Source organism: Rhinolophus sinicus, linkage group LG05 (genome assembly GCF_036562045.2).
Source record: "Rhinolophus sinicus isolate RSC01 linkage group LG05, ASM3656204v1, whole genome shotgun sequence".
Taxonomy (NCBI): domain Eukaryota; kingdom Metazoa; phylum Chordata; class Mammalia; order Chiroptera; family Rhinolophidae; genus Rhinolophus; species Rhinolophus sinicus.
In genome coordinates, this window is record NC_133755.1 from 71,389,765 (window position 1) to 71,461,853 (window position 72,089).

At 40.7% G+C, this 72,089-nt stretch overlaps 1 protein-coding gene and 1 pseudogene across 2 annotated transcripts; both read right to left on the reverse strand.

The window, feature by feature from the left end:
* Positions 1–5,868: 5,868 nt before the first annotated feature.
* SULT1C2 (sulfotransferase family 1C member 2) lies at positions 5,869–46,194 on the reverse strand. 2 transcript variants are annotated; one of them, XM_074332480.1, is made up of 8 exons: positions 46,067–46,194; positions 23,794–23,963; positions 23,209–23,334; positions 17,419–17,516; positions 11,457–11,583; positions 10,844–10,938; positions 10,499–10,679; positions 5,869–8,430 (listed from the first exon to the last, which is right to left on the reverse strand). In XM_074332480.1, exons 2-8 carry the CDS (start codon positions 23,939–23,941, stop codon positions 8,318–8,320), a joined length of 888 nt encoding a protein of 295 aa, XP_074188581.1. In that variant the 5' UTR covers positions 23,942–23,963; positions 46,067–46,194; the 3' UTR covers positions 5,869–8,317. The 2 variants fall into 2 exon arrangements, with proteins under 2 accessions (XP_074188581.1, XP_019607242.1); XM_019751683.2 differs by having other exon boundaries at positions 23,728–23,963.
* Positions 46,195–48,006: 1,812 nt separating this feature from the next.
* On the reverse strand, positions 48,007–49,107 carry LOC109458234 (actin-binding protein WASF1; annotated as a pseudogene).
* Positions 49,108–72,089: the final 22,982 nt, after the last annotated feature.

Consider the following 72,089-nt stretch of genomic DNA (forward strand, 5'->3'; position numbering starts at 1 on the left):
GAAAAGCAGAGCATAGCAGCCATTTCTAAGCAGGAGCCTCTCAAGCAAACCATGCTTCAGGAAGAGACTACAGTGACCTGCCTGCCATCTGAGCCAATCCCTGTGAAGGAGTTCCCGGATTAGTATTTCAACCAATAGAATTGGGGCTTTCCCCATCCAATCAGAACTGCAAGCTAGATTTCCTCCATCAGAATATACACTAACCAGTCAAAGAGGTTCCATTCTGACCAATCAGGACAGTGCTCCTTGGACCAATCAAACAGTGAAGATATGGAGTCTTCATTGAAAAGTCTCAGAGGCAAGGACTTCTGCCTACATAAGTCACTCCTATCTGACTCTGAGAGTGCACCTTTCCTTTCCATCTTAGACTGAAGACAGTTTATTGCTGGAGCTGAATCGTGATAGATGAAGCACCGAAGACTTTTTATGGAGCAGAGCGGACCAGAGCAGGGCTCAGTGTAGAGGGCAGAGAGGGTCGCTCACAGCCACTCACCAGATTGGCCTCTGGAGAAACCTATTCAAGAAAAAGTTGCTTAATGTGTACAGGTTCTCACTTCATTTATCAACTTCTTCATCAAGGACTATCATATTCATAACCACCTGTGTCCACATTGTCCCTGATCGGCTCCACAGACAGGTGAGTGGAGTGACAATATTGTTATTTGCCTTGCAGGCAATTTCTGTTGTCTAATTGTCTCTCAGACAATTTTCATTAAAGTTCTATTTAGTCTTTTGCATTTTGCAATATAACTATAGATCTGCAAATCCGTCCCCAACCACTGCTGAATGCATCCAAAAACTATGATAAATAAACAACTGTGTTATTAGGTCCAGCTCTTCTCCTACCCATTTGTCTGCTCTTCTCATTCATTCTTTGGTTCAGTTATCCATGCATACATTCGGGTAGTTTTCTGAGATTTTAGTGAGTCTCTACTAAGCCCTGTATGCTAACACAGGGCGCGGGGATAAACTTCTGAGGGAGACACAATTCTGATTTAGGATATTTTCTTTGTGCTGGGATTGTGTCTCGTGAAACCGAACAATGGAAGCATGGACCAAGGAGAGGCGAGGAGTGTTAAAAGAGGATAGTTTATTAAAAGTGAAGAGTAAAGAGTCACAGCTCTCGGAATGAGAGGGGGTCCTGACCGGGTTGCCTAGTGACTGAGGCAAAAGTTCTTACTTTTATATCTTCACTTGCCTGCTTGGGGAAGGGGGTTGGTGCTTTCTAATGAAATTTGTCTATCAAGTTTGTCCTGTTTGCTCACCCTAAAGGGATTAACGAACCCGTCCTTATCTATCATCTGCTCCTTTGTCCGTCCAAAAGGGATTTATGAGATAATTTATTAACCTCAAGGTGCATTCCCATACCTTTGTCCTGGAGTGAAGGAGACATTCCAGAACCTGGAGTTTCAGGATATGGCTGCCTTATGCTTATTTCACCAGGGATGTTTCCTGTCTGCCTAACAACATGCTAATTAACATGTCTCAATTCCACCATCAAGGAACTTAGAGTTCAATGGGGTGGGCAGGGAGGAGGCCAGCAGGTCAGCAGGAGTCAGAGCAGAGCTAGCTAGTGTAAGTGTAGGTGTAAGCAGTGGGCGCCATGAGAGTTCACAAAGGAGGTACTGAAAGAAAACTGGAGGGTGATGGCCAAGTTACATCTCATGCTAGAACTGAAGGGTAATAGGCACTATCTCAGTGAAGGTGGGAGTGGAGGGGAGAGAGGAAGATTCCAGGGAGCAAAAAACACATAGGAAAGCTGGAGGTGAGAGAAGTCACGTCACTAGGCAACTTCAAGTTCTCTTTACTTTGTGCCCCTTGGTGCCCTAAATCTCTATTCTAGACTTTTGGGGCAAGTGGGTGCCAGAGGTGGGGGATAGCAGCACATGGCTGGTCCATGCTACACATCAGATGACTGCTTTGCATTTGTTCCTTTGTTCAAACCTCCACAAAACTGTCAGGTGGACATTACTCTCGTTTCCCTGATGAAGAAATGGGGACCCAAAGAGGTTAATTAACTTGTCCAAGGTCACACAGCTCATAAGTGGCAGAATGTGAGGCTGAAGGACTTTCTCTTTCCAATGACCCACATTGCAGCCTCCCTCATATTTAATAGTTAGGGCGGTTTCTTACACATCTTCAGGTCCCTGGTCATAATGCAGTGCCTAACACACTGTAAAATTCACTGTAAATTTTTGTTAAAGAATGCAAGTATCTAGAACATTCTTTTTTTTAACATTTTGAAATTAGTTTCAGATGCACAAAACAATGTAATAGTTAAACATTTATCATTTATATCCCTCACACAGTGACAACCCCCCTCCCCCATCCACTACCCCTCTGACATCACATACAGCCATTACATTTCCACTGTCTCTATTCCTAATGCTGTACTCTGCTTCTTGTATATAATTATATATATATATAATTGTAGTTGACATTCATTATTGTTCAGCTTCAGCTTCAGGTGTACAGAGCAGTGATCAGGCATCTACATCATTCCTGAGGTGGTCTCCCTAATGAGACAAGTATCCATTGGATACCCTACAAAATCTTTACAACATTATTGATTACATTCCCCAAGTTGACTTTCATATCCCTGTGGCAATCTTATGGTTACCGACTGTACTTTCTAATCCCCTCACCTTCTCCCTCGTCCCCCATCCCCCCCATCTAGCAACCCTCAGTTTTTCCGCTATATCTCTGAGACTGTTTCTGATTAGTAGAACATTCTCTTTTAATTCTTCACTTTATATGTAAGGACATGAAAGCCAGAGACGTTAGAACATTGGCCCAAGGGCATAGGGCAGGCTGCATTTATCAGGTTATGTACATTGCCAACTGACTACTATGTTTCCCCGAAAATAAGACCGGGTCTTATATTAATTTTTGCTCCAAAAGACACATTAAGCCGTATTTTCAGGGATGTCTTATTTTTTCATGTACAACAATCTACATTTATTCAAATACAGTTATGTCATCTTCTTCTGAAACATAAATGCGCCATCTGGCTGACGATGTTAACTGGGGCTTATTTTAAGGGTAGGTCTTATTTTCGGGGAAACACGGTAGGAATCTGATTGATTACTTTTCTGCTTCTCGCATAATCAAGAGCTAATAGAAGAGAAGTGAGAGATGAGGGGAAATGTAAAATAAATTAAATTATAAGGAAACAGAGTGGACCCCTCAGATTCCCTGGAGGGAGCACGTTTAGGAAAATTTACTTCCAGATATACTTATTTGACTCCTGGGCAGGTATAAACAACAATGTTGCCTGACTGTGTGTGTTTGTGTGTGTGTACATGTGTGCGTGTGTGCACGAGTGTGTGCACATGTGTGTCAGTGTTTGGGTGTTTCAATGTATTTTGCTTAGGACTCTTCAAGCTGCTGCTCCTTCTGCCATGGGAAATAACCAGGACAATGGAGCACTAACCATACTGGGAAGGGGCCCATGTGAGGAGGCTTAGCTCTTAGTTGTGCTCTTCAGCTTCCCACAACTTGCCTCTATATTTTCCTGCGCAGTTTTACACACCTGCTTTAAGATATGTGACGGTGAGCTTATTGGGCCTACCCTGGGAGCACCAGATTTCATCCCAAAAGGTATACATAGTTTTGATCAAGAAAATTCCCACCATGTCATCCATTTTGTTGTGCTTTATTGGGCCTTCAGGACTATTGGGAAACAGTATTCTAAATGGAAACAGACAATAGGAAGCCAAAAAGAGATGGCAAAGTATTTTATTTCGGTTGAGGCAGATTGTGTCCAAAGAGAGTTTCAGAAAAGCTGTAAAAGAATTTGCAAGCTTGTCTGATTTGGGGAAGATTCTAGCTGTCAGCAGGCTGGGAAGGAAGTGTTGCTCTGGAGGAAATGGTCTGCTGTGATTTATGTGCGGTGCCCCTGGTATAGCCTGGGCACCGTCCTTTCTGTTTGACCACATCATGCGTAAGTACAATGGCAGATAGCATCAGTGTGCTAACACTTGGCACACACTAAGTGATTCACCAGGTGACCTGAGAGCACATGTCATTGTGCCTAGGTGGAGCTGTAGTCCAACTTTCTCCATAATTGGATTAAAGTCCCTGAAACAATTTATATTGGTCATGTGGGGTTGGGTACGTTTTCTTTTCCTTTTGTTTCCTTTGTTTCTTTTTTTTTTTGCCTGCCTTCTTGCCTGTTCCTCCTACTCCCTTTCTTCTTTTTGTAAATGAATCTTCAGTAGGACCTGGGACAGTTATACCATGGTAATTTTTGTTGTTGTTGAAAATCTATTTAACTATTCTCTTGGTGGGGGTGGAAGTGCTTGTGCCTAAAAGTGATCTACATTTTTCTGTGTTTTTATATCCTCATTTTGAAATGATCTGCCAGTTTGTACTTTGACTCCAGAGAGGAGAGGAATGGGGAAGGTATGCCTGGAGGGCAGGAGAGGGCAGGCCTCCCCTCCCCTCCCCTCCCCTCCCCTCCCCTCCCCTCCCCTCCCCTCCCCTCCCCTCCCCTCCCCTCTTCTCTCCTCTCTGCTTCTCATTAATCTTTAGTAGTACCTACTATAATGGGTACTAGTGGAATGTTTATGCAATTAAAGCGAAGAAGATATTTTACAAGGAACTGACTGTTCTACAAATCAATCTTATATTTAACCTGCCACGTTTGTACCCAGTGTGCTGGAGGCTAAAGGAGGAGGTCAACTTCCTACCTTAATCCTGAAAGCCTCCATGCCCAAGGCCACACCCTGGCCCTTCTTAACTGGACTTGTGCTGTGGGCCTCTGCCCTATCACTGCCCCCACTCGTATCCTCCTGTCTCTACACTTCACCCACAGTGCACATGTCGAAATGCTAGTGTGAATATATTGCCTTCCTTCTTAAGTCTTCAATAGATTTTCACTGCTTTTGGGATAAAGACTAACATCTTTGGCATGACTGTCAAGACACTGGTGGCTCACCCTACCTCTCTTTCCAGCCTCATTTTGTTGGTTTACCCCTGAAGTCACTGCACTTCCCCTCACGGCCCTTCCTTCTAGTCCTCAAACAAGCACGACATCTTCTCCACCATGAGCCTCTTCCTGTGTCTCCCTCCCTCTGCCCATACTCTTCTTCTAGTTAACACCAATGCACACTTCAGTGCTTGAAGGAGCACTTCTCTCGGGAAAACAATCCCTCAGTCTTCCATCACTTGATCTGCTACATACTCTGAAAGAACTGTGGTCTTTCCTCATGGCACTCTCAACTGGTGACTATGTGTGTGCGTAACTTTCCTGATGTCTCACTCACTAGACAGCAAAATTGGTGTTCAATCAGGAATGAATGAATGAATGAATGAATGATGGCTATAGCTCTTTCTAGGAAGAAAGACAGATCTTAAAATCACCCCTTTTTGGCTATTGACTCATATAAGCTTATGGGAAAGAAGGCATGCTATGACCTCCTCATCTTGGCTTATTGCTTAAATCCAGAACCTCTTGGTGTTGGTTTTATTTCTTGTGTCTCTGCTCCTGTGTTTGACCCCTCCCTGCATGAACAGGCTGAGAGCTGGACAAGTTGCAAAACACTGCCTTACCAGCAAGGCAGCTTTTCACCCTTGACCTTGATTATAATGTGTTCCAGTTGGCATGTAGTTTCCACCAAGGTTTTGGAAACCTGAACATAAAGGTAATTTGCAGATGATTTAAAAACCCACAGTCCCATGAAATCTCACAGCATTAAACTCTAAAACCCTTTGATATACTAAAACTCAAAGTCAGTATGCTTAGTTCCTAACTAGAGAGGGAAAAGGAAACTGAGTTTAAAGAAACAAACACACCATTATGTAGTTTGGAGTTGAAATTATATCTGAATCTTGGAAACAACCATTTTTTATTACTTCCCCCCCATATACAACAAAATTATTTTCTGTATTTATCATGAATAGAAACACATAATAATGATAGTTAGTAAAAAAATATAGTCAGAGATTCACCTTTCAGTATGGACTCACTCCAGTAAAAAATGATCAGAATGAGTCAATTTTAATAAAACTAAAATGTTTATAAAAAATAAAATCCAGACAATTACTAATTCATGCCACTGATGTAATGTTTCATTTTCTTGATTCATTCTTGAGTTTTAAAACAAGTAATTAACAATTACAGAAGAGAATAAATTTTAAGTTTAAAATATTATTCAAGATCAGTAAACTATTTCCTGTATGAACAAAACCTTATACTTACCAAACAAACATTTTATGCCCCATAGTTCAGACTTCTTAAATTTCAGTATTTTAAGTTCCGAATACAAACAAAAACTCTAAGGAGTCATATAGAATGGCAGAATTGAAGAAACTCAAGTTCTGTTTCATTGCTATTACAATCATCATGGTATCATTGTTTATGCTGAATCTACTACTGTTTAAACACAGGAATATTCATATCCTACAGGGACACACGTTGTACCTGAAGTGAGCTTGAAGACTTCTGAACTGTTAGGAATTTACCCTGAAAAGCAGCAGGGGTAGCTGCATCTGTGTGTGTCAGTTACAGAGGCTGGCTCTATGCCTGGGGGTTCTCTGAATTAATTTCCATACAAAGATGAATAAGACATGGAACAAAACCGCAAAATCTTTACAATATAAAATTACAATCTACGGGGGATATAGGCTTTTTAAAATTTTTTTACATAATATAAAGGTGCTAATTTGAAGCTTACATATATATGATTAAAACTCAGTAGTAACCAAGCAATTGTTTAGAATTTAGGCCAACACAAGTTTCTTTTTTTTTCCTGGGAGGATTATGTTATCATTAACATTGTTTAGAATTGCCTGAGGAGGGTGATAATAAAAAGCAGTCAGGGGCCGGCCCGGTGGCTCAGGCGGTTAGAGCTCCATGCTCCTAACTCCGAAGGCTGCCGGTTTGATTCCCACATGGGCCAATGGGCTCTCAACCACAAGGTTGCCGGTTCAACTCCAGCAAGGGATGGTGGGCTGTGCCCCCTGCAACTAGCAATGGCAACTGGACCTGGAGCTGAGCTGCGCCCTCCACAACTAAGACTGAAAGGACAACAACTTGACTTGGAAAAAAGGCCTGGAAGTACACACTGTTCCCCAATAAAGTCCTGTTCCCTTTCCCCAATAAAAAAAAAAGAAAAAATGGCAAAACCAGTGTATTATCAAATTAATCAGCCAGTCAGTCTTCATTAAAAAAAAAAAAAAAAGCAGCCAGAATTTTAGTTGGTTTGATGCACCCTCTTGTTGCCTGTTCACCAGGTGAACTGCTCCTACAGCCCTCAGCTTGGATCCCACTAGTCGGGACTAAAAGTTGAGAATTTGTGATCTGACACATGCCTGCCTTCCTGTAGTCCTTCATCCATGCATTCACTGGCTCATTCCACAAGTACTTAATGGACACATGTTATGTGCCAGGCACTGCAGGTGGTACTGGGAACAAAATGTTGAATAAAACATGAAACCAAATGCAAAAGAATTTACAACTGAGTGGAATGTATAGACAAGTAAATATAGAGCAGCATGGCTACAACTGGGGTAAATATGGGAAACCACTGAAAAGGGCTCCTGGCTTGGTTTTGAGAAGTCCCCAGAGGACACGGCATTGATGTTGAGACTAAACCCCAGCCCAACAGTCAGCGCTGGGTTAGCTTTGTTGATGCTGCTCCCCTGTCTTCCATTTTCTGCCTTTACCAGGACACAGTGTGGGCTTCCAAAAGGCCACCTTTGAGAGTTCAGTTTCCTATATGACCTAGCATCATGGCTCTTTTAAGAGGTTTTGGTCTTCTGGCATCTTCCTTCTGTGCCCTTCCCTTTTATTCCTCACCACCAGCGAAGTCTCTCAGAGCATGTTTCCTCGGGGCTGACTGTACCAGGACTGCCCTCGAAGTTTCCATTCCCATAGTAATCAGGAACCCCAGGATCCAGCACAACTGGGGTTCCTTGAATGGCCGTGGCATTTGTCAGAAATTTCATATTAATAATATAGATGTAAGTTAATATTTGCATACTTATACTCAAGGTATTATATTACAGACTAGAAAACTCGGACAGATTTTCTAGAATAATGGAGGTTTTAAAAAATCCTCACAGTATTCAAGTCTTGTATTTTACTTATTTTATTAAAACATCTTATTTCTTACTTTGGAAAAATGGTTGAGAAAATAAGCATTAGACATACTCCTGTTTAAAAGTGAGGTTGGTACATACTGTAACAATCAGAGAGATGGTTGGTACCACAGTCGTGTACATGTACAATGTGATTTCAGAGACTCTTTTGGCCAGGGCTGAGGGAGTGAAAGGTAACAACTGCGTTCTTGTCATCCACCTTCTTATTTATACCTTAGAGTTCCATGCAGAAGTTTATTGAGGTTCCTTCCATCTTTTTCCTGTAGATTTGATCAAATCTCTCATTCTGAGCCACAGTGAAATGATTTTTCCAATCCCCCACAGTTCCTAGAAGAGGAAAGCCCAGATGGGAGTGTCACTCTCTGATTGAAAGTTTCGGTGGCCTGAGTAAAGAAGTGGAGTGGCCTGCCTTACCCCACTTTCCCTACAATGGATACCCATTCATCTGCAGCTCTCTGCTCTGAGAAGCGGCCCTGGGGTGCTCTGTACAGGGGGTGGGCTCCTAAGCTGGGTGGACAGTTGACCCCAAAGAGCTGGTGACCTGGTCCCACCTATGATATGTTCACATGATGGACTACTACACAGACATGGAAAGGAACTACTGACATACAGCCACACAGAGGAATCTCAAAACTTTACATTGAACAAAAAACACCACACACAAGAAAGTACCTACTGTATGATTTCATTTATATAAAGGCAAAATCAACCTATAATGATAGAAATTAAGACACTGGTTGTCTCTAGGGGTAGAGATTGACTTTTCAGGGGCACGAGGGGCAACCTTCTGGGGTGATGAAATGTTCAGCATCTTGATTGGGATCCTGGGTATATGTAGGTATATACTATGTTTATCAAAACTTGTTGAACTGTACTCTTAAGAGTTGTACATTCTGTATGTAAATTACATCTCAATAAAAAAGACTTTTGGGAAAAATATGAATGAGATACATTCTTTTTCACCAAGCAGTAAATATTAAAATGATTTCAAAAATGGAAAATACCATTTGTCCCGCCAATGCCTCTTCTGGAAAATTATGCAATAGAAATAAAAGTATCAGGACATAAGAACATATGCACAAAGATGTTTACTGCAGCATTATTCATAAAGACAAACAATTGAAAATATCCGTAGTGTCTACCATTAGGGAAATAGTTGAGTGAAGTATGATGTATCCATGCTTTGGTACAACATAAGATCACTAAAAACAATGAGCTACAGGGACCTACATGCATGCTTTGTGCTGGAGGAATGTCTGATACTCTGGTAAATGAAGGTGTTTCCGACCGCATTTTATGTTTCAAGGAACAAACTCAGCATGGTGTAGATCTTTGTGTATGTATGAGCCTGAGGGAATGAGGATGTACAGCAAGATGAGTCTGGATGGCTCTGGACAAGGGGTACTTCCCAAATTATCACCATTGAAGTGGAAATAAATGGAATGGTTCGGTTTGTTTCAGTAGCATGGGATGGTGTAGATTGGAAAATGCAAAAAAATAAATTCAATCACATGTTTAAAAGAAGAAGAAAAGAAGTTCAAAGCAGTATGTACCCCATGATTCCACTGCTGTGAAAATGAAAAGTCTGTGTTCATAAAACAGAGAGGGAGGGAACATCCACACCATTGATAGTTACTTCTGGGGAGCAGGGTTTTGCTAAAGGGAACTTTTTAAATATAATTCTATATTGACCTAATTTTTTTTTACAATGACATGTATTACTTTTTAAATTAAAAAGCAATAAAAGTTTTTATTTTCTTTAGAAAATGTTATCTGGACCAATTAGAATTCCTCTTTGTGAATTGGAACTCAGAAATGTTAGGAGGATGAGGCAGTTCTCAGCAGTAGGTGTGGTTGAAAATCATGATGAAGAGCAGGTTTGGGTCATGATCAAGACCAAGTTATGAGCTGAAACTGAGTCAGCAGAAGCGATAATGTGGGAAAAGTGTATAATAGGGAGAGAGAGAGGAAGCTGGTCAGCAGAGAAAGGCACTCACAGCAGACGTGGACAGCAATGAGTCCTATAAATGGTGGTACAATAAAGAGCCAGAATCTGCTGCTGCTGGGGTCCCAGACCCTGAGGTCCAGGAATCCCCATGTGGCCTGGACCCATAGTAGCTCCTGCTCTTAACTGTCTTTGAAATTGCATATGATGATAACAAGCCCCTCATTTTGAGGCCAGCTTGAGGGACTCTGTTCCTTGCCACCAAATCTTGTGTATCAAGATCAAACCCCCAACATTATTATTATAGCAGCAGATATTACGAAAAGTATAAAAGTATTGCCTTGATATTAGTAAAACCCAACATCTTGCTAAGAGGCAGGTAGTATGTTACTAGACAAACTGAATATTTGACTAATACATATATTTATGTAGTATTTCAGCCCCACAAACCTTTTCTCATGAAGGGGGAAATGGACTGGTCCAGGATAGATTTGGGAACTGTAGAGCGATTTGTCATGGGATTTTCTTTCATTTTCTCAAATGATGTCTCCTGGACGATTTTATCTAGCACTGTTTCATCCAAGTTCTTTCCCATGAACTTCATCACCTTCTGAATTTCATGCTTTGGGTCCTGTGGTGAGGGTCACATTGCATTGGAATGAAAGACGGTATCGAGGGTATCAGAAAGACACACCTATACTTCAGGATATACCTCCCAGAAGTCCAGCCCTGCAACAACTTTAGATCTTTCTGCATCTGGGTCAGAAGCGGTTCATCTGAAGGGCCTCTACTCACCTTCTTTATGTCCTCATAGAAAAGGAAGAGGATCTGGTATCTGTCTTTCATTTCCCACCATCCTTTCACATGGTCATACCAGGAACCCCAACCGACTGTAACAGACACAGGAAACAGAGCAGCCCATATAGGGATCATATAAAACCTTCCAATGGTTAAGAATTCTGTTTACCTGATGTGTGTTGGAGACAGAGAAAAGCAAATGATGGAGCAAATATAGTCTAAGAGTCGTGATCTGTTTGATTTGGAGGGTGATGTACAATGGGACACACTTGGGGTAATTTATCCCAACACACTACATAACATGGCATCATATTTAATATGTGTAATCACTTATGCCCTCATAATGGGACAGGGACACCTTTTGGAATAAGGGTGACTCTACAGGTAAGGTGACCCAGAATAAAGGCTTTTGAATCAAGTGGGTGATACAAGTATTTGCTTGGCCTATGGGTGTTCACTGTGAGAACAGATAGCCTGCTGCAGCCAGCCCCAGTCAGTGGTAGGACACACCTAATGAAGGAGGCACACGACATTCTAGGGAATCAAAATGTTATGTGTGATTGAGCCTAGCAGGAGTGGGGATGCAAGGATGTGAAGGGGTTCCCTTTACCTTTCCCACTGATGAAACTTTCAAAATACTCTTCCCAGGTACCAGGGTCAGGAAGCATTTGATTCATCCTTTGGAAATGGTAGTAGGAAACCATGCAGTCTTTGGCATTTCGAGCGACGTATAGGAACTTTGAGGTAAGAAGAGAGGTGGCTGAGAGATGATTGCGTAACAAGTGGCTTTTCACAGGTTGACCCATCCTGAGGGTAGCTGTGCACACCCTGCTCAGCTCTCCTGTTGTGGCAATTCAACTTGGCCTTGTGACCTTCCTATCCTCTCGCTGTCCCTGCCTTTCTGCTAGTTTTGCTCTCTAGTCCTAACTCGGTCCTACGAAGCCGGCTGGCTCCTGATTTTCCTCTTGGGATCAGAGTACAATCTTTGTCTAAAAACTATGACCCACCATCAGACTAATATGATACATACACACTGACGATCCTCCTAATACCTTCACCTTGGTTTTCTGGAGAAGCAGAACAGCTTCATGGTTAAGAGTTTCGACCATGCAGCAAGAAAATAGCTATTACTTTTTCTGGTCTCTTCAACTCTGTTATTTCCACCTCTAATCACTTCAGTTGTCCCCCTACAAAACATCCTTTTAGGTTTCACTTTGACCACAGCTTTGTATCCTTCTATCCTCCCAGCCGTTCACTTTAACCAAGTGTGACCTTCTATCTCATTGCGATTTCTAGGTGCTCAACTCACATTCTAACAGCATCAGTCTCAAAGTGGGGTGGGGGGTGGGACATGAGGGTAAGGGGGATAGAATATATGGTGATGGAAGGAGAACTGACTCTGGGTGGTAAACACACAATGGGATTTATAGATGATGTAATACGGAATTGTACACCTGAAATCTATGTAATTTTACTAACAATTGTCACCCCAATAAATTTAATTAAAAAAAAAAAATATGGTCCAACATCACTAAATGACAGATTCTCACCTGCTTAATTTATCCTTGCTAAGTACTACTTTATTAGTAATTATGGACAGAAGTCTCATATTGACCTTATATTTAACATTAGAGTAAATTCAGAAGTTGAGATGTAAAATGTACCATATGAATCAACCTATGAGGGCCCTTAAATAATACATGAAAAGCAACTATAATCCTCATGAAAAACATACAAATTCATGTTATAATTATGTATAACCTTTGCATACACACCCAAACATTTTGTCAATATGTAAAAACTAGTATATTCTACTGTACTTAAAGAATAAATGAAGAACACAAATATAATTCTAAAAAAAAAAAAAATAAAAATTGGTCTCACTAATTAGCCGTCTCAGATCCATGACTAGCCATTTGAAGCTGTGCTGATTTTATTTTACCCTAAAATGGTAGTTCTCAATTGGGAATGATTTTACCCACTAGGGGACTTTTGGCAATGTCTGGAGACATTTTTGATTGTTACAACTGGGGGTGGTGGTGTGACTGGCACCACCATTGGAGGACAGGAAAGCTGCTGAACATTCTACAATGCACAGAACAGCCTACCCCCACCCCCAAGAATGAATTATCTGGCCCAAACTGTCAATAGTGCTGTATTAACCATGTGTTTTATGTTCTGTATTCTGATGATTTGACATCTTAGGGCTTTATGGACCCTGGAGGGTTAGCCAGTTCTTAGAGAGGGTAACAACTCACCATCAAGCTCAGTTTTCAAATGCAAACCACCCAACACAGAACCCACACCTCAATCACCTTCCTTATTGGGCTCTCACACTCTGAGCCACTATTCACCTGCTGTAATCACCCCAGGGACAGGCTCAGATAATTAGGGACAGCCCTATGCCCCAGAGCCCACTGAAATTATTTAAACTAGCCAATCCTAAACCTACTTACCTGCCTCACTCATCCTTCCTTGGAAACCACAGTAAATGTTCTTGCTAACATTTCACCCTCATTCCCTCTGCTTCCTGACCTACCCTGGTGCTTCCTGGTGTAGGGACTTTAAAATGTCCACTGGAATTCTTAATCTTTTTATCCTCTGGTTGGCTTTCACGCCATTGCTGCTTGATAATCATTTTATTAATCTCTTCTTCATTCCTTCTCATATTTCTCACCACTAGTCACAAGGTTCTCTCCTCTTTCCTTGTCTGCAAACTTTTATCCCATCCCCCTTCCCAAGTTCATAAATTCTCTTTTCAGCTGTATATATTCTGCACTTTAACCTGTTCTTCAGTTTTTCAGTTAAATGATCATATATCTTTTTAGTTACAGAAATCCTGTTTATTTATTTATTTAATAAATAATTCTTTTAAAAATAGTATCTTATTCCAGTCTTTTACTTTTAATTCAATCTTTTCTTTCTTTATATAACTTAAACATTCTTCTTTAATTTTTATATCTGATGATTTTATTATCAGAAATTCTCTCTCTTTTTTTTTTTTTTCCCAAGTGAACACATTTCTACTGGTGAATTATTTTTTTTACTCAGAAAGACCTATTTTAAGAATCACATAATGCCCAAATAGCAGTTAGCCAGGAGGTAGCCAGGCCCTTTTTGCTCCTTTTAACTGCATGCTGCAGTGTGCTCATACTGTAATAATAACACCAGAGTATAAGAGGAACGCAAAGGACCTAAATTAAACATGGACCAGCTATTCATGACATTGAGATAGGTCAAAAGTCCAGGGAAGAAAGTAGAAATCCATGATGGAAACAAGACTTCTTTTGGTAGTCTAGTGATTTTTCTGCAAGTGTTCTCAACATCAGCATGTGTAAAAGAGGTACTTCATGGCTGGGGTGCACCAAAAGGAAAACATTTTATGTAGCAATGTTCCAAAAACATTTCAGCTGCAAGACAGTAACTTTGTAGTGTGTGTGTGTGTGTGTGTGTGTGTGTGTGTGTGTGTGTATGTATGCGTGTGTGCACCTGTACATTGAGGGTTACTATAAACAATAGTTTGATGTTGAAGCAGAGGGGCATGGAGATGTTTCCTGACTCTGCTTGGGAATCCCAAGGGAGTTCTTAGGGACTTTTGCTCTTGTAGTGAGGTTCTAGATGATACCTGAGTCTCATCAGCCATATTCCAGGCTTCCGCTGGCTGTGGGTGAATTTGGGCAATCTGTACAGATGGAGATGTAGTCAAGGCTTATGCTCTCTATCAATGAATAGAGGAGTAATTCACCCTGCATCATGCAAGGTTTCAGTGTAAATTTTACTCCCAAATCCAGATAGCCTATGTGGATTATTCCCAAGCACAACAGGCTGAACAAAATGAATTTTAAACAGACAAAAGATTAAAAATTGGGCCGGAAAGCTGAGTTCATTGTCTGTTAGGAAAAGAAGCATCCCTGGGTCAGTGTGAAAACATGCCCGCACATACACATACACACCACCCCCAAAGAGAAATGATACTGACAAATGAAAACAAATCACTATTTAAAATAGTGCTTGATTAAAGATCAAATTTGATTCTCTAAACTAATTAAGCAAAAAGCTACACTGAATGACTTTAACCACCTAACAGGGGATACAGTCACCTTGGATTTCAGTGCTACAGGGTGATTTTTCTAGTTTTCTGTTGAGCAACAGGCCAAAAGCATCTACATTCTGTTAGATGAACGTTGACGTTCACTCATGTTTCCTCTTTTCTCTTCCTCTCTCTCTCTGTCTCACTCTGTCTGTCTCTCTTTCTCTCACATACACACACTCACACACACAATGACCATTTTGAATTTCTGTTCAATGGTTGTTTTTGGAATATTACCAGAAATTCTTGAGGTCTGACTCGCTGTTCATTCTTTCTGTGGACTCTCATGGTGACTTGTTCCTTTGTGTATTTTTAATGTGAGATGGCAAACTCAAGGCGGAGCACTGTGGGGCCCAAGTTGAAGCTGCAGAGAGGATCTGTGTTTGTTTCTTCCAGGCACTCTGGGGACACTGGCAATGGGAACCATATTATGTGAATTTCTCAGCTTGCAGCTTCTTGGATGATGCAAGAAGTGCAAGTGTGAATGTTAAATGCGTGAGAGAGGAAGCCTCTGGCTACACATTGTCAGGGGACCTAAGAGCCCAGGTCAAGACAGAGAAGCTTCCCCCACCCATCCATTGAGGATGAAGTCCTTCAGCAGTCCCAGCTTCAGTTCCTCACTCTTCTGGTTCCTTCTGTTCTCGGCTTTGACCCTGTCCCTGTGCAGCCATTACAGCTCGCGATACTGGATTATCCAGGTCAGCAAATACCCCGGGGACAACTATGAGGTCTGACAATTAAGTTCGCAAACTTTGTTGCAGTGATGTTGCTAACCTTTTTTTGATATCAGAGGGATTACTCATTATGAATTTGTACCAACTGGGCAAACAGTTAACCAAGTTTATTATTTAGAAGTGCTGAAAAGGCTGCATGAAAAAGTTAGATGACCTGAACTTTTTGCCAGTAATTCATGGCTCTTGCATCACGACAATGCACCAGCTCACACGGCACTGTCTGTGACGGAGTTTTTAGCCAGTAAACAAATAACTGTATTGGAACACCCTCCCTACTCACCTGATCTGGCCCCCAATGACTTCTTTCTTTATCCAAAGATAAAGGAAATATTGAAAGGAAGACATTTTGATGACACTCAAGACATCAAGGGTAATACAATAACAGCTCTGATGGCCATTCCAGAAAAAGAGTTCCAAAATTGCTTTGAAAGGGTGAACTAGGTTCTGGCGAAGGTGCATAGCTTCCCCAGGGGAGTACTTTGAAGGTAACTATAGTGATATTCAGGAATAAGGTATGTAGCACTTTTTCTAGGATGAGTTCGCAAATTTAATTGGCAGACCTCATATAGTCTCAATTTACCTCTCTCTGAATTTTGGCTCCCTCTTCAGTTTTAGAATTTAGGATTTTTCCTTACTTTATCTTGAACTCACTTATGCACTTAAAAGAAAACTTGTTATATGTTATACAGCTTTCCCATGTGTGTTATACAAAAGGGTTTCAAGATATTTAGTCTGCCATAATCCTGGAAATGGAAGTTCTTGTTCCCTTATCGAACTTTACGGAAAGGACTTATGTCATTTGATGTGAGTCCTCTGTACCCTAGAAATACATCTTTTCCCCCCTTCATTCCAACCTCTGAGAAAACAGTGCCCCACTTTCTTACCAGGGCTGCTCATAGCTTAGTTACCCTTGACTCCACTCACTCCACGGCTACTCATTCATTGTTCATTTAACAAACATGTTTTCAATGTCCTCTATGTACCAGGAACAGATTAGGCACAGGGGTGCAGAATAAATGAAGTCCCAGAGTAAATAAAACTAGAAGCCCAGAGTCTACTAGAGGCTGAAGCCAAGTGCCCCTTCTCCCCCCATGAACACTGCTCCATCTACCTACCCTTTTAAATAGTCATCAGGCAAAAACTCACAGATACAGACAACAGTTTAGTGGTTACCAGAGGGAAGGGGGACAGGAGGCAGAAAAGGGTAAAGGGGGTCTAACATATGGTGATGGGAGGAGAACTAAGTGGGTGGTGAGCACACAATGTGAGCTATAGATGATGTATTATAGAATTGTACACTTGAAACCTATATAATTTTATTAACCAATGTCACCTCAATAAACTTAATAAAAAATAGACTTCAGGGCTTTTTCCCCCCTCACTCTTTCTTCTCTGCTCTATTATGAGTCTTCCCATTGCTTACAACCTTGGGTAACCACCTGCTCCCCATCCTTTCACAGCCAGACTTACTGAAATAGCAGTAGACACTCACCATCTCCCCAATGTCTCTAGTTCTCTCCAAAAATTCAGTCTGGCTTATGCTTTCATGTCTTGTTTGAAACTGTTCAGGTGAGTGTCCTGCTGAGTGTAGAACTTCACATTTTATCTTATTGCTGATAAACTCTCAACACTTCAGAGAGAATGGAGAGGTAGAATTGATGATATGTGTCTTGAATTGAAGTCTGGAGGATTTGCTCTCGGGAGACTTACCTGCCCGTGTGTCCTGGGGGTGGGGTTTGCTATTTTACCTTGCAGTTGTTTTCCCAGAAAGATGGAGGCAACAGCTGAATAGGAAGGTGAGTCCTCATTGTCCGTGGAGAGGGCATTGCATTGGCTTTTTCCACACCTTTAAAACAGTCAAGAGGAAATGTCTATGTAGTACAAGCATCTCATGTGGAACTTATATTTCAGGCTCTGTCCAGAGGTCCCTGCCTATCTTTCTGCTTGTCTCTTGGCTTTCTTTTGGGATTTCTTAATGGGATTATTGATATTACCTTCACTTCTGTAGAATAATACAGCCTGAGAGCAGGAAGGGAGCTTAGAATTAATTTATTCTGTCACTTTAAGGCTGAAGAGACGGAAGTTGAGGATGGACAAGTGACGTCTTGTTGAGCCATCTGGGACCAGAGCACAGGCCGCTCTCACCTCCTAGCCGGTGCTTACCCCTGTGTGTCTGCAGCCAGTGCCCAAGTGCCTGGCCTGTGTGCCAGTCACTTGTTTCAAACTCTAAAGCCATATACACTTGATAACATATGAGTTGTAATTTTTACTCTCTCCTTTAAAACACTTACTGGGCACTTGCTCTGTGCCATCATTATGTTAAATTGAAGTTAAGGAAAAAGGCAACAAAGATAAGGAAGACATGACCCTTCTCTCTAATAAGCTTCCATTCTAGTGAAGGAATCAGAGGGAACAGAGGAGAGCATTTCTAAAAACTGGAAAAACGCTTGACAATAAAGTAACATCTTATTTTAAATATGCATCAACAAGTCATGCTCTGAAGCCACCTTCCACACCACCCTTCTCTCTCTGTGGGCCTCTGAGAACCAAGCCCAGCAGACTGAGGAGCCGGACCCTTTCTAGTCAGTGCCTGGTTTTCCAAAGATGGGGGCAGATAGAAAGGAGCCTGTGAGGAAAATGCCTAGCCCTGCCCCTGCCAATCACCCTGGGAGGACAGGTGCCAAGTTTGACTTTTAAAAAGCTGGATCTAATGGAATATTACTTCGAGTGTTAACTGCACTCTCCCTGTTGTAAATGTTCCTTGTGGTCTATCTGAGCATTATGGCATGGCTACACTTCAGGCCTGAGGAAGAGGTAGACTGCCGGATCCCAGCAGAGAGGAGAGGACAAAGCCCTCTTTGGGAGGGACTGTGTCTGGGGCTGAAGCTCTTGTTACCAACACCTTGAAATGTAACAGCCCCTGGTGGCTTCAAATTGCTGCTGCTTTTGAGCAGCTCACATCATGTGACTCTTCTGCTTGGAAGTCTTGGGCAATATCTAATTTTCAAGCTGCATGCGCGTGCATGTGTGTGTGTGTGTGTGTGTGTGTGCGTGTGTGTATGTGTGCGTGTTGGGTGGGAAGGTGGGGGTCAGAGGTGGTAGGGCAGAGATATGCTTCATTCTGCTTTTTATTGATTTCATTTTTTTAATATATTGGGAAACCCCAATAATTTTTTAAAATTATGGTAAAATACACATAACAAAATTTGCCATCTTAACCTTTTCAAGCATACTGTTCAGTAGTGTTAAGTACTTTCCGATAGTTTTACAACCAATCTCCAGAACTCTTTTCATCCTGCAGATGACACTCTACCTGTTAAACACTAGCTCCTACCTTTTCCCTCTCTGCAGACCTGACAACCAGTTCTCCTTCTGTCTCTATGACTCTGTCTACTCTAGATACTTCATTTAAGTGGAATCAAACAGTGTTTGTCTTTTTTGTGACTGGCTTATTTACGTTACAATATGTCCTCAAGGTTCATTCACATTGTAGCGTGTGTCAGAATTTCCTTCCTTTTAAAAACAATGATATTTCATTGTGTGCATATACCACATTTTACTTGTCTGTTCATCCATTCATGAACATTTGGGTTACTTCTACTTTTAAAGTGGCTCCAGAGCAGCCAAAATGAAGAGGGAGTCACAAGATAGAGAGGTAAGAGGAAGAAAGAAGAAGGAGAGAAAGAAGAAAGCCTGTGATGACACTGCCCTGAGCATGTTTGCTTCCCCAGGACCCCTACACACTTGGGCTTTCCTCCTCCTACATGAGCCCTCCTGGCAGGTTTGGCCCAACTCCCACTTCAAACTTTCTGCCAGAGAATCCCTGTAGCAGAGAGAAACTCTGTGGGCTTGGGGCTTTATATAAAGCATTTCACCAGGGTTTCCTTTTACAAATTTAAGTTATGCATCTCTTCCTTCTCTCTCTCTGTCTCTCTGTCTCTCTGTCTCTCTGTCTCTCTGTCTCTCTCTCTCTCCAGAAATGCTCCAGAAAAGCTGCTCCAGTTGTGTCCTTCCCCCGGCACACGGCCACAATTGCTTAGCCTCTGGGTCCATGAACACACCTCAGGCTACAGACTCCCTTCTCAAGCCCACGCTGAGGGAAAAGGGGGCGGATGGAATCATTTTTGGCTTTTACCATCTGCACAAGGAGCTTGAGGTCTGGAGGAGAGATAGACAGATAACAATAACAATAGCTTACCATTTTAGTTGTTGCTCTTTCTAGGAATTGGTCTTTTGTCACATTCCTCTCACCCTGCTCGTAGCATCCTATGCTAACTTCTACCCAACATACTCACTGCTTGTCATTGTATAGTGTGCATTTGTCTCTTTCATTGGATCATAAATTTATTAAAGGCAAGTGGAGGTATGAAGTCTTCTGTGCAGCACAGGACTTATAGTATAAATGTTTGCTGAACTGAAGGGGTCATTCCTAGATTTCACCTATATGCAGTTCACACACACAATCACACACACACACAACCACACACGCTGGAAAGTCTTTTCAAAGTCTTTCCAGCCCTGTTCTCATTAGGTCACAGGTGCAATCAATGCCTTTAATGTCAAACTGCTCTGTAGGTGAGAGTTGGTGAGAGGGTGAAGGGGGCCTGGGAGGGAGAGAAACTGCAGGGCACAAGCTCGCACAGCATTCAGCACTATCCATCTACTCCAGAACCCTCCGAGGTAGTTGGTACACTTGACCCACACCCATCAGTCTATTTCAGGAATCACCTACTCTCTTCAGTGGTACTCCTTACCTCTGAGGGATTATCTTTTCTGAAATAAAATCACCACACAGCCTAGTCTGCACCCATCATCCATCTGCTTATGGCTGGAAAGACCATAAAGCCTGTTTGTTACCTCTTTAGACACAGGGTGCCTTGTTTCAAAAAGAACCATCTTGGTTTCTATGATATGTCATGCTGGGCTATTGGTTTTCATCCTTTTTAAAAATTGTACAGCTGCTGGCATTCACTTGAGAGAAGCTCTATCCTATTTTTAATACTGACTTACTGATTAGACACCCTGCCAAGAACACCTCATTGAAAATCATTTTAGGCTTTTTTTCTTTTCCTCTCTCTCTTTAATCTCTCAAATTGTCAGCGGTAAGACAATGGTGCAGGGACAGAATGTGAAACAAGTTCAAAAGTTATGCTTGAGTGGACCAGGGAGCACGTGGGGTTATGGGGTAAGGGACTTAGCCTGAAGAGGTGGCCAATAATAACCTAATATTTAAATAGTATCTACTCTGCGCCAGGCACTGTTTTAAGCTTTTTACATGTATTAACTCATTTAATCCCCACAACAACTCTTTGAGGTAGGCACAAATTCCATGGACATTTTGCAGCTGAGGAAACTATAACACAGACAGGGTAACTTGCTAAAGATCACAGAGTGAGAGGTGGCATCAAGATTTAAACCCTAGTTGTCCTTGTGAAGACCAGACACAAACAAACAGGGAATGAGTGTGATCACAGTAAAGCAAGCAGACAGCAGCCTGTGTGTGGGATCAGAGCCCCACAGACAGTTCAGAGCAGGGGCCAGTACAGGCACTGGATTGCAAAGCTAGTGGTTAACTAGACAGATAGCAATGGGGGTCAGAGGAGCCAGAGAGGCTGGGCCGGTAGGACCATAAGGGTAAACAAAATGCCTCAAGGATACTCTAACACAATAGTACCGGCTACAGGTGTCTTCTGAGCATCAGATCAGGAACTTTTCTATCTCAAAGTATTTGTAGAAATCTATCAGTCTTCTGTCAACAATTACTCCAAGTTTAGACTTTAACACTAGAGTTGTATGGACTACACTTTTATACTTCTAGTTATTTGTGTTTCCAATTTTCCATTACATTGACCTACACAATGCTGAAACTTAGGGGAGTAGGCTTTCCTCCTATCCTGTTCTGCAAAATATTTCCAGCAGCTTCTAGGAATGGCCTCTTTTGCCTTCTGTTTTCTTTTTTAGCTTTGTTTTTTTTAGGTGTTAAGAGAAAAAATTTTAAGTTGAATACTATCTGAAAAAGGCTCTTCTACTGAACAGAAGTAGTTGGATCCAAATGCATTTTTTTGGGCCAATTTTCAGGCACTCCCTTGATTGCACTGATCTTTTATAGGGGTGGAGTAAGGATGGGCAGGGGTGTGACTTGCTCAGTTTTCCACCTTCTGTGTGTTCTATAGTAACAGTGACCAGAGGGAGGGTTTAAAGAGAAATTAAGGCAGATTCTTTCTTACTTGGTGATTTACTTTTGACCAATAATCTTAGATAATATGTAGAAAGTAGAGGAAAGGAAGAAAAGAGGAAGAAACAAATAGTGATAGAAATAAGGGGGAAGAATAATGGGGGGGGGGAGAGAGAGAGAGAGACAGAGAGAGACAGAGAGACAGAGAGACAGAGAGAGACAGAGAGGGAGAGAGAAGGGGACATGAAAGAAAGGAGAGAGAAAAGAGACAGGTGAGAAAGGAGAGTGAAAAAAGAATGAACAAACAAGAGAAAAAAGTAAAAGGAGGAAACAAGAAAACAAGAGAGAGGGAAAAGACAGAGAGAAAAGAGAATGGAAGAGAAAGAAAGAGGGGATAGCAAACAAGATCCCCTTCAGTAGGTGAGTGGATAAATAAACTGGTTTATCCAGACAATGGACCATTATTCAGCACTGAAAAGAAATGAGTCATCAAACCATGAAAAGACATGGAGGAACCTTACATGCATATCACTAAGTGAAAGAAGCGAGTCTGAAAAGGCTACATACTGTATGATTCCAACTATATGATATTCTGGAAGAAGTTAAATTATGGGGACAGTAAAAAAATCAAAGTGTGGCGACAGGGAGAAGAGATGAATAGTTAGAGCAGAGAGGATTTTTAGAGCAGCATATCATACTCTGTATGATACAATGATAGATTTATGTCATTATGTCCCTCTCCAGGGAGACGGGGGATAGTGATAGTGGGTGTGTCTGTGCATGCATGGGAGCAGGGAGTACACGGGAACAAGGAAACAAGAGAGAGGGAAAAGACAGAGAAAGGAGAGAACAAAAGAGAAAGAAAGAGGAGGCACCATGTACCTTCCTCTCACTTTTGTTGCAAACCTAACACTGCTCTAAAAAAAAAAAAGTGAAGTCTTTTTAAAAATTAATTTTCCTATTATATTTGACATACAATATTATATTGGTCTCAGGTGTGCAACATAGTGATTAGACATTTATATAACTTACAAAATGATCCTCCTGATAAGTCTAATACCCATTTGACACTGTACATAGTTATTACACTATTATTAGTCATAATATTCCTTATGCTGTACTTTATATCACCATGACTATTTTGTAACTACCAATTTGTACTTCTTAATCCCTTTTCACCCAGCCCCCCAACACCCCTCCCATCTGGTGACCATCAGAATCTTTTCTGTATCTATGAGTCCGTTTCTGTTTTGTTTGTTCATTTATTTTATTTTGTGGATTCCACATATAAGTGGTGTTACGTGGTATTAATCTTTATCTGTCTGACTTAAGAAAGAAAGGAAGGACACAGGGCAGCTCTTACCAGAGAGTTGGGGTGGCCGAGACCACTCAATGAAAGGATGGCGGTGTTGAATGATGGCTCGCTGACATTTCTCCACATCCCCATTCTGTTCAATCATGTCAACAATTTCCTGAATCCATGTTGTCCCTGAGGCCCATATAGAAAGAAGGAGGAGCAGAAACCTGTTATACAATATGTCCCAAGTGTCCTGGGCAAATGAAGGGGACATGGAGACTGATGGTGTTTGGTTCAACCTCGCCTCAGGTCATGATCCTGCTAGCCAGGGCAGGTAGACATTGGTGTGGGAGAAACCCACTGGATCTCTATGGGGAGAGGAGCAGCAGAGGCAAAGCCACATATGCTCTCACCCAACAGCAGTCGAGGCAGAGCAGAGCAGTCTGGCTCCTCTAGAGCCATTATGCTTGATCCTGGGTATACCCAGGGATGCTAGGCATCCTGATAACGAGCATCATTGTGGAACAATAAGAAGGAGCAGTTTTCCTTGAATAAGTGCATACATCCTACCAGGGGCAATTCTACCTGATGTGAGAAGCGCATGCTGACTCAGCAGGCCAAGGTCTTGCTCTCCCTGGGTCCTACAGTCACCTGCTTTAGGGTAGGTACAGATGAGGAGATCATCTGGCTTGGCCTCAAAGTTTTGGATCTGGCTCCAGTTGTCTACTGTTGTAGCCTGCAGGGGGATTCCTGCCACCTCTCTCAGTTGTGGTCTCCTCGACTCTGCAGTCAGGGCCATACTGTCTTGAGACGGAGGAGTCCTTATAAGTGGAGAATAGAGGAGGCTTTAAAAATTGTGGTAAAATACACATAACATAAAACTTACCATTTTAATCATTTCACATGTACAGTTTAGTATCATTAAGTATGTTCACATTGTTGTGCGATTATTACCAATGCTCATCACCAGACAACTCTACCCATTAAACAATAACTCCCCATTTCCCCTCCATCCAGGCCCTGGTAACCACCATTCTACTTTCTGTCTCCATTCATTTGACTACTCTAGTTTACCTCATATAAGTGGACTCATATAGCATTTGTTCTTTTGTGACTGGCTTACTTCACTTAGCACAATATGGTCAAGGTATCTATGCTGTAGCATGGGTCAGAATTTCATTCCTTTGTGAGGCTGCACAATATCCTGTTGCAGGGATATACCACATTTTGTTTATCCATTCATCCATGCACAGACACTTGGGTTGCTTCCAACTTTTGGTTTTGTGAATAATGCTGCTGTGAACATGAGTGTACAAATATCTCTTCGAAACCCTGCTTTCAATTCTTCCAGGTATATACTCAGAATTGGAATGACAAGATCGTTTGGTAATTCTATGTTTAAGTTTTTAAGAAATTGCCATACTATTTTCCACAGCAGCTGCATAATTTTTCATTCTCACCATCAAAGTACAAGGGTTCCAGTCTCACCAACACTTGTAATTTTGTTTTGTTTTTTTAATTTTTATAATAACAATCCTAACGGATGTGAGGCAATAGCTCATGTTATTTTGATTTTCACTTCCCTAATGATTAGTGATGCGAGCATCTTTTCATGTGCTTGTCATTTGTGTATTTCCTTTGGAGAAATGTCTATTTAAATTCTTTTTCCATTTTTGAATCTGGTTATTTGTTTTATTATTCTTTTGAAAGAAACTTTTTAAATGCACAAATTGAGGAAGCCAGATGGAATGGGCCACTATTACTCCAGAATAATTGGCTACTGGGATTCCAGAAGACATTTACTGTTATTGCTAATATGGATAATAGTTAAAAGCTAACATTTATTAAACACTTCAGTTTGCATGAGCTGGCTGAGTGCCTTATATACATTAACTCATTTTGACTCTTGAATAAAACGAGTATTAGAACTTCAGAGCTGAAAGGGTTCTGACAAAAAATGTAACAGTAAATGATTATTGGAAATTGAATAAAAGAATCTTGCCTGGCCTTTCAATGGAATGGGTGAGAGAACTGGGTGCCTACCTTAGCGAGGCCTGTTTTCATGGTAATTTCTACTCTTAGACTGAGTTATCCTTTAGGATGGAGACTATGTTTTCAAAAAATGGAAGATAAACTATTTCTGAAAAAAGTTTAAGTATAAGAAGTAGCTATAGTTATAGTGTGTTAAAGAAGTTAGAGTTTGGATGATACTCCTGAGATTATAATGTGATCAACTTCAGGAGGGAGGAGGGAAGAAAACTAACATTTCATACAGGTCTTCTCTGTTGGATCTTTTATAAACTTTTCTTTTTTCTTTTAATTCATATTACAATTTTATTAGGAGGAAAGAATTATTACCATTATAAAGGTGAGGAAGCTGAGTCACATGATCAATAATTTGCCCAGGACTGCAGCCAACATCTGTCTACAGATCCCACATTTTTTCTTTAAAAATTACCTTTCGTTTTCATTATGAGTGTAACTATATATACAGAATCACATTTGGAATAAGCCCAAATGTACAAGGAAAAATATCTATCACAGGAATTCTTATTTTGATATATTTCTCTCTCTCTTATATATTGTGATAGGCAGAATAACCCCCCCCCAAAAAAAAAAAAAAAAAGATGTCCATGTCTTAATTCCCCAATGTTTTACCATGCATGGCAAAGGGACTTTGCAGATAAAATTAAGGTTATGACCTTAAGGCCATGAGATTGGCCTATATTATCTGGGTGGGTCTAATGTAACCACAAGAACACTTAGAAGTGGACGGGGGAGGTGGGAGAGCCAGTTAGACCAATGCAGGAGCAGAAGAGGCAGAGAGATTCATGAGGAGCTTGAGAAGGACACAGCCAACTACTGCTGGCTTGAAGACGAAGGGGACAGGAGATAGGCAGGACCTCTAGAAGCTGGGAAGGAAACAGGAGCTCAGTCCTACAGCCAAATGGAACTGAACTCTGCCAACATCCAATATGAGCATGAAAGCTGTTCTCCAGAGCTTCCAGAAAGAAACAGAGCCCTGCCAGCACCTGGTTTTACCCAGAGATATCTGTTTTGGACTTCTGACTTACTGAAGTGTGACATAATAAATTTGTATTTTCTTTTTTTGTTGCCAAATGCACTTTATTTCTTTTACATTCAGTATTATTTTATATTCATTTCAGGTGCACAGCATAGTGGTTAGACATTTATATAATTTAAGAAGTAATCCCCCTGACCAGCCTAGTACTCACCTGCCACTATATATAGTTATTACTATATTATTGACTATATTCCTTGTGCTTTACTTTACGTCCCCATGACTATTTTGTAACTACCAATTTGTACTATTTAATCCCTTCATCTTTTTCACCCTGCCTCTAACCCCCTCTCATCTCTCACCTTAACAAATCTAATACCCATCTGACACCATACACAATTATTACAATATTATTGACTATATTCCTTATGCTATACTTTACATTCCCATAACTACTGTGTAACAACCAATTTGTACTTCTTAATCCCTCCCCCTTTTCACCCATCCCCAACCCTCCTCCCATCTGGCAACCATCAAAATGTTCTCTGTATCTATGAGTATCTATGAGTTTGTTAATTTCGTTCTTAGATTCCACAGACAAGTGAAATCACGTTGCATCTGTCTTTGTCTGTCTTACTCAGCATAATACCTGCTCGGTACATCCATGGTGCCACAGATGGCAAGAACCCATTCCCTTCCATGGCCAAGCAATATTCCATTATATATATGTACCACCTCATCTTTATCCATTCTTCCATTGACGGACACCCAAGCTGACTCCACATCTTGGCCATTGTAAACAGTGCTGCAGTGAACATATAGATGCACAGGTCTCCTTGAAGTAGCATGGGTTTCTTCAGATAAATACCCAGAAATGGGATTACTGGGTCCTTCATTGTCTCTTCTTATAGCCTGTTTTAAAGTCTATTTTGTCTAGTATAAGTATTGCTATCCCAGCTTTCCTTTTTTTTTCCATTTACATTTTCATGAAATCTCTTTTTCCATCCGTTTATTTTCTGACTGTGTTTCTTTCAATCTGAAGTGAATCTCTTGTAGGCAGCATATGTAAGGTTTTTATTTTCTTATCCATTCAGCCCTTCCTATGTCTTTTGATTGAAGCATTTAATCCATTTACATTGAAAGTGATTGTTGATAGATATGTAGCTATTGCCATTTTATTATTCATATATTTGATGTTTTTTTTTTTTTCCATCTTAAAGAAGTCCCTCCAAGATTCCTTGTCTTACTGGTTTGGTGGTGATGAACATCTTTAGTTTTTTTTTTTTCTTGTCTGGGAAGATCTTTATCTGTCCTTTGATTTTAAATAATAGCTTTGCTGGTTAGAGTAGTCTTGATTGTAGGTCCTAGCTTCTCATCACATTGAATATTTTCTGGCCTGCAAAGTTTCTGTTGATAAATCAGCTGACAGTCCAATAGGAGATCCCTTATAAGTTACTAGTATCCTTTCTCTTGTTGCTTTTAGGATTCTCTTTTTGTCTTAAACTCTTGCCATTTTAATTATAATGTGTCTCTGTGTGGGACGGTTTGGGTTCATCCTGTTTAGGACTCTCTGTGCTTCCTAGACTTGTATGTCTATTTCCTTCACCAGGTTAGGAAAGTTTTCAGTCATTGCTTCTTCAAATAGACTCTCAATCCCTTGATTCACTCTTCTCCTGGTACCACTGTGATGTGAATATTGTTACACTTGATGTTCTCCCAGAGGTCTCTTAAACTACCCTCATTTTTTTGGATTATTTTTCTTTTTGCTGTTCTGATTGGACATTTTCTGTTACCTTGTCTTCTGAAATGCTGACTCAATTCTCTACCTCATCTAGCCTGCTGGCGATTCCTTCTAGTGCATTCTTCATTTCATTTATTATATTCTTCACATCTGATTGATTCTTTTTATGGTTTCTATGTCCTTTTTTTGCTTGCAATCTCTTTGTTGAGGATCTCACTAAGTTCCTTGAGCATCCGTATAACCATTGTTTTGAATTCTGTATCTGGTAGATTGTTTACCTCTATTTCCTTTAGTTATTTTTCTGGAGTTTTCTCCTGTTCATTCATTTGGGATGCATTTCTTTGTTTTCTCATTTTGACTGTCTTTCTGTGTGTTTGTTTCTATGTATAAGGTAGATCTGCTATCTCTCCCAGTCTTGGCTGGGTGGCCTCATGTAGTAGGTGTCCTGGGGGTCCCAGTGGCACAGTCTCCCTGGTCCCCTGAGCCGGGTGCTCCAGGAGTGTCCCTTGTGTGGGTTGTGTGTGCTCTCCTGTGACAGTTGATCCTTGATTGCTATTGGCACATCAGTGAGTGGAAGTAACTCTCAGGCTGACTGGCTGTGGGGTTTGGCCACACCCATTACTTATGGGCTGTTGTGGGAGAGGTTTACCCCACTGAGTGGGATTCGTCCCACTGGGCTCTGGTGCCTGTTGAGACCACTCTTTGTGTGTGCCACTTGTGGGGCTAATTGGGCAGTGCTCGGCTGTGGTCTGAAGCCAACTTCCAAGTATGTTTATTCTGGAGACTCTTGGGAGGGGTTCTGGTGCAGGTCCGGTCAGGCACTGCCTGTGACTGGCTGGGGGCTACCTGGTAGGAGCTATAAAACAATCAGCAGTTGTTCACTACCTAGAGACCCTTCACCAGGAAAATGCTGACTGTCCTCTAGTCCTCCTACTGAAGCCACACTCCTCAGTCTTCCCCCTCCATATGTCCCCAAAGCCCCCCAAATCACCGCCCCTCCACTGCAGTCCAAGATGAGTGCCTGTGAGCCAGTGAGTCTGTGCACAGGCTGTCTAAGAGGACGTCTGGGTTTCCCACAGCCTTCTGTCCCACCCAAATGGTTGGAATCCCCACTGCTTTCCATGGTCAGATGTTGTGGGGGCTTCTCTTCCCAGCACCAGTCCACTGGGCTGTGGAACCTGGTGTTGGGTGCTGGGGTCCCTCTCTCCTCTGGGAGGAACCTCTATGGCTGAGGTATTCCTCCTGATTCTCAGCTGCCACAGGGAGGTTTGGGGCCCATTCCAGGTCACTGCCCCTCCTACTAATCTCAACATGGCTTCTTCTTTATTTTTTTAGTTATAGGACTTCTGTTCAGCTAGACTTCAGATGGTCCTCCAGGTTGATTGTTCTATAACTTATTTGTAATTTTAATGTGTTCACAGAAGGACTCAGGCACATTGTTTATCTACTCCACCATCTTGAAAAGCTCCCAATTTGTATTGTTTTAAGCTGCCAAATTTGTGGAAAAACAGAGCACTAGATATTACGATGGACTGAATTGTGTCTCCCCAAAAGAGACAGCCTTTAAAGAGATGATTGTGTTAAAATGAGGCCGTTAAGGTGGACTCTAATCCAAGCTGACTTGTGTCCTTATAAGAAGAGGAAATTTGGACAAAGAGACACCAGGGATGCTCACCCACAGAGGAAAGGCCATGTGAGGACATAGCAAGAAGATCATCTGCAAGCCAAGAAGAGAGGCCTCAGGAGAAACCAAACCTGGGAACACCTTGGTTTTCAAATCCCAGTCTCCAGAATTGTGAGAGAATTAATTTCTGTTGTTTGAGCTATTTAGTCTGTGGTATTTTGTTATGGAAGTCCTAGCAAGCTAATATTGATACATTTGACAGAGTTCAGAAACCAACTGTTTATTTTGAAAACTGGCAAATAAAAGAAAATAAATAAATCATTTGTCTTGACTTTCTTATACAAATTATACTGCTACATGACCAATAGTAGACGAAAAGAGGTTTCTCTTTATAGAATTATTCAAATAAATGAACAATAAGTTATAGAATTATAATGTCCTTCTGTAGCCCTTAATTATTAAAGAACCTAGGCATTCAGCATTCCTAACACCATGACAAGAAAGACAAACAGACATTCTGTACTTCTTGATGAAGAACACATTTACCTATGAAGTGGTCCTGCCCAAAACATTGAAACTGAGTGTGATTAAGGAACCCGAATCTGATGAAATTTCAAAACCCAAGTACCAATTTACAGAAAACACAGATAAAAGAGGAACATGGTATACCTCACCACACTGAGGCAATTAACAAAATCTAGATCTTGTGAAAGTCTACAGGACAAGAGTACACTTTCTTCAAATAAATTGCAAGGAATTAAAAAAAAAAGAACTTATAGACTTACAAAACAAAACAAAACAAAAAAAAGAAAAGGGCATCTTAAAAAACCTCAGGCAAATGTAAACTATTATATTCAGGGATGGTCACTTAGGTGATAAAATTATAAAAATTATAATTAGGTGATTTCTTCAAATGTTAGGATAGTGGTTACTCCTAAAGGAGAAAATGTTTGGGTGAGGGGAGCACATGGAGGCTTCTGGGGAGGTTGGCAAGGTTTTGTCTCCTTACCTGGGTTCTGGTTACAGGGCTGCTTGCCTTGTAATAATGGATTAAGCTGTACATTTGTTTTGTTTGTTTTCTATATTTGTGCTATATGTAGCAACTTTTTAAAAAGTGAATAAAGAATATGAAATCTAGAGGATAGGGTAGGAAGGGGCTGAAACATTCCCAGAAGCACAAGAGAGAAAGTATGCTCCTGTTGGATAGCGTTTCCCCAGAGCTTAGAGTTTTTGTTTTTTTGTTTTGGTTTGTTTGTTGTTTTTTTGGGGTGGGGAGGATGTGCAGAAATGGGGATGGAGCAACACGTAGGAAGGTGTTTTAAGTGTCCTTAAGGAGTATAACTTTTATCTGAAGGGCAATAGGACTCCACCAAGGCATTTTGCAGGTGATGAAGGGTTGGAGTAGAGCTCAACCAGAGAGAGGAAGGTTGGTTGGGAGATGAAGGGTAGCAGAATATGCCAGCTCCAAATATGCTGATTATTTTTGAGAAACAGCAGACACAAGAGAATCTCTAAAATCAGAGTACTAGTTATCCTTCTGCTGAGGCCATTTACACTTATAACGGAAATCTGTGTTTGTCCCGTGTTGTCAGCACCTGGGTGGACCTGGCTGCACGTGTGTGTGAATTCAGGGCATATGCAAGAGCACATGACATCCTGCTGGGCAGCCACATTCAGGCGTCCTTAGACAAAAAGGGGCCACTAGAACCTGATGCTTCTGAGCACCAGGGGGGTTAAATAACTTGCCAGCTGTACTGCTCTGTGTTGGAGGCCTACCCAGGCCTGATTAAACCTGGGTGAAGGGAAGACCAGCTGGGGAAAGACAGTCAAGACTACAAGGCAGTGAGGTAGGAACAGAGGGTCTGCCCATTCCCTCAGGAGGAACTCCAATCCCTATCACCGACCCCTACCCCAGGCCTTTCACCGCTGGGCCACATCAGTGCATGGTCTCCACCCTTGGAGACGGGGGCACTGTGACACTGTGATTTATAATAAGAAATAACGTTTTGGTTTCTGTCCATGGTTCCTAGTTCACAGCGCTCCAAATCCTTGTCATTTCTTAAGTGATCAGATCTTTTGTTATAATATTTGAAATTTGCCCTCAGTTCCTGAAATAGCTTCAGACTGTTTAAGGTGAAATTGATATCTTTTGTTGTTCATAAAAAAAAAAAAATTCTTTCAGTCACTTCTGAGTTTGTGCTATTGAGGTTGTGTTTGGAAAACCCCTCAATAACCACAGGATGGTGACTTGTTGCGGAGGGAAACTGTCTTGTGATTAGAGGGTTGAAATTTTCAGTCCCCCCCACCCACACCTCCAGGGAGGTGAGGAGGGCTGAAGTTGAATCAATCACAATGGCCGATGACTTAATCAATCATGGAGCCTCTAGACAAATCTCAAGTCTGGGGTTTAGTGAACACATGGAGGTGCTGGGAGGGTGGTGTACCTGGAGAGGGCATGGATGTCCTATGTCCCTTCTCACATACCTTGCCCTATGCCTCCCTCCCATCTGGCTGCTCTTGAGTTATAATAAACTGGTAATCTAGTAAGTAAAATGTTTCCCTGAGTTCTGTGAGCCACTCTAGCAAATTAATCGAACCTGAGGAGGGGATTGTGGAAACCTCCAACCTATAGGAGGATGGTCAGAAGCATAGGTGATACTTGGGCTTGTCATTGGCATCTGAAGGGAGGGGACAGTCTTGTAGGACTGAACCCTTTACCTTTGGAATCTGATGTTATCTCCAGGTAGTGTCAGAATTGAGTTAAATTGTAGGACACTCAGCTAGTGTCCACACAATCTGAGAATTTCTTGGTATGGGAACTGTCATGCAGGGTGACAGGCTGGGTCCCTTCTGGGGTCTCTAGTCCTGCTCCCCACATAAGAACGCAGGACATGGTGAGGCCAAAAAGGAACACCCACAGAGCCATAGATAGGGGAGTCATACCACTATACTCTTGCTGGCGGCTGGGTTGGAGACACAGGAAGCAGGAGCCACACTGCTCGCAACCCTCACTGCGCCGCTTGCAGGCTCAGCCACCATCTTCTTGCTAGGCCCCCATTTTCTGCTAGCGTAGCCACAGCAGTTATATTAGTGGCCAACGGCTACAGCTGACAGCCAACTAGTCACAGCTGATGGCCATCCAATCACAGTTGATGGCCATTTACTACCTGAGCCAGCACCTTTCCACGTGAGGCCGAGAGCCTGGAAACTGCACTCCTGGCTCTGTCCCCACAGGAACCCTGCCTCTCTGTCATATCTGGTCACAGAAGTATTCTGTGATTAGTGAGTATAGTAGCATAAAGGGGAAACACAGGAAGAGTTTTTCCTTTACAGGTACAAAGGCATAAAGATTGCCACTTGAGCATCTCGCTAGAAGTTTTCATCCTTTCAAATCAGATCAGATCATGTATGTCTTCTTTGTGAATCTGCTCCTGATTCCATGACTATTTCTAGTCATTCTTTCCTGTAAGTGAAAAAGCGGCCACATACTAAACCTGGTAAGCTCAGGGGAGGCCAGCATGGCCAGCATGGCAGGCCCTATGAAGTTAGAGACCTAAAGTAACTACACAGATGATGAAAAATTCCTAACTAAAAGCAGGTCACGGGGGATAGTCATGTCCTAGGCCTGTAGCTTTCTTCACAAAAGTTAATCTTTACCTTAAATGAGCCTGTTTATTATCTTTTTTGCATCTAAGACAACATATCTTTGGAATGTCAGAGTAATCCCTTTTTCCAGACCCTCTGGGCACAACCCACTATGCTAGAGGAGGAGACCACAGACCCCTCATTGTTATCCTGTCCCCCAAATACCATCTCTATGTTTTGTACATGTTAATTGTTAACTAGCCTGTGCCCTCCTGTGGGGACAGAGTCCCAGAGAGCAGTTTCCAGGCTCTCGGCCTCATATGGAAAGGTGCTGGCTCGGGTAGTAGATGGCCATTGGCTGTGACTAGTTGGCCATCAAGTGTTACTGGTTAGCCATTAGCCACTAATATAACTGCTGTGGCTATGCTAGGGGGTTGGTTGGTTTGTTGGTTGGTTGGCTAGCTGGCTGGCTGGCTGGCTGGCTGGCAAGCAGAGAAGTGGACTGTAGATTGCAGCTAGCAAGTGGGGGGTTGATTGACAGAGAAGCAGACGGCGGATTGCCGATCGTGTATCCTGCTTCCTGCCTCCAGCCCAGCTGCCAGCGAGCATGTACTGCTGTGAAACCCTATCCATGGCTCTGTTGGTGTTCATTTTTGGCCTCACTATATCCTGCATTCTTGTGCGGGGAGCGGGAATTGAGTCCTTGCATGACACTTCTCATGTAAAAGAAGTTTGTATCTCTCCATTTTACTCTTTATCCAATCCCAGAGATTTCCCCACTTTGTTTTCTCCCACCCCCTTAATCTACCACCAATAGATTTCATGTAACCCCCTTATGTATCCTCCTTTGATTCGAAGTATAAAATAAGCTGTAAAACTGCCATATTTCTCAATTCACTGATATTTTGCTTCCTGGAAATTGTTGTCAGTTTGGTTCAAATAAAATCATAAACATTCTCTACAGGTTTGCATGTGTATTATGTGGACATTCCCATGGCATCCTATAATATTTTGTGTGTAAATTTCATAGTTCTTATTCCACTGTCTTACAACTATTTATCTGTATATCTATATATCTAGCCCCCTGAGCATGGGAAGTGTTTGTTCCAGGCAATGGCTGGTATGAAAGGAGGGCCCTTCTCAGGAGAATGACTCACAGGTGAAGAAGGAGAGCTGCCCCTGTGACAGGGGACAGGGGAGAGAGGGTATTTGGGGATGAGGTCACAGTAGGAAAAAAAGATGGTATTATGGGAGAGGGAGCTTTTGGAGATTTTTGCCTTAGGGACCTGAATTTCTAGGTCTAATATTGTTAAGCTGGTGTTTGTTGGTTACAAATATCTTTGTTTTATAGGTTCCTTAAAATATTTTCTGGCTGGAGTTAATCAATCCTATCTATACAACAGCATCTACATTACTATAGCAAATATTTAAAAAAGCAAACTAATGAGTTAAGTAAAGGATTTCCTTTAAGCCATGTTCTTACCTTCAAATTCCAGCTGAAAATCAGCAGCTGAAATGCCCAACTAAGGGTCAGTGAGGACAGAAAATATGTTCCAAGGAGGCAGGGCAGTTCCCTGGGTGTGGCACTGGCTCAAATTACCACTGTGTCAGAGGCACATGGGGACCTTCAGTAGGTAAAGGCCCTCTGGGGGGCTCTTAGGGTCAATGTGGTAAGAGTGAGACATTGCTGCTTCCAGAACTTAACTCTTTGACCTGGCCTGAGAAGGCGGAACTGTAAACGATCATTCAAATGTGCCCCTGACCACTCTGTCAATCTCAGCTCCCCTGAGTTTACTCAAACTCCTAGAGCACACTCTTCCTTCCTCTGGGTTCACTGCCCAGCTGGTAACTGAGCTCTGTAGCAGAGTCTATCACACATGGGTGATGGCTCCTGTCCCCAATTGTTGTAAGATGAAAAACAGCAATGTCAATAAAAAACACCTTGCCTAGTAAAATGCCGGTTCTTCTTGCCTGTCTTCTCAAACTGTGTTCAACCAAACTTAAATGTAGGGAGGACAGAACAAAAGTCTGCAACCTAAGTGTGTGTTTATTTATACCTTGTCTTGTCCTACAGAGAGCCTACTTTCATGGAGGCAGATTACATTCCCTGGTGGTCTTGGCAACCTGGGGAACCAAACTAATCATTGTGTTAAATACTCTCTGAACCGCTACTGTACTGCCAAGTCCCACCCTTATTCACAGCCCACTGCTTTTCTTTCTGGAGTTGAAGCCTAACCACATCCCTCAGCTTCCCTTCCTGCCAAGGCCTCCCTTTCCTTCTTTGACTCTGAGCCCCTTGACCCTAGAGCTTCCCCCCACCCCGCTTCTTCACTGACATGTCTTCTTCCTGTTTTCTGAAGGTTTGTTTGTTTAAATCTCAACCCATTTCTCTTTCTGCTTTCTTCTCTTTGACAATTTTATTTATTCCAGTGCTGTCAACTGTCAGCAACTTTTGGCAGACTCACCCATTCTGAGCACTAACTCCCAATCCTTCTCTGCACAGCCCCTGCAGAACCTTCTAGCAGGTCGCCTGACCTCTGGCCTTTTCCCTTCTGGTGTCTCATACGCTTAGCATATAAATTAAGTTTTATCACTTCAGCTCAAGTTATCTCCTGGTTGTTTATTATGGGCCAAAGTCTGGATGCTTTCGATGGAATTCAAGGTCGTCTTTAATATGACACAGTCCCCACCATGGACCTCAAATACCAGCTCAACTGAATAACTCAGTGTCCTCTGTGTGTATCCCATAATTTCCTGCCTCCCTGCTTTACTATAGTTCTTCCTGCCAGAAATGATCTTAATGCATTTCCACAGAGTCCACTGTTTCGGCTTTGAAGCCATCTTTTCCTTGCAGCCTTTCCTTAAGTTCCAGATAAAGCTGTGAACTGCTGTATGGCTTTAAAAATAACAGCTTTATTGAAATCTATTTTACATACCATAGAATTCAAAAGTATATGGTTGAATGGTTTTTAGTATTTGCACAGAGTGGTGCAGCAAGCATCACCACAATCAATTTTAGAACAGTTTCATTACGTCATAAAGAAATTCCATACCTATTAACAGTCACCCCTCTTCCTTCTATCCCCCAGCTTTAAGTCACCACCAATCGACTTTGTGTCTGTAGATTTGCCTATTGTGGACATTTCATATGAATTGAATCATATAACGTGTGATCCATATGATTTATTTGTCCTACTTTTAGAGCACTTAGCCCTCTTTACTTTAATGAGTGAATCACTAATTCTCCCAGGGCTCAAGTGTCTTAGCTGTCACGTTGGGACTTACATCGGGACTAGCTCTAATGTCTATGTTGTATCATTTTTGTTTCTTTATGAACAAATCAGAATTGGCTATGTAATACGAGCTCTGTAAATAGTTACTCACTATGTACCCATTTAACTGGATTGATGAAGATATTTATTGACTGGATAAATGAATGAACAAAAACTTTACACCAGGACTGACACAGGGTGAGGTGAATGAGCAGACTAGAGTGCAAAACGTAAGGCAACGCTGGCCTTCGGGGCTGTGCAATCTCTCAGGAGTGAGCACTTCCTCTGCTTGTGCCCCGGGCTCTGTGCTGGCCACATTCGTCCTGGCCCTGCTTTCTGTGAAAGCACCATCTACACTGATTTTCCCCTGCCAGACATTCATGTCCCCCTGCAGAAATTTCTGAGCCATTTCTGAGCACCAGGTAAAGGGCTCACTTTAAAGTTAGGAGAAATTCTCTATAGCAGCTTCTTTCTACCTGAGAAACCAAGGATACCACTGTCCACTTCACGAGGGTTCTGAGAGACTTTAAAACTGGGAGAAGTAACCGAGTGAACTGTTGCCACTGTCACAAAGAAGGTAGTGTCTGTTTTCTCAGTGAGCTGTCTCTGAGGAGCTCTGAGAACGAAGGTCTTTCCCCTGAACATAACCATCTGACTCAGCAAATGTTCCTCTTTTGGGAATGGAGTCTGTATAATATTGGTTTAGTCCTGCAGATACTGACTAAGCCAGCTGCCATAGTCTGACTGGGCAAACTCTGATGGCTTTGTTACACCCTGGACCTTGCTTGTTGGATGAAAACCCAGCTGAGCACCATCTTGCTCTGTGTCCTCATCTTTTTATTTTTTCCTTATGTTTTTGACCACCTACATACAAGTCATATAGTTACGTTACTCTCAGGCCATTATTCACTCTTAGCTATGCTCATTTGCTTAACTTCTCCCCTCCTTTTTCTTGTCCAACTCTTTCCCACTCACCTAAGGAAAGATGGACTAAATCTTTCTCTCTCCCTCATGTTCGACTATCTCCTTTCTTTCATTTTCTCCTTCTTTCCCTTTCATTTGCTTGCTGGACCCCACTCCAGCTTTGGCTATGGCTATAGGCATGAGGATGTGGCACAGTTGGTTTGAAGGAAGAGATAAACTCTGAGATATGAAGCAAATTTACAAATATAGATGCTTCTCCTTTTAGGATGGGGTTAAGTCCTGACAAACCCATGATAAGTTGAAAATATTGTAAATCAAAATGCACTCAATGCACTGAGCCTACATCGTAACTTAGACTTACCTACCTTCAACATGTTCAGAACACTTACATCTGCTCACAGTTGGGCAATTATTTGAGTTTCATCTCAAGAGTAATTCCCTTCCTCTTCTTCTCCTCACGAGAAGCAGGAGACATAGATGGACATTTTGTAGACATGATGGAATGTGAAGACACAAAACACACTATCCAAACAATGCTGGCAACAGAGTGCACTGTAGAGTATCAGCTATTTACCCTTCCCCTGTGATCCCATGGCCTGCTGGGAGTGGCAGCTCGCTGCCCAGCATCATGAGAGAGTATCATACCACATATCACTAGCCTGGGGAAAGATCAAAATTCAAAATTCAAAGTAGAGTTTCTATTGAATGCGTATCACTTTCACACCATCATAAATTCAAAAAATCGTAAGTCAAACACTCGTAAGTTGGGGACCATCTGTAATGAAGAATCACTGTGTCTTAATTTCCTAGGGCTGCTGTAACAAAGTACTATACCACAGCCTGGGTGACTTAAACAGGAATGTATTGCCTCACAGTTCTGGGGACCAGAAGTCTGGGATCAAAGTGTCAGCAGGGCTGGTTTCCTCTGAGGCTGGCAGAGATAATCTGTTCCATGCCTCCCCCTAGCTTCTCGTGGTTCCATGTCTTGGCCACCGTGAATAATGCTGGGTCGTATGGTAATTCTATTCTTAATTATTTGAGGAATGTCCATACTCTTTTCCATAGTGGCTGCACCAGTTTACATTTCCACCAGCAGTGTACGGTGTATGAGAGTTCCTTTTTCTCCACAGCCTCTCCAATACTTGCTATTACTTGTCTTGTTGATAATAGGCATTCTAACAGGTGTGAGGTGGTATCTCATTGTGATTTTGATTTGCATTTCCCTAGTAGCTAGTGAAGTTGAGCATTTTTTTATATATGTATATCTGTTGGCTGTTTGTATGTCTTCTTGGGAGAAGTGTATGTTCAGGTCCTCTGCCCATTTTTTAATTGGATGGTTTGGTTTTTTGTTTTTGAGTTATGAGTTCTTTATATATTTAGATATCAGCCCCTTATCAAAGGCATTTGCAAATATCTTCACCCATTCGGTTGATTGCATCTTTGTTTTGTTGATGGTTTCTTTTGTTGCACAGAAGTCTTTCAATTTGATATAATCCCATTCATTTATTTTTGCTTTTACTTCTCTTGTCTTTCAGATCAAATTCACAAAATCCTCTCTGAACCCAAGGTCCATAAGTTTAGTACCTATGCTTTCTTCTATCAGGTCCTACATGTAGGTCTTTGATCCATTTTGAGTTAATTTTGGTATATGGTAACAACAGTCTAGTTTCATTCTTTTGCGTGTGGCTTTCCAATTCTCCCAGCACCATTTATTGAACAGGCTGTCTTTTCTCCATTGTATGCTTTTGGTCCCTTTGTTTAAAATGATCTGCCCATATATATGTGGGATTACTTCTGGGTTCTCAATACTATTCCATTGGTCTGTGTGTCTGTTTTTCTGCCAATACCATGCTGCTCTGAATATAATCACTTTATAATATAAATTGAAGTCAGGGAGTGTGATAACCTCTGGCCTTATTCTTTTTTTTCTCAGGATTGCTTTGGCTTTTGTGACTCCATATAAATCTGATGAGTTTTTTGGTTCCACTTCTGTAAAAAATGCCATTGGGATTTTCATGGGGACTGCATTAAATCTGTATATTGCTTTGGGTAGTGGGGCCATTTTAACTATGTTGATTCTTCCAATCCATGAACATGTAATATCTTTCCATTTCTTTGTGTCTTCTCCAATTTCTTTAAATAATGTTTGGTAGTTTTTAGTGCATAGGTCCTCCATTTCTTTTGTTAATTTTATTCCTACATATTTTATTCTTTTATTGTAATTGCAAAAGAATTTCTTTTCTTCATTTCTTTCTCTGAAATTTCATTGTTAGTATATAGAAATGCAATACATATTTGTATATTGATTTTGTATCCTGCAACTTTACTCTGTTTGTTTATTGTTTTTAATTGTTTTTTGGTGGAGTCTTTAGGGTTTTGTATATAAAGGATCATGACATTTGCAAAAAAGTGACAATTTGAATCTTCATTCCCAATTTGAATGTCTTCTTCTTCTTTCTCTTGTCTGGTTGCTCTGGCGAGGACTCCAATGCTACGTTGAATAACAGTAGTGAAAGGGAGCATCCTTGTCTTATTCCTGATCATAACGTAAAAGCTTTCAGTTTTTCACCATTATGATATTTGCTGAGTGTTTGTACTACATGTCCTTTATTATGTTGAGGTCCTTTCCTTCTTTACTCATTTAATCACATGCTTTAATAATCAATGGATGTTGTATCTTGTCAAATGCTTTTTCTGCATCTATTGATATGATCATATGATTTTTATCCTTTATTTTGTTTATGTGATGTATCACATTGATCGATTTTCCTATGTTGAACCATCCCTGTGCCTCTGGAATGAACCCCACTTGAGCGTGATGTATAATCTTTTTAACGTATTGTTGTATTCGATTTGATAGTACTTTGTTCAGGATTTTTTGCGTCTGTATTTATCAGAGATATTAGTCTGTGGACTTCTTTTTTTGCGCTATCCTTACTAGGTTTTGGTATCAGGGTAGTGTTGGCCTCATAAAATGAGTTAGGAAGTATTGCCTCTTCAATTTTTTGGAAGAATTTGAAAAGGAGAGGTGTTAAATCATTTTTGGATGTTTGGTAAAATTCACTAGTAAAGCCATCTGGTCCTAGACTTTTGTTGTTTGGGGGAATTTTGGATGGTTGTTTCAATTTCCTTACTGTTGATCAGTTTATTTAGGTTTTCCAGTTCTTCTTGATTCAGTCTAGGAAGGTTATATATTTCTAAGAACTTGTCTATTTCTTCTAGGGTATTGAATTGGTGGTATATAGTCTTTTATAGTATTTTTGTATTTCTGTGGTGTCCATCATAATATCTCATCTTTCATTTCTGATTTTGTTTATTTGCCGCGCTTCTCTTTTTTCCTTAGTGAGTCCAGCCAGAGGCTTGTCAATTTTATTCATCTTTTCAACGAATCAACTCTTTGGTGCATTAATTTTTTCTAGTGTTATATTTTAATCTGGATTAATGTTTTAATTTTTATCAGAGATAAGACATCTCTTGCCCCTTCATATGCTACAGCCTGAATTCAGGGATCAGGATAATATTGGATTTCACTCTCTGTGTTGCACACCTCCTCCCCACTCTCTAGCTATATGTTTGGACTCTACTTGGTTCCAAACCCTAGGGGAAAGAGGTAGGGGGTTAGGAAATTTCTAACATGGCTGGGGGCCTTTGTCATCTCTGACCTGGCAGATAGCTGAGTCTTTCTTTTGTGGGACACTCTGGTGTCCTTTTAGGAGTCCCAGATCTGCTACTCTTACCAGACATTTTTGTATGTCTGAAGAGCCCCTGGCCAGAGGCTCTCCTCTGAGCTCCTGACTCACTGTACTGGGTGGTTCTAGAGCCCCTCTTGTGTGGCCCCCATGGGAAGCACTCAGACACCCTTTCTTCTGGCCACTCCTGGCTCTGCAAGGCAATGCTAACTCAGAAGTCCTCTCTGGTTCCCTACATTTTCCAAATGGGGCTTGGAACCTGGAGTCAACAGGGCTCCTCTGGTGCAGAGTATCCCAATCACACTCCCCTTGAAGTCCACACTCTTTAGGCTGGAGACAAATAGGAGGTACCTCATCCATCCTCCTCTGTCAGGGCTGGAGTGGGGATCCACAGCACACTAACAGCTCTCTCAAAAAAGATTTATTCCCATATCCTGTCTTCTTTCCACATCCCAACACCTTTTTATATCTTGACCTGAATGAGAGTTCTGACAAGCAAGAAACAATTTCTTGATTTTATTTTAAATCCTGGATATAATAATTCTATCTCATACTTATTTCAGTATTTAACATTTATTATTTTGGTGCCTTGAATTATAACCAAGGCAAGAAGACTCCTATTTTTCTAATTTTATAAATTATATAAGTAGCATACACACATACAAAGGTGTACAAATAAGACATATACAGCTTAATGAATTTTTTGGAAACTGAACACACCTGCACATTGGCACCCAGATCAAGGTCCAGAACACTATTCGCACTGCAGATGTCTTCCATGCATTCTCCCTTCAAAAGTAGCCCCTATCCTGACTTCTAATATTACTGCTCAGTGTGTGCTGTTTTTGAGCACTATATTCTATTGAAAGAGATGAAATTGATGATATTCAATATTCTTTGCCCTTCAAAATGACAATTTGGTTTATTTGGTTCAACATAACATAAATTAACATGAAATCACACCGCATGGGTCTGTCTTTTGCTCAACATTTTGTCTGTGAAGTTAATTCATGTTGTTACAGGTAGAAATGGTTTGTTCATTCTTGTTGCTTAATTTTTCTATTGTATTGCAAAAGGGTCAAAAGTGATCCCAGGAGACCTGGGTTGGAACACTGTATTTGCTACATAGGCTTTGAAGATGACCAGCTTTAGTAGAAACTGCCATTTTTCCCAAAGTGGTTGTGACAATTTATTCATCATGAACTGTATGAATAAACAGTGAATGAAACAAAGGATTAAAATTTTAAAATGGTACAACTTATAATAAGATCACAAAGCATCAAATACTTAGGAATAAATCTAACATTAAATGTATAAAACTGCTACACTAAAAGCTACAAAACCTTATTGACAGAAAGTTAAAAAATACCCAAATAAATGTAGAGATATACCAAGTTTACACAACAAAAAATTTAATAATGTAAGGATTTCAATTCTTTTAAAATTAATTTATAGAGTCAATGTAATTCTGATCAAAATCTCAACAGAATTTTTTTCCTAGGGTAGAATTGACAAGTTGATTCTAAAATTTATATGAAAATACAAAAGGCCAAGAATGGTCAAGGCAACCTTGAAGAAGAACAAAGCTGGAAAACTTAAACTATCTTTTATCAAGGTTCATTATAAAAGCATATTAAATACAGTGTAGTATTTGTGCAAGGACAGACAAATAATTGAATGAAACTGAACAGAGTCCAGAAACAGACCCATGTATGGACACCCATTGGATTTATGATGATGGTGACATTGTACTGGAGAGGAGGAAAGCATGACCTTACCAATAAATAATGCTGGATAAGTTGGGTATTCATTTAGCAAAAGCTGAATCCTCATCATATGCCATACATAAGAATAAATTGTAGGTAGATTGTAGATCTAATTATGAGAGGTAAAACAATAAAGCTTTTAAATGAAAACATGAGAGAATATTTTCATGACATTTGGGAAACTCAAGCTTTCTTAAACAGGCTAAAACAAGAATCCACCATTAAAAAAAAATCACAAGCTTAGATTAAACTAAAATAAAGAACTATTAATCAAAAACACCATTAAGAAAGTAAAAAGCAAGCTATAAAGTAGAATATATTTGTCTAAAACACTCATATCTAGATTATATAAAGAACTATAAATTGAAGAGAAAAAAACTAACAACTAATAGAAAAATGGGCAAAAGATTTAAATAGTTACTTCAAAAATGACAACATGGCCAATAAATACATGAAAAGATGTTAACATCAGTAGTTATCAGAGACATAGATTAAATAAATTAAAAATTAAATCACAATTAAATACTTACCAATTTCCAACCAGAGGAATGTTTAAAATAAAAAAGTCAGGATATACCAAGTTTTGGTGATGATGAGAAGCTGGGATCCAGTTATACTTTTTTTTTCTTTCTGCTTTTCTGTATTTTTCAAAATTTATATTGAATTTATGTTCCTTTGTAATTAGAATATAATGGTATTTTTCTCCAAAGAAAATTCTTACTTTCTTAATGCTTCTCAGCTCTACATCCAAAAGCAAAGGATGGGCAGAACCAAGGGATACAACCAAATAAATCCAGAGCGTTTATGCTGGTTCCTCAGAGTGCATGGGGTAATTTCATAGAACCAGATTGTGGAGGGTAATTTAAGACGCAGAATTCTGATTTCTGGAGGAAGAACTTCAGGAACAGATTCCAGGTTGGCACATCTCAACAGGTAGAGTGTGGATGACTTTGACCTTGGCGGCTCATTGAACTTCTGAATTCTAGTAGTTTGATAGGGCCAATGACAGGGTCTTGGTTGCTGCTGCTGTTTATTTGACCTCAGTTCTACTAGGACTTCCTACTCTGCTATACATCTCTGCAGAAATCATTATTGTCCTTGGCTGACCAAATATATACCAGGCTCACCTAGTCTGATATTTTATCTTTAGATATATTTATGTGACGTGGCTGTCAGCCAACCTGAGGTGTTTTTCTTTTCTTTTCTTTCTTTTTTTTGACATTGTAGACATTGTTCTTCAAGGTATTCGTGTTCTGGTGAGTAAATCACCTTAGTTCATTGTTTAGTAGATCCCTTTTTTTAAATTAAACTCTCTCTTTTTATGACATTAATGATGATATAATAATATAAAGCTTACTATATAACTGACACTGTTTTAGGAATTTCACATTTTTACTATTTCATTTAGACCTCTAGCAACCCTGTGGGGTGGTTGCTATTGTTCTTATAACATGATGACACTCAACTACTTGAGGGGTAAATACCCTGCTCTAGATCATAACACAGAGACAGAATTTGAACCCCAGCAGGCTCTGTCCTTAGTCCAGGCTTTTAAACACCACATTACTCTATGATTCAAGCCCATGTTACATAGCTTTGTTTCCTGGTGAATGTAGAGTAGCAGGATTGGCATGAACATGAGAAATATTCCAGGGTGGGCCACTCTTGAGCTCAGACCTCCAGATTCAACTTCTGGAGCAAAGGGCCTCAGCTACTTTCTCATAGCACAGCCTAACCTTGCAGTCCTTCCCCAGGTATCCGAGGGAGCTCTAGACCATGTCTCTAAAACAATTGTAATTCACCTTATTCTCTAGAGAAATTTTTCACTCATCCTTGTGGTCTCACCTATTATTTGTAAAGGATAAGTTGATGGTTCAGAGTGTGGAACAATATCACTTTTAAAAACATTTCTTGCACAGAGGGACTGAATGGACATTTTCCCCAAAACATACAAATGGACAACAGGTACATGAAAAGATGCTCAATATCACTAATCATCAGGGAAATGCAAATCAAAATCACAAAGAGATACCACCTCACACCTGTTAAAATGTCTGTCATCCAAAAGACAAAAGAGGAGTACATAATCTTAACTGTCCTGTAATCCGGTCCCTGACTTGCCTTCTCCCACCTCCATGTAATCTTCTTTACCTTCCCTCCTTAGTTTAAGGTGCATAAAAGAAGCTGCAATACTGTTATTCTGCAGAGCATTTGAGATCTTGCTTTCTGTCATATGTCATTAGTTTGGCTCCAATAAACTCTTATAAAAATAAAAATAAAAGACAAAAGACAGTGTTGGCAAGGATGTGGAGAGAAGGGAATCTTCATGTACTGCTGGTGGTGATGTAAATTGGTGCAGCCACTGTGGAAAACAGTACAGAGATTCTTCAAAAAGTTAAAGATAGAACTACAATGTGATCCAGTAATTCCACTTCTGGGTATATATGGGAGGGAAATGAAAAGAGGCTGTAGTCCCATATTCACTGCAGCATTATTCACAATAGCCAAGATATGGACATAACCTAAGTGTCTACCAACAGATGAATGGATGAAGAAGATGTGGTACATATATGCAATGGAATATTACTCAGCCATAAAAAAAAATCCTGCCATTTGTGACAATATGAATGAAACCTGAGGACATTATACTAAGTGAGATAAGTCAGACAGAGAAAGGCAAGCACTGTATGATAATACTTATATGTAGAATCTTAAGAAACTGAACTTGTGGAAACAGAATAGAATGGTGGTTACCAGGGGTTAGGAGGTGACAAAATGGGAAAATGTTGGTCAAAAGGCACAAACTTTCAGTTATAAGATGAATAAGTTCTGGGGATCTAATGTACAGCATTGCGATTAAAGCCAACAATAATGTAGTATATAGTTTAAAGTTGTTGAGAGAGTGAATCTTAAATGTTCTCACCACAAAAGTAATGGTAATTACGTGACATAATGGAGGTGTTAGCTGTCATTTGCTTTGGATATCATTTTGCAATTTATAAGTATGTCAAATCAACATGCTGTACACCTTAAATTTCCACAATGTAATATGCCACTTTTGCGTCAATAAGTCTAGAAAAAAAAAGGAAAAAAATAAATAAAAGTAAAAAAAAAAAAAAATTCTCGTGTTAGTTAAGGTCACCTGAAATTTATTCTTGTCTTTCAAGGGGCTAACAATACAAGCCCCCTTTCAAAATTAATAACGTATTTTATTTTCAATGTTTTAGTCAATTTCATTTCGAAGGACTAAACAAAGAAAGAGCTACAAAAATACATTCTCTCTGTTTTTATGATTACTTACAGTTGGTGTTTGAAGGCTAGCGGTGTAACACCAGGCAAGGACGTTGCGGACCAGGCCCAGGATTCACTGAGAAAGACTTTAACCAGCACCCACCTTCAGGCTGTTTGAGCACCCCGGCCCAGGGTAAACTGGTACATAGAGATCCAGTCACATTGGCCCCACCACTGAGGTGTGTGGGCACATTCTTGGCAAAGCCACAGCCTGTATGTTGCTACAGCTTTTTTATCCAAGAACTCCTTTTCTGGTGTTATCATATCAGGATTCTGACTAAAGAATTTACTTTTGATAGAATTGACCACACCTAGGAATAGAATCAGGGTTGGGTTTCTGTTGCCTGGGGACAAGCACACACAGGGTGAATTTATTCCTAAGTATAGGAGGAAATGATTGAATGAGCACCCTTCCCTGAAAGTCAGGCCACAGTGAAAGGACAGAGCACTCTCTCCAGTTTCTGTGAGATTTAAGGGACCTTCTGGGGATGCTTACTCATTTAAATATTTGCTTCTGGTATTATGATACAGTTTTGGAAAGCAGGAAAGTGCTGGAGGGAGGTGGAGATTCTGTAAAAAGATGAAGTGATGTCCAGTGGACTCTCCCCTCAAAAATAAAAGAGAGAAAACAAAGAGACATAGAGAGTTCCATGGTAGATTAGTGACTACTATCTTCATTCATTTGTTCATTCATTCAACATTTGTTGATCACAATTAGAATCATACAATATGTGGCATTTTGTCACCAATTTCACACACTGAGAAAACAAAGAAATAAGAGCTTTGTATGTTTTCTGGAACCTTGGCACCTGTGTATTTTGCTACTCCTCTATTTTTTTTTCTTGTAGTGATGATATATAAAAGTCTTAAAACAAAAGGGCCTGTGTCTTTTGTCTCAGCACCAGTATCTCTTTACAGTTTTGATTTACATTTCTTTAATGACTCATGATGTTGAGCATGTTTTCAAGGGCTTACTCACCATTTGTACATCTTCTTTGGAGAAATGTCTATTCTTTTGCCCATTAAAAAAATAAGCCATTTATTCAATCAGCTGTTATTCTTAACAGTTTAAATAAATTACATGTATATTTAAGATGAAATATTTCACATGGAAAAAAATAAAGTCTTATAGGCAAGCAAAATTGTACCACATGGTCTAGGAATGGGAAGGGAATATTACTAACCATTCCAATATAGTAAGTATTTAAAAACAATAAAACAATATAACATGTTTCCTTGAAAATAAGAACTAGCTGGACCATTAGCTTTAATGCGTCTTTTGGAGCAAAAATTAATGTAAGACCCGGTACTATATTATATTATGTTATATTATAATATAGTATAATATAGTATATTATAATATAGTATAGCGTATTATAATATAGTAAAATAAGATGGGGTCTTATACTAATTTTTGCTCCAAAAGATGCATTAGTGTTGATCGTCTGTCTAGGTCTTATTTTTGGGGAAACACGGTATGTGCATTTTTAATTCAGATATTTCCTTAAGAGAATTGTTCGTATAATCAAGGCAGTGATTATTCTTTTAAGACATTAGAAAATGGACTAATGCTCATTAATAAATGCAACTGCCCTTAAGATTTCAACTTCAGTGGATTTCTTTAAAACTCACAAAGTGCATAATTAAGGTATATCAAAAAATTAAACTTGCTACTCTAACAACAGGATTCCATGCTTAACATTCTTAGTGGTTTATTTGATCAAATTAGGTGTTTTCAGGGACCAAAAAAGATAAGCCACTGTAAAACACTTAGTTTGAAATATATTTTAATACTGTCATGGAAATTTAAAAAATATTGGAGAACAGAGGTTATCATAAGGAAAATAAAGCAAAACACCAGAAGAGTCAAAACTTTTTAAAGAACAAGAACTACAAAGGATGTTTGCATTCAGTTTTGTCATACTCATCGGTGAATTTTTCTTACTCCAACTAATCTCCTCTATCAAATTCTGAATCATCTCCTGAATCATTATATTCCACAGCAACACAGAGAGACAGGATGGTGGCAACATCATGTTCAATGTGCTCATGATTAGCTCTCTGTTTACATTGCAATTCTACCTTGCATAGTTGAATTCCTTTCTGTATTGCTTCCATAAATACATTTACATCACTGATTACAAGTACAGTTGATTAGTAACACTTTGGCTCACAGTTTAACTTGTGATGGAACAGATGAAAGCATTAGTGGAACATGGGGACTTGGGGCAGTATTCAGTGTTGTTGGGTATAATTCAGAGGGAAGATGAGCAAGGGCATCAACTGTGACAGGTGATGATGGTCAAATGTCAGGTGGAGACAGAGGGGGAGGTGGTGAGGGTGGAGGCAGCTCTTTGACTTCACCTGTTTGGGGTGGATTAACTAGTACAGTCTTACGTACTGCGGCAGGTCTAGCGAGTAGTGGAGAGAGCTGTACTGAAAGAGGTGTAATTGAAAAAGGAGCTGGTTGAAGAACTCCAGGAACAATCTGAAGAGAAGCTGAACGTGGTGGTACTGTTGGAACTTGCTGAGCAGTGATTGGAGCTGGAGGTGGGGGAGGTACTTGTGGTGGAGGAAGTGTGTGGGGGTGGGACTCACAAACAACGGTGTTCTGCCTATAGCTGGTGACTGAAGCTGATTTTTCTATCAGACCTGTAGTAGAATTGATACAGGTAGGTATGGATCTCACATCTCCTGATCTGTGCATTGCTTAAGGTGGAGGTGGTGCATGTGGTCTAAGACTTTTTCCTCAGCTCTAGTTCTCTCACCTGACTAGGTAGCAAGGCAGAAAGTGAATAAGATCCATTCACATCACATACAGGGAGTCAGGGCCATTAACAACTTCAGTATGCTTCTGTAAGAGATTAGCACCATCTTCAGCCAGCTCTGGGCCTTGGGCCAGCTTCTGCTATTCCGCCTGCCTGCCATGAGGTGTCCTAGGCTCTTTTTCTGATTCATGAAGATCTAGGTTTTCTTTGTCTGTTTCCTCTTTTCTTTCCTTTTACCTTCTGTATCTTACAACATTTTTTTTTCTTTCTGTAGATCAAAGAAATGTGAAGTGTAGGTATTAATTTGCCCATTTTAATTGGGTTATTTGTCTTCTATTATTGAATTATAAAAGTTATTTTTATATTCTAGATACAAGTCCCTTATCAGATATATGATTTACAAATGTTTCCTCCTATTCTGCGGGTTGTGTTTTCACTTTCTTGATAGGATCCTTTGAAGCACAAACGTTTTTTAATTTTGATGAAGTTCAAGTTATCTACTTTTCTTTTTGCTGTTTGTGATTTTTCCACTGTTCTTGATGCTACTGGTCTTTAAGGACTAGCCTGTCCTTTTCTGCTTGATAAGCTCCTCGGCAGCCTTCATATTCTGCTTTCTGAGGCTTTCCTGACTTTCCTCTTGACTTTCCCAGCACTTAAAGCATTGATCACATTGCATACTAAGTATTTATCTCTTTCCTAAGATGGTGGCTGCTTGAGGGCAGGGACTTTAATCAGTTCTAGGTCCTCACCACCTATACCTATACTGATGACTAGAAGTACCAGATTCTGCCCTCTCCTCCAGTTTTACGTTCTGAATAATCTTCAAATGTCATCCAGAGAGAATGATGTCATCAAATTAAGACTAAATTAAGATTGTGGTGATAATAAATCATTTTAAGGAACTTTGTTTTCTGAATAGAAGTTAATGTTGACTTATTCTTTGGATGGTTATTATGTATAGTGTGTGTGTGTGTGTGTGTGTGTGTGTGTGTGTGTGTATGTGTGAGAGAGAGGTTGGGGGGATCATAAGTATGACTAGTAAGATTGTACTTTCTCTACTCTCATGTGTGAGTTTATATATGTGTGTATTGATGCAGAGGGTTATCTTATTAGAGTCACTTGGTTGCAACAGAAACTGACCAGAATTAAGTTGTACACATACACAAAACAAATACTTTATTTAAAGGATGTGGGATAGCTCACAAAACTGAAAGAAAAAAGGAAGAACTAGGACAGGAAGCTCTGAGAATCTGCAAAGCAGGACCTAAAGGATAATCTCTCTTCAAGGCACTCCTCTCAAGTTGAGTGGGCACCAAATATATTTAGTTTCTGCTCATAATTAAAATTCCAGGGCTGAGTATCTGACTGGCCTCGTTTGAATCAGGTGTATACGCTTTGGCCAGAGAAAGGTGGGGTTCTTTGATTGATAATCCCATGAAATTGTGTACATTTGGGGAGGGGCAGTTCACTAAAGCAAAATCAAGATGGAGCTAGCAGAAGAGAAAATTGGTTTTGGGAAAGCAAAAAACAACAGGTATATACAAGAAAGGATTGTGATAAATACATAAACAGTAATAATGGAAGGAGAAGTGTTATAAGCACCATAAAAGAGATATAAATAAAATACTTTGAAGATTCTGAGGAAGAAAACATACGCACACACAACACAACAGAACACAACATAACACAACACATGCAAATGGTTGTGGCCAATCACAAAAAGCTGCACAAAGGAGATGACATTTAAGTTCCCCTTTCAAAGGAGAAGAAAGACATCTTTTGGTATTGAATAGAGGTAGTGGGGTAGACAGGACTCAGATTGAGGAAACAACTTCAGTAAAGACAAGGAGATTGGAAGCTGTGAGATCTGTTTGGGGAGTGGAGACTGGTCCAATTTGATTTTAACACTGAGCAATAGTTTTCCAAGTTGGGAATCTCTGGTGATCCCTGAGACTGTTTCAGGGGCTCTGCAAGGTCAAAACTATTTTCATAACAGTAAGGTGATGTTTGTTTTTTTCACACTCATTGTCTCAGAAGTGTATAGTGGGTTTTACAGAGCTGTATTATGTGTGATGATGCCATAATTTTGATGACAAATGGGACAATGGAATGAGTACTGTATATTTTTGTGCTTTAAATTTTTCTCAGGTTTAATTTCTACTATGGAAAATGTTAATAGATATAACCCATATAAGCAAAATATATTTGTGGGTCTTCATTTCATTAATTTTTAAGAGTGTGTAGGGATTCTGAAACCAGAAAATGTGAGAACCACTGGTATAGAGCATAGGGTGTAGAGAAATGGAAATATACTATGGTGACTCTTTTAGTAGATGCCAAGGAGTATATGATTAGTTTGTTAGACAGTAGGTAATTGTTGAAGGATTTTGAGCAGAATGACTACTCACAGCTACCTTTTAAGAATAATAGGAAGTAGACTATAAAGCGCATTCGAGAAACAAGAGTAGAGGTTGGGAAGGGCATTACAAGGTTGCAATAAGAGCCTAGGCAAGGGGTAAGTGGTTTGAAGTGGGAATGAGAATGGGAAATACCAGCAGAAGTGGACATGTGACTAACATGGGTGATAACAGAGAGTGAGATATTAAGAATACCTGACTTCAATGTTTGAGACTAGATGCTGGTTTGTGATAGTTAATTTTGTGTGTCAACTTAACTGGGCCATAGGGTGCCCAAATATTTGGTCAAATAGTCTGTGAGGGTGATTTTAGATGAGATTAACATTTAAATTGATGGACTGAGTAAAGCAGATTGCCCTCCATCATGTGAGTGGGCCTCATCCAATCAGCTGACATCCTGAATAGAGCAAAAGACTGACACCCCCCAAGTAGCAAAGGATTTTCTTGCCTGAGGAACTTCAGAGTAGGACTTTGGCTCCACAGATTTTGGGCTTGCCAGCCTCCATATCCGAGTGAGCCAATTTTTAAATATATATATATAGAGAGAGTTTATTGGTTCTGTCTATCTGGAGAACCCTGACTAATAGTTGTTGATATTAAGAGTGGTTCTAGAAAAACAGAATCTTAAACATGAATTTTCTGAATTGGCTTTTGGGGTTTCTGGAATTGGCTCTCTAATCTGATTAAATTTAAAGACACTAATGAGTCTATTTCCAGTAGTAAAGAGAGCATTGATAGTCCATGGCATAACTTGGCAGGAGATATATACAAAATATCACCATTGGATACTTCTGATCAAACACTTATGAGAAGTAAAGATCCAAGTAACCATAAATAAATAAATAAATAAATAAATAAATAAATAAATAAAAGTAATATATTTTATTTATTTGTTTGTTTGTTTGTTTTTCAAACATTTTTGTCAAACCGATGAGTATAATGAGTATAATTGGTTAGTTTCTCCTAAATGTCACTGAACAGAGATGTTCCTGGACAAAATGGGGAATTAAAAGGATAAGCTCAGGGGCTAGAATTCCCAGCTCAAGCCCCACATAAATGACCTGAAAGCTCCTATGTCTGCCCTAAAGGAGACCCTTATCTCCTATAGTTGCAGGGCTGACATGCTGAAAACCAAACCCAGACTCTTCTCCTCAAGTAGCTGAATTACAGTGCAAATTGAATTACCAGCCTCACAGGGTATCTACTGTTAAAGTGAGGGCATTATTTAGGAAGGAATGGGGCTGTATGGGAAGACCCTAATGGAGCTAGGGACATTCAGTCCCTGAATTCTGATGAGTCTTCTTTGCCAGTAGAAGCAGCCTCCCCATTCCTTCCTACCTCCATTCTCTTAAGTAAGAAGCAGCCTCTGCCATCAGTTTGAGGGGCTATATCCTGCAGTGCCTGAAGAAACTGAAAAGACCTCCCCTGAGGTAGTTGCTTTGCTCGACAATGCTGAGTTTCCTGAGGGCCCACCCCACCACTCCTCTTTGCTTCTAGACCTATAACAAGACTGAGTCCAAGCAGCTCCTAAAGGGGAGGGACAATGTGTGACCCACAAGAAGGTACACCACTCTCTGAAATAACTACTTGAGTTTTCCAATTTAGATAAACAGAAATCCAGGGAATATGTGCGGGAATAGATATAAGGGTGTGGGATCATGGTGGAAGGAACATAAAGCTTGATTAAGCCAAAATCATTGACAAGGGCCCACTAGCACAAGATTCTGTATTAAATGTTGCAACTTGGGGATTTAGAAAAGGCTGTAATAGTTTGTTTAGTCGGTTGCCTGAAACATGGACCAAAAAGTGGCCCTCTGTGAGTGAATTAGAAATACTGAACATGCATTGGTTTAAGATAGAGGTGGTGATTCAAAGAGTTGATTTATCATTTAAGACTTACTCAGTGACACTGGGAGGATCCAGAAGGCATACCTTTCACCATCAATGAGAGGAATAAATTTGTGAGAGAAGCCCTGGCATCACTGAAGGGCTCTGTGATCACTCTTCTTTGCAGGCCAGACCTCACGACAGGAACTGTAGTCACTGAATTTGGAAACTTAATGCAATGGAAATAATTGGATCTTGGGGTGGCAGAGGCCAAGTGATGGCGCTCAATGACCAAAGGCAAAATTGGTGTGGTTCCTATAATGGGCAGCAGAGTCATGACAGCAATCAGAATAGTCTGATTCACCCAGACCTATGGCATTGGCTAGTTGATCATGGTGTTCCTAGAAGTGAAATATATAGGAAGCCTACTACTAAATTCTTAATTGGTGTGGATAAGCAGAAAAGTTCTATGCCAAGTGAACAAAAGTCTAACCTCATAAAAACAGAGTTATGGTTCTTTAATAAATTCTGAGATTTGAGGCAGTTTACAGATCCAGAACCCCAAAGGATAATGAGAGGTAAAGTCCCCTTGAGGAAGGACCCTGGTACACTATAAAAAATGTATACTGTTAATCTATCTTCCAGCATTCCCCAAAGGGACCTACAGCCCTTTACCAGTGTGACTGTGCATTGGGGAAGAAAAGGAAATAATTGGATGAGATGACTGGACACTAGGTCTGAACTGACACTAATTCCTGGAGACCCCAAACATCACTGTAGTCCATCAGTCAGAGTAGGGGCTTATGGAGGCAATCAATGGAGTTTTAGCTCAGGTAATAAATCTACTACAATATTGTTGAATATATTCCTTATGTTGTACTTTACATCCCCATGACTATTTTGTAACTACAAATTAGCAGGTCTCTGGTGCCTGCCCAGTCTGCCCTTTGCAGAGGCAGATAAATAGTGCTCCATTGAGATCCAAACCCAGACATTGGGCCAAAGCTGCCCACCAGGCATGCCGGCTCTGGGACCTCCTGGGATGGGCCCTGCCACAGGCCAAGTACAGATTCCTCCTTGCCCAGGACTACCGGGCATGAGCTAGAAAGTGATCTGAAGATGACTTCCAACTGCACTGGGATTGGAGGTGCCTGGGAGAGGCTAAGCTGAAAGCTGAGAATGGCTGCCACTATTGCCAGGCTTGGGGCTGCTTAGCAAGAGGTACAGGGGATTCTGAAGCCAGATGCTGCTTTTTGGGGGTTTATGAATCTTTCAGAGATGTTGTAAAAGTTTGCAACATGAGCAAGATAGGCCATTTATATGGAAAAGCTACTGGAAGTGCCTTTGGTGGGCCCACAAGTTGGGTGGGGCATGGTTTCAGGGAATCACCAGGGAAGGACAAGTGGTGCTAGCCAGGTGGATGGGGACTTGGATATGGCTTTTGCCCACATCTGTTTCCTAGGACCGGTGAGGGCACAACAAAGAAACAGTAGCTTCTGCCAGTACTTCTGTCTAGGAGAAAGCTGCTCCTCCAGCCCTTGCCCTAAAGCCAGACTACTCAATTACTCCCCTCATGTCCCTGGTGCCCCAGAACTGGAGCCCAGAGAGAGTGAGTCCATCCGTGAGTAAGTCAGTGTGTGGGCCCTTTAACAGGAACGCTTAGGATTCCAGCCTCACTCTGTCTCACTCAGTAACAATCTCCACATTGGTGATATTATGTTGATTGGACCTATTGAGCAAGAATTAGCAAGTTTTCTGGACTTATCGGTACAACATTTGCATCTCAGAATTTGGGGAATAAATCCAACTAAAATTCAGGGGCCTTCTGCCTCAGTGAAATTTCTAGGGGTCTACTGGCGCAGGATATGTCGAGATAGCCTGTCTGAAGTGAATGGTAATTTGTTGCATCCAGCCCCTCCTACAACCAAAAATGGGACACGATTCTTAGTGGGCCTCTGGATTTTGGAGGAAACAACATCCTCATTTGGGTGTGCTACTCTGGCCCATTTACTGAGTAAACCATAAAAGTTGATAGTTTTGAGTGGGCCCAGAACAAGAGAAGGCTGTCACAGGTCTAGGCTGCTATGCAAGCTGTTCTGCCACTTGGTCCACAGGATCCAGCACGTCCAATGGGGTTTGAAGTGTCAGTGGCCAATAAGGATGTTTGGAGTCCTTGAGAGGCTTCTTATAGGAAATTGCAGTGCAGGCCTTTAAGATTTTAGAGCAAAGTCCTGCCAGCCTCTCAAATAATCACTCTCCTTTTGAGAAGCTGCTCTTTGCTTGCTACTGGGCCTTAGTAGAGACTAAGCACTTAACCATGAGCCACCAAGTTACCATGTTATCGACCTGACCATCATGAACTTGGTGTTATCTGACCCACCAAACCATAAAGTTGGGTGTGCACTGCAGCACCCCATCATTAGTGGGAGTGATATATATATATATAAAATCACTGAGCATGTCCTGAAGGCATAAGTAAGTTACATGAAGTAGACCAAATGCCCAGGGTAGTAGTCCAAATGCACTGCTGCTACACTACTTTCTCTCTCCCAGTCTATACCTAAGATTTCATGGGGAGTTCTCTATGACCAATTAACAGATTAATGGCCCTGGTTTACAGATGGTACTGCATAATAAGAATGCACTACCCCAAAGTGGATAGCTGCAACAGAACAGCTCTTTTCTGGCACACCCCTGAAGGACCATGGTGAAGGGAAATCCTCCCAGTGAGTAGAACTTTGAGCACTTTTCCTGATTGTTCACTTTGCTTTGATGGATAAATGGCCAGATGTGCAGTTATATACTGATTCATGGGCTGTGGTTAATGGTTTAGCTGGATGGTCAGGGACTTGGAAGGAACATGTTGGAAAATTGGTGACAAGGAAATTTGGGGAAGAATGAGGATAGATCTTTCTGAATGGGCATAAAAAGTGAACATATTTGTGTCTTATGTGAATGTTTACCATAGGATGACTTCAGCACAGGAGGATTATTTATTTACTTATTTTTAATTAAATTTATTGGGGTAACATTGGTTAATAACATTATATAAATTTCAGGTGTACAACTGTATAATAAGATATCTGTATACTTTATTGTGTGCTCACAACCCAAAGCCTAGTCTTCTTCCATCACCATGTATTTGACCCCCTTTACCCCGCGGTAACCACAATTCTGTTGTCTGTGTCTATGAGTTTGTTATTTTGTTTGTTCATATATTGCTTTTTGTTTTATAGCTCACATATGAGTGAAATCAGACCATGCTTGTCCTTTTCCATCTGACTTATTTCACTTAGCTTAATACTTTCATGAGCCATCCATGTTGTCGCAAATGGCAATATTTCATCATTTTTTTTATGGCTGAGTAGTAGTATTCCATTGTATATATGTACCATATCTTCTTTATCCAATCATTCATTGAAATACACTTAGTTTGTTCCCACGTCTTGGCTATTGTGAATATTGCTGCAATGAATATAGGCGTACATAGGTACATATATCTTTACACATAAATGTTTTAAAAAATTTCAGGTAGATGCCCAGAAGAGAGATCACTGGGTAAACATGGTAGTACTAATTCTTAATTTTGTGAGGAATCTCTATATTGTTTTTCATGGTGACTGCACCAATTTACATTCCAACCAGCAGTATGTGAGGGTTCCCTTTCCTCTAATACTCTCCAGCAGTTACTTCTTATCTTACTGATACCTTTATAGCCGTTCTGATGGATATGAGTTGGTACCTCATCGTGGTTTTGGTTTGCAGTTCCCTTATAACTAGTGATTTTGAACATCTTTTCATATATCTGTTGGCCACTTGTATGTTTTCCTTGGAAAAGTGTCTATTCAGATCCTCTGCTCATTTCTTAATTGGATTCTTTGATTGTTTTTGTTGTTGTTGCTGAGTTGTATAAGTTCTTTATGTATTTTGTATAATTAGCCCCTTATTGGAGGTACCATTTGCATATATCTTGTCCCATTCAATTGGCTGTCTTTTTGTTTCGGTGATGGTTTCTTTTGCTCTGCAGAAAATTTTAGTTTGATGTAGTACCATTCATTTTATTTTGCTTTTACTTCCTTTGGCTTTGGGGTCAAGTTCAGAAAAATCCCACTGAGACCAATGTCCATAAGATTAGTGCCTATATTTTCTTCTATGTATCTTAATGTTTCAAGTCTTATATTCAAGTCTTTAATTCACTTTAAGTTAATTTTTGTGTATAGTGTCAGATAGCAGTCTAGTTTCACTCTTTTGAATGTGGCTTTCTAGTTTTCCCAACACCATCAATTGAAAAGACTTTCCTTTCTCCATTGTATATTTTTGTACCTTTGTTAAAAATTAGTTGCCCATATACATGTGAGTTTATTTCTGGGTTCTCAGTTCAGTTCTACCGGTCTCTGTGTGTAGAGAGCATATAAAATATATTATATATATGGATTGAGGTTTGCAAAACAAGTTGTTTACTAGTAGGGACAGGACTATGGTCACACATGTGTGAGACTGATAAAAATGAAGTAAAAAACATGCTTTTGTGTGAAACTGAGCATAACAAAATTGAGTGATAAACATGTTCACCAAAACAACTTCTGGTTCTCACCTAAGAAGTAAACAAATCCAAGGAAAAGAGGATAAAAGCAGAGCTCCAGAGCAACGCCGTGAGTAGTCCGACTGGGAGCTCCGGCTAAGACCCTCTGCGAGGCTCTGAGCAAGACACTCCGGAACAATCCTCCAGGATATTTGTCTGGGCGATCTGACAGAGCGTCTGCGAGGTGCAAGCCGCGTTACCGGGACTCTCCCAAGTTCTTCCTTGTAAGACCAGCTCACCTCAGACCAGTCGTGGGCCCAGTCACCTCTCCAGAACCAGGGACCTTCTCCACCTCATTTGACTCTGAAACTTGGTTCATTATTAAACTCTATTCTGTTCTCTATAACCTTCTGTGCTTACCAGAGACTTGGCCTCTGGAGGGACATTTGTTCCCAAATAAAGCTATCTGAACCTGTGTGTCAGGACTTTGTTCCCTACTCACGACACGAGTACCAGACAGGGGCATAGGGCCCTGCCGAGGGGTTAATGTCCCCTTCACTTTCAGGAAGAGACTAAAATGTGGTGACTGCCCTTCCAGGTGCTTGCAACAGTGTGTCAAACATTTCTGCCAGTACCAAATTGTTTTGATTATTTTAGCTCTGTAATATATTATGAAGTCAAGGAGTATGACACCGCTGGCTTTGTTCTTTTTTTCTCAGGATTATTTTGGCTATTTGGGTCTTTTGTTGTTGCATATAAATTTGAGAATTTTTTGTTGTATTTCTGTGAATAATGCCTGTCATGCGGGGGACCCTGCTCGCTGCGCCATTTGTCATGCAGGTCATCCGGCGGGGTCTCTGCTCCCGCTCCCCATACAAGAACGCAGGATATGGTGAGGCCAAAAAGGAACACCCACGGAGCCATAGGTAGGGGAGTCATACCACTATATTCTCTCTGGCGGCACTATACTCTCACTGGAGGCTGGATCCACACTGTCCACAAACCGCCATCCGCGCTTGCCAGCCCAGCCACCATCTTCTTGCTAGCCCCCATTCTTCTCTCTCCTCCTTCTCCTCTGCTAGCGTAGCCACAGCAGTTATATTGTGGCCAATGGCTCACTGGTTACAGCTGACAGCCAACTAGCCACAGCTGATGGCCATGCAATCACAGTTGGCCATTTACTACCTGAGCCAGCACCTGTCTATGTGAGGTCGAGAGCCTGGAAACTACTTCCTGGGGCTCTGCCCCCACACTCCACCCCTACAGGCTCTCGCCTCACAATCTACGCGACAAGCGTCTTCCACGAGGGGACCTGTGCGAGGAGCCTGGGGGTGAATGCAATATCCTGGACACAGCCAGGCTCTCTGGGCACAGCCAGGGTTTCTCAGGGCACCACCAGTACTTCTGGGCACGGCCAGACTTCCTGGACTTCTTAGGGTACCACCTGTCTTCCCGGACACAGCCAGGGTTTCTCAGGGCACCACCAGTACTTCTGGGCACAGCCAGACTTCCTGGACTTCTTAGGGTACCACTAGTTTCCCCGGGCACAGCTAGGATTTCTCAGGGCACTGCCACTCTCTGTGGGCACAGCCACACTTCCTGGACACAGCCAGGGCTCTCAGGGCACTGCCACTCTCTCTGGGAACAGCCCGACTTCCTGGGCACAGCCAGGGTATCTTCAGGGCTCAGCCAGACTTCCTGGACTCAGCCAGGGCTCTCAGGGCACTGCCACTCTCTGTGGGCACAGCCACACTTCCTGGACACAGCCAGGGCTCTCAGGGCACTGCCACTCTCTCTGTGCCTCTCAGGGTACCCTGCTGGAACAACAGCGACTCACAATCAAGGTGCTTACATATTCTCAATGGCGGCCAGTCAAGAGACAAAAGCAAATATCCCCCAGTTCCACTAACAACAGTTCCCAAACAAACAGTCAAGCGGTCCATTAAATTAGGGATGGAAGGCAATTCCCCATAGTCCATAGTCATTCACCAGGGCTGTCCTGGGGGTGAGGGACGACCTTGACCTCACCCTCATCTCCCATGGAGGACTCAGCAAGCGTTACCTCCTGGGACTATAAGTCCTGCATCCGGGCTGCCTGAGCAGGAACTTCCCAGCCCACATGGCCACAACGACCTTCGCTTTCTCCGGCCTGTGCTGGTTGGGGAACCGTCCACATCTTTCCACCTCTCCACGGGGCTCCATCTCTCCAGCAGCTGCATGGCTTTTTCCTGTGCCGGTGGGAGAACTGTCCACGTCCTCCCACCCCTCCACGGCGGTCCAGCTCTCCGGCAGCTGCTCCTCCTGGTCTTCCTGAGACTGAGTGTTCATACACACAAACTGCTCCACCACTCTTTGGAGAGCTTTGGCTGGCACCATACCCTGCTCGCTGCGCCATTTGTCATGCGGGGCGTCCGGCGGGGTCTCTGCTCCCGCTCCCCATACAAGAACGCAGGATATGGTGAGGCCAAAAAGGAACACCCACGGAGCCATAGGTAGGGGAGTCATACCACTATATTCTCTCTGGCGGCACTATACTCTCACTGGAGGCTGGATCCACACTGTCCACAAACCGCCATCCGCGCTTGCCAGCCCAGCCACCATCTTCTTGCTAGCCCCCATTCTTCTCTCTCCTCCTTCTCCTCTGCTAGCGTAGCCACAGCAGTTATATTGTGGCCAATGGCTCACTGGTTACAGCTGACGGCCAACTAGCCACAGCTGATGGCCATGCAATCACAGTTGGCCATTTACTACCTGAGCCAGCACCTGTCTATGTGAGGCCGAGAGCCTGGAAACTACTTCCTGGGGCTCTGCCCCCACAATGCCTTTGGGATTTTGATGGGGATTGCATTAAATCTGTATGTTGCTTTAGGCAATATGGCCATTTTAACAATGTTAATGCTTCCAATCCATGAACATGAAATATCCTTTCGTTTCTTTGTGTCTTCAATTTCTTTCAACAATGTCTTGTAGTTTTCTGTGTACAGGTCCTTCACATACTTTGTGTGGGGACAGAGCCCCAAAGAGCAGTTTCCAGGCTCTTGGCCTCACATAGAAAGGTGCTGGCTCAGGTAGTAGTAAATGGATATCAATTGTGATTGCATGGCCATCAGCTGTGGCTAGTTGGCCGTCAGCTGTAACCAGTGAGCCATTGGCCACTAATATAACTGCTGTGGCTATGCTAGCAGAAAAAATGGGGCTAGCAAGAAGATGGTGGCTGGGCTGGCAAGCACGGATTGCAGTTAGCATGGCGGAGTGTGGGTTGCGGAGTGCAGAGAAGTGGACAGCAGGTTGTAGACAGTGTGGCTCCTGCTTCCTGTGTCTCCAACCCAGCCGCCAGTGATAGTATAGTGGTATGACTCCCCTACCTATGGCTCCGTGGGTGTTCCTTTTTGGCCTCACCATGTCCTGCGTTCTTATGTGGGGAGCAGGAGCAGAGACCCCGCCGGGCATCCTGCACGACACATGGCGCAGCGAGCAGAGTCTCCTGCATGACACATGGCGCAGCGAGCAGGGTCCCCCACACGACACTTTGTTAAATTTATTTTTAGGTATTTTTATTCTTTTTGTTGCAATTGTAAATGTGATTGTTTTCTTCATTTCTCTCTCTGATATTTTGTTGTTAGTATATAAGAATGCAATGGATTTTTGTATATTAATTTTGTATCCTGCCACTTTATTGTATTCATTTATTGTTTCTGATAGTCTTGTGGTGGAATCTTTAGGGTTTCTATATATAGAATTATATCATCTGCAAATAGTGACAGTTTTACTTCTTCATTCCCAATTTGGATGCCTTTCATTTCTTTTTCTTGTCTAATGTCTCTGGCTAGCACTTCCAATACTATTTTGAATAACAGTGGTGAGAGTGGATATCCTTGTCTTCTTCCTGATCTTAGAGGAAAAGTTCAGGTTTTTACCACTGAGTATGATATTAGCTGTGGGTTTGTTATATATGAACTTCATTATGTTGAGGTACTTTTCTTCTATACCCACTTTATTGAGTGTTTTCATCATCAATGCATAGTTATCTTGCGAAATACTTTTTTTGCATTTATAGATATGATCATAAATCATAGTTATTTTGTTATAGATATGATCATGATTTTATCTTTTATTTTGTTAATGTGGTGAATCACATTGATTGACTTGTGTATGTTGAACCATCCTGGTATTCCCTGTAGTGAACCCCACTTGATCATGATATTGTTATATTCAATTTGCCAGTACTCTTTTTAGGATTTTTGTATCATGTTCATCAGAGATATTGCCTTGTAATTTTCTTTGTTTTTTGGCTTGAGTATCTGGGTAATGTTGGTTTCATAAAATAAGTTAGGAAGTATTCCCTCCTCTTTAATTTTTTTGGAAGAGTTTGGGAAGGACAGGTATTAAATCTTTGAGCATTTGGTAGAATTCACCAGTGAAGCCATCTTGTCCTGACTTTTGTTTTTTTTGGGAGGATTTTGATTATTATTTCAATTTCATAGTAGTGATCAATCTATTCAGGTTTTTAAATTCTTCATCATTCAGTCTAGGGAGGTTGTATATTTCTAACAATTTTTCCATTTCCTTTAGGTTATCTAATTTGATGGTGTATAGCCTTTCATATTATTCTTGCATAATCATTTGTATTTTTGTGGTATGTGTTGTAATTTCTCCTGTTTCATTTGTTATTTTATTTGAGTCTTTTCCTTTTTTCCTTAGTGAGTCTATCCAGAAATTTGTCAATTTTATTTATTTTCCGAAAACTAGTTCTTTGTTTCATTAATTTTTTTCTGTTGTGTTTTTCTTCTCTGTCATTGATTTTGGTCTAATTTTTATTTCCTTCCTCTATTGACTTTGAACTTTACTTGGTCTTATTTTTCTAGTTCTTAAGATGTAACGTTAGATTATTTATTAGAAATTTGTCTTGTTTTTGTTTTCCAGATAGATTTGTAATGCTATAAACTTCTCTCATAGTAATGCTTTTGCAAATCCTCCAAATTTTGGTATGTTGTGTTTTCATTTTCTTTTGTTTTTATGTATCTTTTGGTTGCTTCGTTTAGTTCTTTGACCCACTAGTTAGTTGTTCTGTAGCATGTTGTTTAATCTCCACACAGTTGTAGTTTTCCCAGCTTTCTTCTTGTAGTAAATTTCCAGTCTTATACTGCTGTGGTTGAAAAATATGCTTGGTATGATTTCAATCTTTTTAAATTTATTGAGACTAGTTTTGTGCCCCAACATATGATCTATCTTAGAAAATGTTCAGTGTGTACTTGAGAAAAATGTATATTCTAGTATTTGGGATAGAGAGTTCTAATAATATCAATTATTTCTATTTGATATAATATCTCATTTAAGGCTGATATTTCCTTATTGACTTTCTGTTTGGATGATCTATCCATTGCTATCAATGGGGTAATCCGGTCCCCAACTATTATTATATTTATTGGTAGTTTCTCCTTTTAGTTCTGCTAGTAGTTGCTTTATATATTTTGGTGCTCCCAATTTGTGTGCATATGTATTAATAAGTGTAACTTCTTGATGTATTTTCCCCTTTATCATTATAAAAGGCCCATCTTTGTCTCTTGTTACCTTTTATATCTGGACATCTGTTTTTTTTTCTTTTTTTTTTTTTTTTTTCTCATATAGGATATGGCTATACCCCATTCTCTCTGGAAGCCACTAACTTGAAATATTATCTTCCACCCTTTCATTTTGAGCCTATGTTTGTCTTTGTAGCTTGCATGGATCTCCTGAAGGCAACATATAGTTGTGTTGTGTCTTGTTTCAATTCTTCCTGCTAGTCTGTGCCTTCTGACTGGTGAGTTCGGTGCATTTATATTTAGGTTGATTATTGACATATGAGGACTTATTATAGCCATTTTATTTTTTGTTTTCTGTTGCTCTGCTTCTCCATTGTTTCTTTTCCCTTGTGTTCCTGTCTGCAATTTCAGTTTGGTTTTCTGTGATTTTTTTCTCCATTTCCTCTTTTTTTTTTTTTTTCTGTTATGTGTCTCAGCTCTAGATTCTAATTTTGTGGTTACCATTAAGCCAATGCAAAAAAAGTTTCACATGTACAATAGTCCTTTTTTTTTTTTTCTGATTGCACCTTATCTCTATTCACCTATGTAAGTTCATTTCTTTCTTTCCTCCCCTTCTATATTTTTGTTGTCACAAATTATCCCTCTTTATGCTGTGTGTTTGTTTCCAAATTGCAGAAATTACAGTCTTTTTGTAATTGCTTTCCCCCTTTAACCTTTATGTTATAATTTTTTAATACTTATTCTAAAAAAAAGTTGCAATTCCCTGCTTCTGTCTGTCTTTTTGTCATCTTTTTCAAAGTCTTGTATACTTTTGTCTTTTTGTATCAGGTAGAAGAGCTGCTTCCCACATTTCTTGTAATGCAGGTCTCGTAGTTGGTAAATTTCATTACCTTTTGTTTGTCTTGGAAAGCCTTTATTTCTCTTTCATATGTAAAGGATAACTTTGCTGTATATACTTTTCTTGGCTAGTGGTCTCTTTCATTATTTTGAATATTGCATTCCACTCTCTCCTGGCTTGTAAGATTTCTGCTGAAAAAAGATTTAATGATAATTTGATGGAGTTTCCTTTGTAGGTTACAGAATTTTTTCCCCTGATTACCTTGAGAATTTTTTCTTTTTTATTAACTTTTGACACTTTAATATAATGTATCTTGGAGAAAGTCTTTTAGCATTGAGATAATCAGTTGTTCTGTGAGCTTCCTGAGTTTGAAGTTTCAATACTTTCCATATGTTTGGGAAGATCTCATTGAATATTTGTTTGAATAGTCTTTCTGTTCCCTTCTCCTCCCCTTCTTCTTCTGGTATACCCATTATTCTTATCTTGCTTTTTATAATGGAGTCAGGTAGTTCTCACAGTTATTTCATTTTTTAAAAACTCTCAGAGCTCTTTCCTCTTCTACCTGTTATTCCTAGGTTTCAATCTCAGCTCACTAATTCTTTCTTTCTGGTCTACTTTGTTTCCATTGTTCTCTCATGTATTCTTCATATCATTTATTGAGCTCCTCACCTCCAGAATTGCAGTTTAGTTCTTATTTATAGTTTCAATCTCTTTGTAAAGTACTATATTTGTTTGTTGCTTTTATTCCTTAGCTCATTGAATTGCTCTTTTGTGTTTCTTGTAAATCATTGAAATTTTCATAACTGAAATCTTGGGTCCTCTGTCATATAAATCACAGCCTTCCATGCATTTGAATTGGGATTCTGAGGGCTTTTCATTTCCTTTCTGAGCTACCTTGTAATTTGGTTATTCATGGATTATTAATCTGCCATGCATTTGATGTACGAAACTCATTTCTTTTTTAAGTACTGTGTTGCTGTCAACAATACAACGTGTTGATAACTAGTGGCCTTTCTTTTGTTTTCCAATAGATGCTGGTACAGCATACATTTTTGTTTCCTCTTACCTAAACTACTGGCACCTCCAGGATCTTGGTGGGGTCTTGTCACCTCAGTCTTGAGAAATGCCACTTATTCTCCAACATAGTGGGGATCCCCACCATGTTTGAGTCACCTTAGTTTCAGGACACCTCCCCTGTGGTGGGATGTGACAGTCAATGTGTCTCCAGGCCTAGAAGTTCCTAGAACTGCCTCATTGTAACCAGAGAATGCCAGACCCACTCTACTACTTTGAGGCATCTACACTGCCTCTACTTGATTCTGTCTCTACTGGATTGTGACATAATGGGTGGGCAAAGGGTAGAATGACTGTATGAAGCTTTTTGTTCAAATTTCTTTATGATTTCAAAGTATTTTCTTCAGTTTTTAGATTTATTTTGATATAATGCCAAACCAGCCTTAATACCCAAAGGCTGTTTGTAAAGTCAAATCTTGGGAAGACAGGAACATCCTACTGGGATTTGACGTGCCAGACAGACATCACTGTGAATTCTTATGGTGTCTAGGCATTAAAATATACACTTAACATCAAATACACTCCATGTTTCAGTCACCTTAGTCTCAGGGCACCAACCTTCTGGTGGGATGTGGCTGACAAAGCAGCTCCAGACCTGAGAGTTCCTAGAGTTGCCTCCTTATAACCAGAGGCTGCCAGCCCCAATGCACTACTCTGAGGAATGTACACTGTCTCTACTGGATTCTGCCACTAATGGATTCTGACACACTGGGTGGGCAAAGGGTAGGCTGCATGTATAAAGCTTTGTGTTCAAATTGCTTTATGATTTCAAAGTGTTTTTTCAATTTATTTTGACATAACCCCACAGCAGCCTGAATGCCCAGAGGCTGTTTGTAACGGCAAACTTGGAAACAAAGGAACGTGGTACTAGGGTTTGACATTCTAGGCAGATATTACTGTGAAGTCGTGTGGTGTTTAGGCTTTAAAATATGCTCACAAGATCAAATATACCCCATGCTTGAGTCACCTTAGTCTTAGGGTACCACCTCTGTGGTTCGATGTGACAGTTAATAGGGCTCCAGGCCTGAGAGGTCCTAGAGCTGCCTCCTTGCAACAAGAGGCTGCCAGCCCCACTTAGTATTCTGAGGTATCTACACTGCCTCTACTGGATTCTGACACAATGGGTGGGTATAGGTTAGGCTGGCTGTATGAAGCTTTGTGTTCATATTGCTTTATGATTTCAAACTGTTTTTTTTTTCAGTTTTAGATCTATTGTGACATAACCCCACAATAGCCTGAATGCCCCAAGGCTGTTTGTAAAAGCAAATAATTTTTTTCTTTTCTTTTTCTGATCATTTAATTTAATTGCATTTTTTGTAATTAAAGTTTATTGGGGGACAATTGTTAGTAAAGTTACAGATTTCAGGTGTACAATCCTGTAATACATCATCTATATATCACATTGTGTGATCATTACCCAGAATCAGTTCTCTTTCTATCACCATATAGTGGATAACCTTTACCCTGATTTTCCACTCTCCTCCCCTCTTACCTATCCTCTGGTAACCACTAAACTATTGTCTATGAGTTTTTGTTCCTTCATTTGTTTGTCTTCTTCTTTTGTTCTTTTCAATTTTATGTACCACATATCTGTGAAATCATATGGTAAAGGCAAATCTTGGGAAGACAGGAACATCCTACTGGTGTTTGCCATGCCAGTCATATATTACTGTGAAATCTTATGGTGTCCAGTCTTTAAAATATACTCAGAAGATCAAATACACTCCATGTTGGAGTCACCTTAGTCTCGGCACCATCCTTCTGGTCGGATGTGATATCCAATGGGGCCCCAGGCCTCACATTTCCTAGAGGTGCCTCCTTATAACTAGAGGCTGCCAGCCCCACTGTACTTCTTGAGGAATACACACTGCCTCTACTGGATTCTGCTTCTTCTGGATTCTGACACAGTGGGTGGGAAAAGGGTAGGCTGGCTGGATAAAACTTTGTGTTCAAACTGCTTTATGATTTCAAAGTATATTTTTTAATTTTAGATCTACTTCGACATAATGCCACACCCCTCTGAATGCCCAAAGGTTGTTTGTAAAAGTAAATCATTTTTAAAAATTCAATTTAGTTTAATTTAGTTTAATTTTATTTAATATTTTTCTAGTTAAAGTTTATTGGGGTGACAATTGTTAGTATAGTTACATAGATTTCAGGTGTACAATTCTGTAATACATCATCTATATATGACATTGTGTGTTTACCACCCAGAGTCAGTTCTCTTTCCATAACTATGGATTATATTGGATTCCCTTTACCCTCATCGACCACCATCCGACCCCCTTTTGCTCTGGTAACCACTAAACTATTGTCTGTGTCTAAAAGTTTTTGTTTCTTTATTTGTTTCTTGTGTTTTTTTCTTTTTTTTTTTTCTTTTTCAGTTTTGTGTACCACATATCAAGGAAATCATATGGTAAAGGCAAATCTTGGGAAAACAGGAACATCCTTCTGGGGGAATGACACGCCAGGAAAGCCTCGGGGTGAAATCTTGCGGTGTCCAGGCATTCAAATATACCCAGAAGATCAAATAAACTCCAAGTCTGAGTTACCTTAGTCTGAGGGCATCACCCCTGTGGTGGGATGTGACAGTCAATGGGGCGTCTGTCCTCAGAGTTCCTCGAACTGCCTCTTTGTAATCAGAGGCTGCCAGTGCCACTCTACACTCTGAGGCATCTACGTTGCCTCTCCTGGATTCTACCTCTACTGGATGTTGACACAATGGGTGGACAAAATGTAGGCTGGCAGTATGAAGTTTTGTGTTCAAATTGCTTTATGATTTCAAAGATTTTTTTTTCCAGTTTTTAAATGTATATTGGCATAACCCCACACCAGCCTGAATGCCCAAAGGCTGTTTGTAAAGGCAAATCTTGGGAAGACAGGAACATCCTGCTGGGGCAGACATGCAAGGCATACATCACTGTGAAATCTTATGGTGCATAGGCATTAAAATATACCCTCTACATCAAATATACTCCCTGTCTGAGTCATCACAGTCTCAGGGAATAACCCTTCTGGTGGGATGTGACAGTCAACGGGGCTCCAGGCCTGACAGTTCCTACAGCTGCCTCCTTGTAACCACAGGCTGCCAGCCCCACTTAGTATTCTGAGGCATCTACACTGCCTCTACTGCATTCTGTCTCTACTGGATTCTGGCACAATGGGTGGGCAAAGGGAAGGCTGGCTTTATTAAGCTTTATGTTCAAATTGCTTTATGATTTCAAAGTATTTTTTTCAATTTTTAATTTTATTTTAACATAACCTAACACAAGCCTGATTCCCCAAAGGCTGTTTGTAAAGGAAAATCTTAGGAAGACAAGAACAACCTATTGGGGGTTGACATGCCAGGCAAGCATCGCTGTGAAATCTTATGGTGTCTAGGCATTAAAATATTCCCACAAGTTCACAAATACTCCATGTTGGAGTCACCTTAGTCTCAGGACACCAACCTTCTAGTGGGATGTGACAGTCAGTGGGGCTCCAGACCAGAGAGTTCCTAGAGCTGCCTCTTGGATCAGTGTTTTCCAGCCCCAATGTACTACTCTGAGGCATCTACGCTGCCTCTACCAGATTCTTTCTCTACTGGAATCTGACATAATGGGTGACCAAAGGGAAGGCTGGCTTTATAAAGATTTGTGTTCAAATTGCTTTATGATTTCAAAGTATTTTTTTCAATATTAGATCTTCTTTGACATAACATCACACCAGTCTGAATGACCAAAGGCTGTTTATAAAAGCAAATTGTTTGTTTTTCTGTTTTTTTCTTTAATTTAAATTAAGTTAATCTAATTATATTTTTTTGTAATTAATGTTTATTGGGATGACAAATGTTAGTAAAGTTACATAGATTTTCAGGTGTACAATTCTGTAGTAAATCATCTACATATCACATTGTGTGTTCACCACCCAGAGTCAGTTCTCCTTCCATAACTACATATTGGATCCTGTTTACCCTCATCGACCACCCACCTCCGCCCTCAACTTCTGGTAACCAAAAAGAATTGTCTGTGTCTATGAGTTTTTGTTTCTTCATGTACTTGTCTTGTCCTTTTGTTCTTTTCAGTTTTATATCCCACCTATCAGTGAAATCATATGTTAGAGGCAAATCTTGGGAAGACAGGAACATCCTTCAGGGGGTTGACATGACGGGTAAGCATCACTGTGAAATCTTATGGTGTCCGGGCATTAAACTATACCCATAAGATCAAATATACTTAAGAAGAGTTTACACTTTTTATCTATCTATCTCTGTATTATCTATCTATCAATCAAGCTATCTCTCTACCTCTCTATCATCTATCATAATTAGACGTTTATTATAAAATTAAATGTCAAGTGGGAAGTAGAAACAATATTTCCATATTTTCAGTTTTCTCTCAGAAATTGAGTAAAAATCTGTTAAAAAGTATATTGGAAAATATTCTGTCCCTTTGGTGTTATTACTGAGCAAGCTCCTGATGCCCAACACACATAAGTGCCATCAATATGGCACTAGTTTTTGAGAAAAGAAAAAGCTTTTATTGCTAAGTTTACCAGCAAGAAGACAAGAGCAAGGCTCAAGTGTGTCTCTCCAATCTAGAGTTTGGGGCGAGTTTTAAGGGATTAGGGGGAACAGACTGGTATATGGAAATGCTGACAGGCCAGCTTTTGATTGATTGGAGGGCTTTGGAAGTTGGCCATTAATGGTGAGAAAAGGTTATTGGCTTCAGCACCAGGTCTTCCTGGACAATGGAGTCTTCACGTCTGACAGGTTCCGGCATTTAAGCTCTGCTTATGTCCCAGTCCTTCAGTTCTGTGGAGGGGCGGGTGAGACTGGTTCTCGGTCAAAGTTCTCTCCTCTGTACATGCTATAAGTGTATGACTTGTAGTTTTGGTCTGTTTTCTCTGAAAAGCAACTCAGTATCTTGTTAGAAACAGAACGGGACTGGTTTGAGCCAGTTCTCCAGTTACAGTTTAAGCGAAGCTCCTGTTTAGGAATTTAGCAATCATCATCTATCAGGGTTCAGTATTTCCCCTTTTTTGATTGCTCGCTTTCCCCATTCCTTCTGTACCCTCTCCAGCAAGAAGACAAGAGCAAGGCTGGAACACTGTTCCTCTGCTTCTTCAGCTTTGACTTTCAGTCCTGATACACACTTCAGGTCCTCCCCTTGCCATTTTCTCGGGCTACCTTGTCTTAGTCCCTTATTTCAAGCTGAACTCTTTTTCTCTTTTTGTTAGTTTCAGGTGCACAAAACAATGTAGTAGTTAGACATTTATACCCCTCACAAATTGATAACCCCCTCCCCCAATCTACTACCCCTCTGACATTGGATACAACCGTTACATTTCCTTATGCTGTACTCCAATTCTTGTGACTATATATATATATATATATATATATATATATATATATACATATAAAATTATAGTTGACGTTCATTATTGTTCAGCTTCAGCTTCAGGTGTACAGAGCAGTGGTCAGGCATCTACACCATCCCTGAGGTGGTCTCCCTAGTAAGACAAGTGTCGATCAGATACTCTACAAAATCTTGACAACATTATTGATTATATTCCCCAAATTGACTTTCGTATCCCCATGGCAATCTTGTGGTTACCGATTGTCCTTCCTAATCCCCTCCCCTTCTCCTTCATCCTCACCCCCCTCCCATCTAGCAACCCTCAGTTTTTCCTCTGTATCTTTGAGACTGTTTCTCATTAGTTTGTTCATTTATTCTATTCTTTAGATTCCACATATAAGTGAGATCATATGGTATTTGTCTTTCTCCGTATGACTTATTTCACTTAACATAATGTTTTCTAGGTCCATTCATATCGTTGCAAATGGTAAGATTTCATTTTTCTTTCTGGCTGAGTAATACTCCTTTATGTAAATGTACCAGTTTCTTAATCCAGTCATCTACCATTGGGCATTTCAGTTGTTTCCATGTCTTGGATATTGTGACTAGTGCTGTTTATTGTGAATAAACATAGAGGTGCATAAATTGTTTTCAAATTATTGTCTTGGATTTCTCTGGATAGGTACCTAGGAGTGGAACTGCTGGATCATAAAGTAGTTCCATTTCCAGATTTTTGAGATACCTCCATACTGATTTCCATAGTGGCTGCACCAATCTGCAATTCCATCAGCAGTGCACGAGGGATCCCTTTCTCCACATCCTCTCCAGCACTTGTTGTTTGTTGATTTATTGATGATAGCCATAACTCTTGATGTTGTGCCCTGCCCTCTTGATTATAATAGGACCTGTGCCCTGAGTAGGGGACATACCCTCCCAGGACCTCCACTGGCTGGAACACTGTACCCTCTGCCCCACAGGAAAAGATTAGGATATTGTGTCATAGGTGGTTTCCACTTGAGTGGCCAGAGGCTGTGTATCTGGGAGCAGAGTGTGGTGAGATAAGAAGGGGGACTTCCACCTGCAGCTGGCGGTCCTCCCAGTTTCGATGGCAAAGCTCAGGGCAAAACTCATAAAGCTGAACTGGCAAAATAATCCCACATGAACCACCACTGCTGTTCCTCAGTCTTACCAGCTCCCACCCCCACCATGTAGTCACCTGACTACTCAGCTTCCAGCTTCAGAATTAAGCTTTCCAATCTATAGAGCTCAGGATTCTTTGTGGCACTCCCACAATGGTGAGCTATGCACATGGGACTCAGAAGTAGGTTGTTCTTCACTAAAGCTCCCTGTACCTGGAGCACTGTTGCTGGTGCTCTGCCCACATAACCTTGGATCTGCCCCACCAGCTGTGTGCTTCTTTCTGACAGGCTTCGGCCTGCTTCCTCCAGGGAAGGCTGCACACACTGGGGTGCTGGGGCAGCTTTGCCCCGTAGCTTTGAGAGCACAAGAGTTTGGGAGCTGACATCTGCCTGGGGCAGCAATAAGGAGGAGATAATGGCAGGAACAGGAGTGCCCGGATCCCTGCCTTGAGGAGGGGCACACTCTGGAGCCCCTGAGCATCAGGCCAAAGCTGGGACTGTGCTAAACCCATACTCTGCTTGCTTTCCCCTCCCACCCTGCTTCTCCACTCCCTAGGGATTCTCTCCTGAGATGGCTTTTAAGTCAGTCA

Coding starts and splice junctions, on each gene's coding strand:
- SULT1C2 (XM_019751683.2), bottom strand. CDS start 23,941: ATGGCCCTGACTGCAGAGTCGAGGAGACCACAACTGAGAGAGGTGGCA. Junction 17,517..23,208: donor TCGGCCACCCCAACTCTCTG/GTAAGAGCTGCC, acceptor ACTGTTTTAAAG/GTGTGGAAAAAGCCAATGCA. Junction 10,939..11,456: donor AAGTTTCATCAGTGGGAAAG/GTAAAGGGAACC, acceptor TGTCTGTTACAG/TCGGTTGGGGTTCCTGGTAT.